The sequence below is a fragment of the Zingiber officinale genome, chromosome 8A (assembly GCF_018446385.1).
Source record: "Zingiber officinale cultivar Zhangliang chromosome 8A, Zo_v1.1, whole genome shotgun sequence".
Lineage (NCBI taxonomy): Eukaryota > Viridiplantae > Streptophyta > Magnoliopsida > Zingiberales > Zingiberaceae > Zingiber > Zingiber officinale.
This window is the reverse complement of record NC_056000.1, coordinates 37,627,910-37,699,998: the sequence shown is the minus strand read 5'-3', so window position 1 is coordinate 37,699,998 and position 72,089 is coordinate 37,627,910. Positions and strand designations below refer to the sequence as shown.

General features: G+C 39.0%; 2 protein-coding genes across 3 annotated transcripts; one reads left to right on the top strand and one right to left on the bottom strand.

The window, feature by feature from the left end:
• The first annotated feature begins 39,837 nt into the window (after positions 1 to 39,837).
• On the top strand, positions 39,838 to 44,568 carry LOC122008517 (uncharacterized aarF domain-containing protein kinase 2-like). Of its 2 annotated transcripts, XM_042564270.1 has the most exons (6): positions 39,838 to 40,165; positions 40,385 to 41,678; positions 41,937 to 42,081; positions 42,148 to 42,206; positions 43,171 to 43,326; positions 44,259 to 44,568. In XM_042564270.1, exons 1-6 carry the CDS (start codon positions 40,137 to 40,139, stop codon positions 44,370 to 44,372), a joined length of 1,797 nt encoding a protein of 598 aa, XP_042420204.1. In that variant the 5' UTR covers positions 39,838 to 40,136; the 3' UTR covers positions 44,373 to 44,568. The 2 variants fall into 2 exon arrangements, with proteins under 2 accessions (XP_042420204.1, XP_042420203.1); XM_042564269.1 differs by having other exon boundaries at positions 39,839 to 40,165; positions 41,937 to 42,206.
• Positions 44,569 to 59,012: 14,444 nt separating this feature from the next.
• On the bottom strand, positions 59,013 to 62,499 carry LOC122010694. The gene is made up of 4 exons (XM_042567197.1): positions 62,371 to 62,499; positions 59,457 to 59,564; positions 59,298 to 59,383; positions 59,013 to 59,210 (listed from the first exon to the last, which is right to left on the bottom strand). Exons 1-4 carry the CDS (start codon positions 62,497 to 62,499, stop codon positions 59,015 to 59,017), a joined length of 519 nt encoding a protein of 172 aa, XP_042423131.1. The 3' UTR covers positions 59,013 to 59,014.
• Between the last annotated feature and the right edge of the window lie 9,590 nt (positions 62,500 to 72,089).

Here is a 72,089-nt window from a genome sequence, read left to right as displayed (position 1 = left end):
CTAATAAGAGTGACATGATTTTATCATTAATTTTTTTTCTATCTATTTGAAATTTATGTTTATTTGTTTATAGGGAAATATTTTACAAAATAAAATTATAAAGAAAACAATTATTTTCTCTTATTTATTATATTATAATACAAACAATTTTGCAAATTTTAAAAATTTTCATCATTATTAACCAATTGACTATATTTATCGGACAAAATACTCTTTACTATTTTTTAATTTAAATATCATGATCTTAGGTCCAATTAGTTCTGAAGATGGATAATTCAATCCCGCAAATTGATCATCAGGTAAATCAAGGACCCACAAATGGATCTATGACATCTAGCGTAACTGGTGGTTTGAAATATATGGACGTTTGAAAATATCCTAACACGCTCTGTTTACTTAAGAGAGCAGAAAATAAAATCAAAGAAAAATTTCTATAGGAGAAAAGTTTTCACCGTTTACTTCATTGAAATTTTTAGATGAAAGAGAAACACAATTCATCCACGGATGATTTTGAAGCCAAAATTGATCACCTCAAAATCGGATGAAAAACAGCGGATAAAAAAAAAATGACGCATGTACCCATTTTCATTCACAAAATTACACCATATACCAAAAAATAATGACACATGTATCCTTTTTAACTTGCAAAATTACACCACGTACCAAAAAAATGACGCATGTACCTTTTTTTTGTTTATAAAATTACGTCGCATGTATCCATCTTCCTCAATGAAGATAAACAAGAATACAAAGGAAGGAATTTCTTTACCCTTTCTCTTCTCTTCCTTTGAGAATAATTTTCCACCATAAATTCCTTTTCTTTCTTTCCACGCTTAACAGAGCATAAGTTTAAATTCTCGTTGCATGGAAATCATCCTTGTCATTTTCCACCATCGAAATAAAAAATGCCCTTTCCCATGTCATGCTCACATTTCCTGACAACTAATAATAATTTTTTTTTATAATCTCCCTCATACAAAGTACCGCGTCCCATGATTTATCCATCTATATCTTATCACGAGATCAGGGATGAATCCAAAGATTAGAGATGGGCTGATCCTGAATTGGCGGAGTATGCCAAAGATGCCATAAAAGAAGCCCGAGTTCATTTTGTGCAATTACATTAATTATCATCTCATCTTTTACTATATTTCATCAAATTTTATTTTTTATTAAATATTTTTTATTATTTATGAAAATTTAAGTTAATTTATCGATAGTAATATCTAATTCGTAAACATTTAAAATTTTGGAGTCATAGTAGAAGGTCTAATTGTTGACGTCGATATTAGAGAATATGTCGCCGATGGTGAGGTAGAGGTAGTCTATCCAAGCGTGGTGCGAGGCCATGCTTGAGCGTCTCAAGCAAGACCTCAATTTATAGTTGCTTGCCTTCGGTGTCAATATGCAGGACACGTCGATCTGGTCATAGCTACCACGGTCAAGGGCGGTCATGTTGATGACTATGCCTCTGGGGGTGAGGCTCTGGCCACAAGCAATGACAAGGAAAGGTCATGGGGATGAGTAAGCAAGGCGTGTTGGATTTTATTATCCCTATTAGGTAGACTTATATATAAGTTGAACATGTAAATACAATCCAAACTATTTAAAGTGATCTAATTTATGTTTATTGAGTTTCATGCTATTGGATGCGTTCAATGTGTAGAACACTTTGGCCTAATCCATTATCATTTATGGGTTGATAACGGATTCCTATATAAAGGGGAGACCCTCAAGGGTTTAGGGTAATCTTAACAGAGCTCTTGGTTCCCCATTAACCTAGAGTTTTTCGGTGCCATCAACCCTAGCATCAAAAGAAGATCTTTCCTGTTTGCTTCCACTTCTTTTTCCTCAGGATCTTTCAGACGACACTAAATGACAAGGATAATGACTCTTCAATTAGGTTCTCTTTCATACTTATGCATTTACTTTTTTATGTCATATTCATGATGAAACTAGATCTTTCTTGTTATTATTTTCCTATGTACAAGTTTTTATCCGGTGTTTAGAATTCATGTAGCTTGAATTTTTATAAGAACTAACATGTGGTATCAGAGCTCCGTGTTTCATCATTTTCATGGCTATTAGGTTAAGTTTTTCATCGATTTATTGTTTGTGTGCTATATCAAGTCTTCCTAGTATACCATAATTTTTTTGATTGTCAAAAATCATATAAGAAAAACCTAATATATCATTGTTTTCCAAGTTTTTCATGTTTCTATGAAGAACATGAAGAATGGTGGGAGAATCGTTGTATTTAACTTAATTTTTTAGGTCAAATCGTGATGATTCAATTGATTGACTTGGTCAACCAATCGATTATCAAGCCTAAAATAATAAACAAAATTGATAGGAATTGATTGATCTTATCAATTCAGTTGACACAAATCAATAGGTGAATTTCACCAATCAATTAGGATGAGGGGATCGAATAAAGGATCAATTTATGATCAATCAAATCAATCGATTCAGGCTATCAATAAAGTGGTAAATTTTCAATTGATTAAAAGATTTAAGTCACAATAAATTTTCACTATCAATTGATTAAAATTTTTTCCTAATCGATTAACATGTTGAAATCACAATAGATTATTTGGAATCAATCAATTAATCAATTCATATTTTTAATCGATAAGGGTTAATATCTAATCAATTAACAATCTTAAACTCATGATAAAATCATTTATCAATCAATTAAAAAACTTAAGTAATCAATTAAAAGTTTTCTAATCGATTAGAGTTATTTCTAATCCATTAAAATTTTTCCTTTACGTAAACAATACATGAAAGAAAAAAATACATTAAATAATTTTTTAATGCATGAGCAAGAATGAAATTAAATAGAAGTAAATTATACAACTTAAAGCTTTAATTTTTTAAGGGTGAATTATATATATATATATATATATATAAGGTCATGTAGTTATATATAGTATAATTGATCCCATTGTTATTTTGGTATGATCAACTAAGTTAAATTAGGTCATATTTTGATTTGATCCCTGTGTCTAAGTGTGCAGGAGCTTAAGAGCATAAGAAGTCGAGCAGAAGACGGGGCTAGTGAGAAGGATGACATGGGAAGAGAGTCGAAAGACTCGGTGCATCCGAGGGATGAGGTGTTGCGAAAGAGTACATCGGTGGGCGAGAAGAATGTACATGACGTTCTAGGGACGAGAAGTCAGAGCGGAAACCTGCTCGAGGAGAAGGCCGTAAATTGAATTCAGGTGAGCCCTATTTCGGTTGGCTGCAATTACCCAAGCGATCAGAGCAGCAAAAGAATGTATGGAGACTATACTTGCTACTAGAGGCACCTTCAAAAGACATTGAAGGCGCCTCCGAGGCGCCCCCACGCCTCTGCAACATTCAGGTTGGAGGCGCCTTCCATGGGCATGGAAGGCGTCCTCCATGAGTATGGAAAGCACCCTCTATGAGCATGGAAGGCGTCTTCAACTAGAAAATTAGCCGTTGGCAGTAGATAAATCTTTATCCACTGCGCCTCGCTGGAGGCACCCTCTAATCCTTTTGTAGGCGCTTTCAAGCCACGGATAAGATTTTCTAGGGGCTATAAAAAGACACCTAGACCTAGGAAATTAACAACAACTACTGTAATAACTTTCCTAGTCTTTTCTGAGCTTTCATTGTATGTAAAAGGCTTCTCCGCCTTCAGAGAAGGAGATTCATAGTGAGCTTTGCAACTGCCTTGGATTAACAACCACTTAGGTTGTAACCAAGTAAACAGTAGCGTTTTACTTATTCTTTAAGTTGTTATTTCTGTTTATAATTGCCTTACTAATTTGAGTCCAAGGATAGAGGAAGGGTATATTTTTCTGTTTCAGGCGATTCAACACTCTCTTGTCGGCCCCGCTGACGTAACAAGTTGTATCAGAGCCCAACCGCCTCAGAAGAACTAACCGTCGACTGAAGCATCAAGATTAAGACGATGGTCGGACCAACGATCTATCCACTAAAATTCGAGGGAGAATTTACGTTATAGAAGAAATGAATGGAGGTATTATTCAAAACCAATTTTGAAATATTGCTAATAATTAAATACAATTTTGTAGCTCTAGAAACCCCCCAAGGAGAAGAAAAAGAAGAATTTCAGTGGACCAAGAAGGAGCAAGCAGACTTCATAGCAAACGGACGAGCCGAGTTCCACCTAATCAACGTACTTCCACCCCAAGAAGTAAATCGAATCGGAGATTATGACTCAGCAAAGGAACTTTGGGAGAACTTTAGAACTGCACGAAGAAACTTCCGAAACAAAGCTTGCGAGACAGGACGTGCTCCGGAATCAACTGACGAACCTCCGGATGGAAGAAGGAGAATCAGTAGCACAATTACACGGAAGACTCAAGGAGTTAATCACTGGATTGTCAAACCTCGGAGAAACGGTAACGAATCAGGGTGCACAAAGGTATGCATTAAATGCGTTCCCAAGAACACCAGAATAGACATCTATAGTAGACTCCTACTATATCTCAAAGGATCTCGAGGTAAGTACTCTAGACAATCTCTTTTCCGTTTTCGAATTACACAAATCTTGGTGTGTAGGACAAAAGAGACCGAGCCAGAACATTACCCTAAAGGCAAGAACGAACGATTTCGACTATGAAAAATCTATTGATGAAGACGAAGCTGCCCTAATGGTAAGAAAGTTCAATAAGTTTATTCGATCTAATAAATTTAAATCACAGACGAATAAGGATTATCGAAGCAAAAGGAAGATCCATTGTTACAACTACAATGAAGAAAGGCACATCAAGGATGAATGCCCTAAACTAAAGAAGAAGGAAAAGGAAAAGGAAAAGTACAAAAGACCAACATCCTCCAAACACAAGAACCTGGAGGCCACATGGGATGAATCACCATCCTCTGGGTCTGAGGTTAAGGCATTCTCAGGATTAGCCCTAATGGCCAACCATCAAGTAGAAGATGAAATCAGCTCATAGATAAACATCAATGAAGAGAGAGGGTCATCAGAAGAAAGCAGTGATGAAGAGGGAGCATCAGAAATTGAGGTAAGTAAGGTACGTGCTCTATCTCCTAACCAGTCCTTTAATTTTATTAAAATTCTTTCTAAATATTTAGTAAAATTAGAAAAAGAAAAATGCTGAGTTAAAATTGAACTTAGCAAAAACATATCTCTTAGAATTATTTAACAATTTAAAGTTAGAAAATGATAAATTGAAAATACAAAACAAAAGTTTGAAAAAAGGTGTATCCTTAAAACCAAATAACTTTCAAAAATTAAAACTTAGAATTTATGGAAGGTTAAATCGATATATTAGAAAACATTAGAGACAACTTAGAAGAATTCTCAAAATATATGTACCCCCTAGATTCTTAGTTAACCCAGTAGGAAGGAACCTATATTGGGTTTCAAAATAATACTTAGATTAACATTTGTTCTTTGAATCTAAGGCTTTCAGAAAAGTTAAATGTTTAAATTCTTTAAGAGGCTTTGTTTAAAAGTGGTTGATGATCTAATAACCAAGAAGGTCTAGTGCCTCACCACAGTCTAGAAGCCAATTACTGAATTGAATATTTAATTAACAAACTGATAAGCTTGTGAAATTAATGAAATATTTTCAATCTTTGTCGATTATTTAAAAACTTCATAACTTATTGTTTTAAATTTTAGTTATTTTCTTATTGTACCCTATTTTTTGATGTGATCAAAGGAGGAGGAATAGATACAAGTTTAGGAGGAGTTAGAATTTTTTGAATTTTGCTAACTCTATTATATTTTTATTGTTGGACCTCGTGATTTTTTTTTATGTGATCAAAGGGGAAGGAATAAGTACAAGTTTAGGGGGAGTTAGAATTTTTTGAATTCTACTAACTCTATTTTATCATATGTTGTTATTTCTTTTATTTGCAACTTTATGCTTAAAATATTTGTTTTGCAAATTCTTTTATTGCATCTTGTTCGTTATTACTCTAACTTGAACTTGGATTGATGCACATAAAAAGGGAGAGATTATTGAATCCCGTGGTTATTTTGGTGTGATCAACCAAGTTAAGTTAGATCCTATTTTGGTTTGATCCCTATGTCTAAGTGCACAGGAGCTTAGGAGCATAGGAAGTCGAGCAGAAGACGCAACTATCGAGAAAGATGGCACGGGAAGGGAGACGATAGGCTCGGTGCATCTGAGGGATGAGGTGTTGCAGAAGAGTACACCGATGGATGAGAAAAACATACGCGACGTTAGAGGGACGAGAAGTCGGAGCGGAAGCCTGCTTGAGGAGAAGGCCGGTAATTGGGTTTGGGTGAGCCCTATTTCGGTTGACCGCAATCACCCAGGCGATTGGAGTAGCAGAAGAGCGTATGGAGACTATACTTGCTGCTAGAGGCGCCTTCAAAAGACATTGAAGGCGCCTTCGAGGCGCCCCCGCGCCTCTGCAACCTTCAGGCTGGAGGCGCCTTCCATGGGCATGGAAGGCACCCTCCATGAGTATGGAAGGCACCCTCCATGAGCATGGAAGGCTCCTTCGACTAGAAAGTTAGCCGTTGGCAATGGATAAATCTTTATCCATCGCATCTCGCTGGAGGCGCCCTCCAACCCTTTTGTAGGCGCCTTCAAGCCACGGATAAGATTTTCTAGGGGTTATAAAAATACCCCTAGACTTAGGAAATTAACAACTGCTATAATCACATTTCTAGTCGTTTATGAGCTTTTATTGTGTGTAAAAGGCTTCTTCGCCTTCATAGAAGGAGATTCTTAGTGAGCTTTTTAACCATCTTGGATTAACAACTACCTAGGTTATAACCAAGTAAACAGTAGCCTTTTACTTATTCTTTAGGTTGTTATTTCTGTTTCTAATTACCTTACTAATCTGAGTCCAAGGATAGAGGAAGGGTATATTTTTCTATTTCAGGTGATTCAACCCTCTCTTGTCGGTCCCGCTGACCCAATGCAGTAGGCTTTTAAATTGATTATGATAATTAATTGGGTAAAACTAATTAATTGTCATATGATATCAAGTGATTGATAAGCCTAATTTTGTAGTTATTAAGGCTGATTAAGTAATTATTTGTTTGGTTAAAGTTCCTAATATTTTCTTGGGTTTATCTATACAACGTGATAATCAGTTAAAATATTGTGTCGACCTAAAGGAAGATATCTTAGGTAGGTTTAGTGTATTTTATATTGGTAGATGTATATCTATGCTACAAGTAATCAGTCTTGATCCTGTCCGAAAGCTGAATCAACGGACGCTGGGCACGTGGCGCTCTCCGAGTCGCTGATGTAGATCTCCGACGGGTCGTACGAACTTCCGACGAACCTGCACAGAAGTCGGGTCGGGAAGGGGTTCCCGGCGGCGACCCTCCGACGCTCAAGTCAGGCAAGCTAACAGTGAAGAAGTGGCTCCAAAAATTGTAGAACGCGTACCTCCGGCGAATTATAAGGCTCCTTATATAGAGCGGTGAAAGAGCTCACGCACACCTACCGAGGCAAATACGTGTCCTTAGCCCATACCTTGGTATGTGTTTGTCAGAAAGCTTACCTAACACCATATTGCTACAGTCCAGGCACGTCTTCGATGGGACAGCAGAACACCTTGCCGCCAGATTTGGAGTATGGCCTAGTTATAGGACTTGACAGCTGTCATAAGATGTTCCTTGTCCTTCTCTCCCTACTCCATGCCGGGGCGTCCGTCCGGCCGACACTCATCTCCCATCCGGCCGGCCGGCACTCATCTCCCGTCCGGCCGGCCGGCACTCATCTCACGTCCGGCCGGCCGGCACTCACATCACGTCCGACCCTCCATATGCATCGGTATGTTGGGGAGATCCTCGGTAAGGTGCTATGTGGGGACTGCTAGCAGTATGTTACCTTATGTCTACGGCCGAGCATGACTTCCGCTCGGCCCTTCGTTACTGTTCAATCGAGCGCCGGAACCCCGACCCCTGTCGGGCCGCCTTTTGCCATCGGTTATTCACTGGTCGACCTGCCGGGAGGTCGACCCATCCTTCTCCGGTCGGCCGACCGGTCCGCCCTTCTCCGGTCGGCCACCTGTCCCTTTGACTTCCACGTGGCGTTGACCCCTCAAAATGGGGGTCCCCTGTTCTAACCGCCGGATCACTTGCCTCCCCCTCAAGTCTAGTCGAAGGAGGCGAAGTCCGACTGACTGGACTGCCGATCAGACTGAGTAACGGCCACTGCATTAGTCCGCTTGGCCAGGCTTAGGGATGCACATCCGTTCGGCGGTGTCTTGCCCGTGTCTTGTATTCCCTTGGAATCCATGCCGAATCCTCTCCCCTACTGCGAATCACGTGCGCTGCGCGCGGTAAGGGGCGCTCATTAAATGCGACCCGTGTCCTGCTGACATGTGGCGATCTCGCTTCTGTCAACGTATGGTGGTGGTGTTACGTCCGATGGGACAGCCACCGTTTAAAATGAGCGGTTGGATGATCGCATCGTTCTTCACGACTTGAATCGGACGGCTGAGGCCGTTCGAGGTTAACGCTATAAATCTCGCGACCTCTTCTCTCCGCCGCATTCTTGCTTCGTCGACCTTCGACTTCTCGCTGTTCTTTCTACTCCGGCGACCTCGTGTCTCAGCTCCCCGACGACTCCGAGGCCCCTTTCGATCATCCCTTTTGCTCGTAAGCCTTCCTTTTCCTCGTTCCCTCCCTCTTCTTTTTTCTGTTAGCTGTCCCCTTCAGTTTGCCACCTTTTCTTTCTTGTTCGAACCCTTCTTTTTATCTCGAATTCTTTACTGTGTTTCGACCATGACTAGCACTTCCCAGCTGACCGCCGGCGCTCCTGGTCTTTGGTACACGACCTTGGAGAGCCGGTTTGACGAGGAGGACGCGCTGAGCCTCGCTCGGACTTATGAAATCCCTGCCGACCACTACATAGTATTAGCCACCCCCGTCGACCGGCCTCATGAACCGCCACCCGACACTGTCCTCTTTTTTTGAGATCAATTTTTAGCCGGGCTACGCTTTCCTCCACATAAGTTTTCTTACAAGTGTGCAATTATTTTCGCATCCCGCTCGGTCAACTAGTTCCGAACTCCATTAGGTTGCTGAGCGGGGTGGTAGTCCTCTTTAAACTAAACAACATCCCATTAGACCCCAAAGTGTTCCACTACTTCTACTACCCTAAGCAAGCCAAGTGGGGTACTTTTGTTTTCCAATCTAGGATAGGTTTCGTCCTTTTTGATAATATGCCGAGCTCCAACAAACACTGGAAGGAGCATTTTTTTCTATATGTGCTTTCCCGAGCCACCGGCCTTCCGAATCAAGTGGCAGATGGCGATGCCAGCGCAACCGGAGCTCGGCAAGTTTAGGGGCGATCCGGCCTACCTTCATGCAGCCGACCGGCTGGTCGGCCAGCGCTACCACATCGACAAGCTGCTCCTTCCGGGAGTGATGTATATATTCGGCTTGTCTTCTATTCCCGCCGATCTGCCTTGCAGCATGAGTAAGCTCTCCTATCATCCTCTTTCTTTTGTTCTAACTGATTTATTCTTTGTTTCTGCAGCCGAAGTTATGTGGCGCGCAAAGGCTACCGAGCGGCTGAAACTACAAGCCGCTGAGATCGAGGCGACCAAGAATAGGGAGATCGCCGAGCGGAGCTTGGACTCAGCTGGTCCGGCCAGCGGAGAGGGTGAGGGGACTCAGAGTGTCCCCGAAGCCTTAGACGCTTCTGCCTCTCTCGGCGAGGCTGCGGGCGATATAGAGCCTTCTACTCAAGTCGGGGTAGAGGGCCATTCGGCTGATGAAGCCCCCCTGGCAACTCGGAAGCGCAGACAACCAGAACCATCCTCTCAACCAACTCCATCTGATGAACCGCAGTCCGAGCGGGGCGATGAAGCTCCAGTGCTGTCCGGGACGGTCTCTATAGAGAGTACCCCCACGCCGCGCGGCTCTCCAAGGGCTACCTCTGAGGTGCCGACCGCCAGTCCTCCGCGAACCATGCGTCACCTTAGGCGATTGGGCGACCTTCCTTCCTCAAGTGGTGAGCCGTTCGGTAAAGCAGCTGCGCCCCAGGGTGATCCGAGCGGCCCGAGATTGATAAAAACTGTCCTGTGCCTTCCGTCGGGGGGATATATGGCGGCTGCTGATCGGCCAGTGGTCCCCGAGCAGTAGATCACCCTCACGGGTCCTCTTGCCAAAGCCTGGGAGGATGCTCGGCTCCGAATTGCAATGATGATTCCCGGTCAGCTAGGCGACAACAATCTACAACAGGCGACCGGGGTATGTTCTTTGCCATGTTAGTTATTTGGATTTAGTTTCTAACTTGCTCCTATCCGTTTGTAGAATTGGGTGGAGCAGATTGCAATCAGCAATCGCCTGGCCGAGCTGGAGGACGAGCTGAAAAAGCTCAAAGCCGCGGGAGATAGCAGACAGTCAACGACCGCTCTGGAGAAGGCAAAAAAGCTGCTGGAAGCCGAACGGGGTAAGTCTTCTGGCTTGTCGAGCGAAGTGGCTCGACTCAAGGCTTTGGTCAAGCAGCGGGACAAAGAGATAAAGACCGCGACCACCTGGAAGCGCCAAGCCATCGACGACATGGATATGATGAAGGTAGAGAACCGGGGGCTAGAGCAGCGAGTGAAGGAATTAGACGCCTTGCTCAAGACTGAACGGGAGGGCCGCTCGGCCGACCAGGTTAAAGCGGAAGGGGCTTTGCAAGATCTCCAGGCGGCCCTTGACGCTTCCGGAGCCACTCTTAAAGAATATCAAGATGGGGAGCCTGGTCGGTTGGCGGAAGCGCGCAAAGCATTCGTCCGCTCGGACGAATTTGGCAAAAAGTTCAGCGACAAGCTGTCCTTAACTTTTGAAGAGGCGATCAAAGTGACAGTTGAATATCTGAAGAGCAAGGGCCACATACCAACCGAGCTGGCGATTCCCCCCGAAGATCTGGCGGTCATGATGGGCTCCATCCCCGATTCTCTCTTCAATTTTGGTGATAGTGAATGAAGGGTTTGTAAAACTTCTTTCAAGTTTCTGCTGTTTTTTGTATGCCCGCCGTTCGGGGCGAAGACTGTTGTTATCACTTTTGTCTATTCACCGTTTGGTGTAAATGAATTCTCTCTCCTTGTTATTTGTTTGTTCGACCAGCATCCCATCTTTAACTTTTTGCGCCAGTCCTAATTTTCTCGCACTAAGTGCGTTTTATAAATGAGCCGCTCGGCCATATGTTGCCTTTATTCTCGCCTTATCGGCAGGCCCGATCATGGGTCGGCCTTTACAGCCGAGGATCCCGCAGAACGTTACCCGCCCGGTGGCGTTACGGACTCTGGTTGCCCGCCTCTTAACATAGATTTTTACCGTTTGAGTTTGATGATCTGCCGATCGGAAGGTTTATAGACTCCGACGCGTCTCTCGATTTTTATCGTCGGAGCTCAACGGTCTTCCGCTCGGCGGGTCTATAGACGACGGCTCGTCTCTCGATTTTTAATGTCGGAGCTCGACGGTCTTCCGCTCGGCGGGTTTATAGACGTCGGCTCGTCTCTCGATTTTTAACGTCGGAGTTCGACGGTCTTCCACTCGGCGGGTTTATAGACGGCGGCTCGTCTCTCGATTTTTAACGTCGGAGCTCGACGGTCTTCCGCTCGGCAGGTTTATAGACGCCGGCTCGTCTCTCAATTTTTAACGTCGGAGCTCGACGGTCTTCCGCTCGGCGGGTTTATAGACGCCGGCTCGTCTCTCGATTTTTAACGTCGGAGCTCGACGGCCTTCCGCTCGGAGGGTTTATAGACGCCGGCTCGTCTCTCGATTTTTAACGTCCGAGCTCGACGGTCTTCCGCTCGGCGGGTTTATAGACGCCGACTCATCTCTCGATTTTTAACGTCGGAGCTCGACGGCCTTTTAAGGCTAACTTTGAAACGGCCATTCGGCGAAGCTATTTGCCCTTTAATCATTTTTGCTTCCTGCATTACGAGTACATAGGCGGCCCAAAATATATACAAAAATGAGTTACATCAGTGCACCTTTCACCCAGCTCGATAAGGCTGGAGATGATTCGTGCTCCATGGCCTATCCAGTTGCCGCCCGTCTTCATCCTCCAAATAATAAGCGCCCGAGCGGAGCTTTTCGATGATTTTGAAGGGGCCCGCCCAAGGAGCTTCTAGCTTGCCGACGTCTCCGACCGGCTTTACTTTTTTCCAGACAAGATCGCCGACCTGGAATGATCTGGGGATTACGCGCCGGTTGTAGTTTTGCTTCATCCGTTGTCGGTACGCCATCAGCCGGACGGACGCCTTGGCTCGCTCTTCTTCGACCAAATCCAGCTCCATGTTCCTCCGCTTGGCGTTGTCATCATCATAATTCTGTATCCGGGCGGACTCGACGCCGACTTCAACATGAATCACCACTTCGCCGCCGTACACCAGATGGAAAGGCGTAACGCCCGTTCCTTCCTTTGGGGTCGTTCAGATGGCCCACAGGACACCTGGCACCTCATCCACCCAACTTCCTCCCAGATGGTCGAGCCGAGCGCGCAAAATGCGAAGAATTTCCCGATTGGCTACTTCGGCTTGACCATTGCTTTAGGGGTATGCCACATACGTGAAATGTTGCTCAATGCCATAGCTTCTGCACCAATCTTCGAGCAACTTTCCTGTGAATTGCCGCCCGTTGTCGGAAATAAGTCGACGAGGGACGCCGAACCGACAGATGATGTGCTGCCAGATAAACTTCTTGACCATCTGCTCGGTGATCTTGGCTAGCGGCTCGGCCTCCACCCACTTAGAAAAATAATCGACTGCCACCAGTAGAAATTTCCGCTGCGCGGTCGCTATAGGAAATGGACCAACGATATCCATTCCCCACTGATCGAACGGGCAGGATACTGTGGATGCCTTCATTTCCTCTGCCGATCGGTGGGAGAAAGTGTGATACTTCTGGCAAGAGAGGCACGTCGCCACGGTCCGAGCGGCGTCTGCTTGTAAGGTTGGCCAGAAGTATCCGGCCAGCAGGATCTTCTTAGCCAGCGATCGTCCGCCCGGATGCCCTCCGCATGATCCTTGGTGCACTTCTTGAAGGATGTACGATGCGTCTTCCCAACTTACGCATTTCAAAAGGGGGCGGGAGAAAGCCTTCTTGTAGAGTTGATCGCCGATGAGTGTGAACCGGCCGGCTCTCCTCCTTAGAAGCTGGGCTTCATCCCGATCGGACGGTGTAGCTCCCGATCGGAGAAACTCCATGATGGGTGTCCTCCAGTCGCTCGGAAACGTGAGGCCCTCTATCCGGTCGACGTGCGCCACCAAAGATACTCGTTCAATTGGCTGCTGGATGGCAACCGACGTTATTGAACTTGCGAGTTTGGCTAACTCATCGGCCGCTTGGTTTGCCGCTCGGGGTATCTTCTGGATAATGATGTAACGACCACCCTTCTTACTACTACTACTCTCTAAGGATGACCGTTACTTAACTACTAACTCTACTTAACCGGTATGGTTAAAAATCACATGGAAACCCTACCGAAAAATTTCGACAGAATCTTCCCTGTACCGGTGACCATATTCAACAATACATGCAATATATACTCAGCCACAAGCGGCTGGAACACATATCAATCAACCACGCAGTATAATAAATCTAAAATAAAGAAAACCATACCACAACTCATCACACCATATCACAATTCATCTACTATGTCCTAATCACATCACAATATCAAGTACTATCTCGAATACTTCTAACATAACAAAAGACAATAGAAACTAGAATAAAACTCTTTCCTAGTCCCATGGCTTCCATAGTCCTGGCATCACACATCCTTCGAACACCTCCTTGTCGCCTTCCTTTCTATATCTTTTCCTTTCCTGTATCTGCAGTAAGAGGAAGTGTAGTCTATAAGCAAAATTTGCTTAGTAAGCGCTATCTAACTCACAAAATCTCGATATGCATGTATATAAATAAAAACATGCTAAAACTGAATGCTAACATGTAAAGCTACTCATGCTCATACATAGCAAAGGAATCATACTAACTGAAATACTAAACATGTATAGCTAATCATGCTCATAAATAGCAAAGAACAGTAAACTAACTCATGCTCTTCTATTAGTAAAGAAACATACTGAAAGGCTAAACATGTAAGGCAAGTCTATACTATCATGCTTGCATAAAGAACTTAACTTACTGAATTCTAAACACCTTCTGTATCTTATTTCACTTGCTTAAAGCCTTATTCTTTAATACTTATGTGAAACTTATTTTTTACTTATTCAAAAGCTTATACTTTTAATACTTAAAAATAATAATCAACTTCTTCTTGGGCCCGGCAATTGTGCTTTTACTTTTGTAACGACCCGACCCATTTGGCGGCCCATTTGGCGGCCCATTTGGTGACCCTCAGGTCGTCGACCGTCGACCGTCGGCCGTGCCGCTACTACTAGGTTATCTGAACCTAGGGACGACTATGAGAGCCCAACCCAAGGACAACTGAGAGTCCAGTACAATGCCACTGATAAAAGTAAAATACTTGTTATCTTTTAATACTTCTAATATATAATGCCTTGGCATTTTAATAAGCACCTTGTGTGCCAAAATCCCTAAAGTCTTGACTTTGGGATCTACTTAAGCCTTGACCTTTTTCTTTCTTTTCTTTACTGTCTTATACTTTTCTTTATCTTTCTTATATTTTTCTTAAATCCAAAATACTATTAGGGTACTTTCGTATGCATCTATGAATGAAACTAACTATGTAACACATAACCATGCATAGAATACAAAAGAAATCTGCACATACAATACTTATCAAAAATCTGCACAAATGCTTAACAGAAATCTGCATACTTGCTTGATAAAAATCTGCATAATAGCTTAACAGAAATCTGCATACTAGCTTAACAAAATCTGCACTTGTTTAACAGAAATTCTGCAAAGAAACTTAACAAAAGAAACATATTCTGGCTAGTACAGATTTTCATCGTCTCTCAAACTTCCTTTCCATAATATGACTAATACACAGCTTATCTAAAATTCACTCAATAAAGATATTATAACTCGTAATCCATTTAAAATTCCAGAATCAGCCAAGCACAGATGTTATCCATATACTTGAATGGAAGTAGCATAACTAAACCTCAAACTCAGATTCAACATAAGCAATTTATCTAAACCTCATGCTCAGATTTAATGTAAGCAAATTATCTAAACCTCATGCTCAGATTTAATGTAAGCAAATTATCTAAACCTCATGCTCAGATTTAACATAAGCAAATTATCTAAACCTCATGTTCAGAACTTCAAATCTGTATACTCGAATGGAAGTAGCATATCTAAATTATTCTCATACTTCTCACCTGTTAAATTCATTACCTCAATTCAAATCATCTTTAGTTTAATACATGATACTCACTAAAATAACATATTACATATGCTCATCTTCACTCTTCATCCACGCTTCTGCACTAAAGAGATTACACCATCTACTTCATCATAAAATAAACTAAAATCACTGCCGGATCAACCTCCAATTAGCCTAATAAACCAATACTTAATCCAAGCCATTCTATGTTCATTGCCTAATAGCAAAATAAAGGGAAACTAAAAACTTAAAGAAAAATCTAACTATATACTTGGAATAAAAGAGTCTGAAATGTTTTCATGAAATCTGAAACTAACATGCTAAACTTAAAACTATAACTGTAGGTTAAAGGACCCCTAACAAAGAATCTAATAGCATGTTAAACAATTGATGACAAAAGGGTTTAACTGGTTAGAATTTGAAACTCTATAAAACTTATACTTCTTATACTTTAAAATATTTATCATTTTCTCCTTCAGACCTTGGTCTTTACTTTACTTATAACTTCTCATGAATCCCTAAAAGGATTAAGTAAAATACTATATGTACATATAGATTCTAGAGTTGCATAAAACAAGTTCAATTCATTAAGACTTGCTGTGAACATAAGGAATTGCAACTAACTATACATGTTGTCCAATAACAAGGAAATCTAAGATTTGCATACATTAAAATAGACCATTCAAGCTCACTGATTTGCAAAGGAAATAAAACTGCAAAGCTAAAAGAGAAGGCCGGTTGTCCATGCTTAATAACCTTTGCAAAAGAACTAAACTAAATGCTGACCTAAAGCTATTCATACTCATTAATTTACCAAAGAACCCCCATCTATCACGCTAACTATAAGGTTGTTCTGGCTTATGGAATTAACCTTCATGCTTCTACAAACACTTACAATGTACAAGCAATGCACAAATGCTACAACACTAGAACTGAATGCAAGGAATTAATCTTGCTGAATTGAACCTCAAGAAGTCAACTTGCTGAATTGAAACTTAAAGAATCAAACTTGAATAACTTTAAATCAGTAATTAAACCCAACTATATGCCAAATCCATTAAAACCCCTTCTTATCTTCCTTTAAAAACTCACTCCAATGAATCCAATACTACACAAGATTAACTCACGGTATAATAACAAAATAATTCCAGCAATTAGATACTACTTCACTTTAAAAGTCTACAACTATCAAATGGTATAGAATATCAAGCATGTTGTCCGTACTTTTCTCTATCTACATTCATATATGGCATAGGGTACTTAGTGAATATGAAATCTGTTCATGCATAATAGAGTGTAGACTATATTTCTAATTGTTCCATATTTTCACATCTCCTAAGCAGAATAGGCTTCACAAATCAATCTAACTGGTTACCAATCAAAAACCCAAAATCGGTTCAATCTAAGCATCATGCTCGAAAACCAAAGAGAAGCAATCAAGCACTCATGCACTAAAACTAAAAAAAAAGAAACTAGATTAAGCTACTAGAGATCTAATTGAATCTTTCACATAACAAGACAAACTCATTGAATTCCTTGGTCATCAAGTAAACTTACACTTCAAAACTGTACAATAACAAAAGAGATAAACCAAACAGATTTGATCCTAAACCTTTGGAAAACTTTAGCTATTTAGTGATACGGAGATATCAAGGATTCACTCTACCATAATCTGTCCGAATCCTTATTGCATCAAGAGAAAACAAATTCAATCAAAATTTATGCCACTCCAGAAAGATCAACTCAACTTCTGTACTTAACCCGTATCCCATAACAGTTCAGGAACACAAAACCAATCGGAACCCCAAGAAAGCAAATCAACCTTAAAATTCAAAGCTCCACTGAACTCAAAACACCATTCAATCCTCCGAATAACTTCCCGATCAGGCACTTGATCAAACAGGTATCATGCAGAAATCTCCCAGCCTCAACAACATGAAAGAAATCAAATTCAAACTCGTTCTTAGCCATGTGAAAGCCATGAAAAAACGCAAACAGAACCCCACTTGTAAATCCGAATCCCTCAACAAGACTTAAGCAGAATACAAAGCTTTAAATCTGAAAAACTAGGGTTCTATGGCTAACTCAATCTTTACAACTGCAATAAGGGAGAAAGTCACGGTAAAACTCAAGAAAACAAGAAAACATCAAATCAAAGATCGGAGCAACTCTTACCGTAGGTGAGTAGCAACTTACCATGCTTTCTTGGACCTACTGCCGAGAGGGAGAGGCTGCTAGGGTTCCGGGTGCTTGCAAGCTTCCGGCCTCTTCTTGTGCCCGCGCGGTCACCGTGCCGAGAGGGGCTCGGATCCGTGAAGGACTCGTGGAGGAGGGCGCTCGCCGACCGCCGGAGTGGAGCCCTAAGTCGTCTTCGTTTCCACCCGAGCGAGAGCCGTCGTGCGGCGTCATGAGCGTGAGAGAAGAAAGGGAATTTATGGAGAAATTTTAGGTTTAGGGAAAAGGATTTAAAACTTATAGTCAAGGTTATTTTCGTTTCCAACTATAGCTTAAATGGAAATTTTCTCCTTCCTTAATAACAAACGATCGCTAGCACACTTGGTCAGCCCGGCTTTAACCAAGTCTGAGATCTTGGCCTCGATTCCTCAGCCGCGCACTTTTATTTCCAATTTATTTTACTGTTCCTAAATACTACTTAAATATATATCGCTCCATATATGATTAACAAATCGAGTGCAGCTCGGTTGGTTGGGCCGGTTTTGCTTGGGTCCGGGGTGCTGGGTTCGAAACCCCAGCTTCTACAACCATTTTTTTATTTTAGTTTATTTTTAAAACTTATTCTCCTTGGTAAAAATACCAAACGAACTCCAAAAATTATATAAAAATACTCTAAAAATCTCTAGAATTTTTCTATAGCATTTCTAAATATTTTTGAATTATTTTTGGGGCTCAAAATGAGGAAATTTGGGCCGTTACAAATGACTTCTCTGAAATTGGCTTTGAGTTTTTTGAAGGCTTCAACGTAGAGTTTGAGCCGAGCGTTGTTGATTTCAAAGGAGCCTGAGAGTTGTTGAGCGACCAATTGGGAGTCTGAATGTAGCGTCACCCGTCCGACCCCTACATGTCGGGCAGCCTGTAAGCCGGCTATAAGGGCTTCATACTCTGCTTCATTATTCGTAGCTCTATAATCAAGCCGAACGGATAGATGCATCTTTTCTTCTTGGGGAGAAATCAACAATACACCTATACCGCTCCCGAGCCGAGTGGCCGATCCGTCCACAAATATCTTCCACATGGCTTCCGGTTCTGGCCTTTGTACTTCGGTGACAAAATCCGCCAAGGACTGCGCCTTTATCGCCGACCGGGGCTGGTATTGGATGTCGAATTCGCTCAACTCCGTCGTCCACTTAATAAGCCGTCCGGACGCTTCTGGATTCAATAATACTCGTCCGAGTGGGCTATTAGTTTTGACAATGATGGTATGCGCTAGGAAGTATGGACGAAGGCGCCGAGCGGCGAGGACCAGCGCGAAGGCCAACTTCTTGAGCTCAGTGTAGCGAGATTCAACATCTTTTAAAATATGGCTCAAAAAATATACAGGTTCTTCTCCGCTCGCCCTTACTAGTGCCGAGCCGACGGCTTGCTCGGTTGAAGACAAGTAGATACAAAGTGGTTCACCCGCAGTTGGCTTGGCTAGTACCGGAAGAGAATTTAGATATGTCTTCAGATCTTCGAACACCCGATCGCACTCTTCGTCCCAGTGAAACTTAGTGGCCTTGCGCAAGATTTTGAAAAAAGGTAGGCTCCGGTCGGCGGTTTTTGAGATGAATCTGGACAGAGCAGTTATCCGACCGGTCAAGCGCTGCACTTCCCTCAATTTTTTTGGAGGCGGCATATCTTGTAAGGCTTTCACTTTGCTGGGATTTGCTTCGATGCCCCGTTCGGTCACTATGTAACCCAAGAAACGCCCTCCTTTTGCTCCGAACAGGCACTTCTGTGGGTTTAACTTGACTCCATATTTCCGTAGCATTCGGAAAGTCTCTTCCATGTCTTCCATGAGATCGGCCGCTCGGACTGATTTGATGAGAATGTCGTCCACGTATACTTCCAGATTTCGCCCGATCTGCTCCTTGAACACTTTGTTCATCAATCGCTGATAAGTGGCTCCCGCGTTCTTCAACCCGAACGACATCACATTATAGCAATAGGTGCCGTCGGCTGTAACGAAGCTGACTTTTTCTTGATCTTCTCGAGCGAGCGGCACTTGATGATAGCCTTGGTAAGCGTCGAGCATACATATCAGCTCGCAGCCGGCCGTCGAGTCCACCAGTTGATCGATTCGGGGCAGGGGATAAAAATCCTTTGGGCACGCCTTGTTAAGGTCCCGGAAATCGATGCACACTCTTCACTTATTGTCGGGCTTGGAGACAAGCACCACGTTCGCCAACCAGCTCGGGAACTGGACCTCGCGTATGTGGCCGGCCTCCAGGAGTTTCTCCACCTCCGCTCGGATGATGACATTCTGTTCGGCGCTGAAATCCCTTTTTCTCTGCTTTACCGGCCGAGCGTCCGGTCGGACATGTAACTCGTGCTGTGCTATACTTGGCGAAATTCTGGGCAGCTAATGCGTCGCCCAGACGAAGACATCATGGCTTCTCTGGAGGCATTGGATCACTTCTTCCTTCTGGCTCGCCTCCAGATCAGACGCGATGAATGTCGTGACCTCCGATTGGGTCAGGTGAATTTGTACTTCCTCTTTTTCTTCATAAATCAAAGAGGGTGGCTTTTCAGTGATAGCGTTCACCTCGATCCGAGGCGTCTTCCGAGCGGCATTGGCTTCTGCTCGGACCATCTCGACGTAACATCGCCGAGCTGCCAGTTGATCCCCTCGTACTTCTCCCACTTTGTCCTCGACGGGGAACTTGATCTTTTGGTGGAAGGTGGAAACGGCCGCTCGGAATTCACTGAGAGCTGGTCGCCCCAATATGACGTTGTATGCCGACGGAGAGTCCACCACAACGAAGTTTGCAGTACGCATCCTTCTGAGTGACTCCTCTCCCAGCGATATGGCCAACCGGATCTGTCTGACCGGCTGAACTTCATTGCCCGTAAACCCGTAAAGGGGGGTTGTCATGGGCAGCAGCTCGGCTTGATCAATTTATAGTTGATCGAATGCCTTCTTGAATATGATATTGACCGAGCTTCCTGTGTCAATAAAAACACGGTGAATAGTGTAATTGGCTATTACCGCTTTAATGAGAAGGGCGTCATCGTGGGGAACTTCAACCCCTTCCAAGTCCCTGGGCCCGAAACTAATTTCTGGTCCGCTCGCCCATTCCTGGCTGCAGCCGACCGCATGGATCTGGAGCTGCCGGACGCTCGCCTTCCTTGCTCGGTTGGAATCTCCTCCGGTCGGACCACCAGCTATGATGTTGATCTCGCCTCGGGAAGTATTACTTCTATTTTCTTCTTCCCGAGCGGACGGTCGGGGCCGTTCTCTAGACATCCGGAGATTCTCCCGCCTCGGAGAGCGATGCCGCTTGGACGTCTGTTGTTGTCGCCTATCAGCTATCGTCCGATCGGCTTCACGAGGCCTCTGTCGCCTGTCGGCTGATGGCGACCGACGACCGCCGCCTCTGGGAACGGGTTGGGCGATTAGAGGAAGACTACGGCAATCCCTGGTGTTATGTGTGTCCGTCCGGTGGAAGGAGCAGAACATGGGGGTCCACTTCTTTTTTGGTTTGGGCCGCTCGGCTGCAACTTCTTGGACATGGGACCTAGCATGGGTGGAGCAGATTGCTTCGGACCTTGGTCCTCTTGGCCGCTGATGAGCAGTGTGCGGCTTCCGCTCGGCCGGAGGAGCCCGCTCGGTTGGAGTTTCCTTTCTTCGGGCAGATTGGGCTTCTTCCACATTGATGTATTCGTTGGCCTGATGCAGCATATGATCGTAGTCTCGGGGCGGCTTCCGAACGAGCGAGCAGAAGAAGTCCCCGTCCACGAGGCCTTGTGTAAATGCGTTCATCATTGTCTCTGAGGTGGCTGTTGGAATGTCCATGGCCACCTGGTTGAACCGCTGAATATAAGCTCTGAGCGACTCTCTTGGCTCTTGCTTGATGGCGAACAAGCTGACACTCGTCTTATGATAATGCCGACTACTGGCAAAATGGTGGAGGAAGACCGTACGGAAGTCTTTGAAGCTTGTGATGGATCCGTCCGGCAACCTCCGAAACCACCGTTGAGCCGATCCCGAGAGGGTGGTAAGAAAAACTCGACACTTAACCCCGTCTGTGTATTGGTGAAGGGTAGCGGTATTGTCGAACTTACCCAAATGATCATCCGGATCGGTGGTCCCATTGTATTCACCGATCGCCGGGGGCACATAGTGCTTTGGCAGAGGGTCCTTCAAGATGGCCTCTGAGAACTGACGATTGACCCGCTCGGGCGTGGCGTCCGCTCGGGGGGCTTTGCCTTGTCTATTATCCCGCATTGGTACTTCATCTGACGAAGAGCCTCTATCGCGATTAGCTGCTGCGGCTTCAGGAGGAGTACGGAAGAGAGCTCGATGGAATGGAACCGTGGTCTGTGGTGCTTCCGCTCGGCCACCTGATGCTGATGTGGCTTGCTGCTCAGGCTGCTCGGCTGGTGCCTTCTGTTTTTGTTCCACAAGCTTAGTGGCCCTCAGCTCGATCAGAGCGTCAAATTCCTCCGTGGAAAGCGTCACCGTGTGTTGTCGTCCAGCCTCGTCCATCGTTTCCGTTCGGATGCAGGAGTGTTCCCACAGACGGCGCCAAATTGATCCTGTCCAAAAGTTGAATCAACGGACGCTGGACATGTGGCGCTCTCCGAGTCGCTGATGTAGATCTCCGACGGGTCGTACGAACTTCTGACGAACCTGCACAGAAGTCGGGCCGGGAAGGGGTTCCCGGCGGTGACCCTCCGACGCTCAAGTCAGGCAAGCTAACAGTGAAGAAATGGCTCCAAAATTGTAGAACGCGTACCTCCGGCGAAGTATAAGGCTCCTTATATAGAGCGGTGAAAGAGCTCACGCACACCTACCGAGGCAAATATGTGTCCTTAGCCCATACCTCGGTATGTGTTTGTCAGAAAGCTTACCTGACACCATACTGCTACAGTCCAGGCACGTCTTCGATGGGACAACAGAACACCTTGCCGCCAGATTTGGAGTATGGCCTAGTCATAGGACTTGACAGCTGTCATAAGATGTTCCTTGTCCTTCTCTCCTTACTCCATGCCGGGGCGTCCGTCCGGCCGGCACTCATCTCCCATCCGGCCGGCCGGCACTCATCTCTCGTCCGGCCGGCCGGCACTCATCTCACGTCCGGCCGGCCGACACTCACATCACGTCCGGCCCTCCATATGCATCGGTATGTTGGGGAGATCCTCGGTAAGGTGCTATGTGGGGACTGCTAGCAGTATGTTACCTTATGTCTACGGCCGAGCATGACTTCCGCTCGGCCCTTCGTTACTGTTCAATCGAGCGCCGGAACCCCGACCCCTGTCGGGGCGCCTTTTGCCATCGGTTATTCACCGGTCGACCGACCGGGAGGTCGATCCATCCTTCTCCGGTCGGCCGACCGGTCCGCCCTTCTTCGGTCGGCCACCTGGCCCTTTGACTTCCACGTGGCGTTGCCCCCTCAAAATGGGGGTCCCCTGTTCTAACCGCCGGATCAAGTCTAAAGGAAGGTTACTTTTATTTCACTATGGAACAAATATTTTATTTTGTTCAGATCATGCACAAAATATGTTAATCTAAAGAACGACATATTATATGGCTAATTAAGGTTCTTGTAAGCTATGGACCAAAATATAACTTGTACAAAGTATCATATTATATGCACAATGGGTTGGTCTAAAGGAAGACAAATTGTGCAACTAATTAAAGTTTAAGTTATATCAGAGAGTACCACTAACAAATTATATTTTAGTGCGCAAAGAAAATATAATATTGTATTTGATATCTTATAAGGAGTATGCATTTAAATTATTTTATTTATATAATCTTGTGTTTAATTACTTGCACTTATACATGTTCTTGACTTTAGTCAAATCACGAGCTTAAATAAATTTCTCTCTTTAATTTTAGTGTAATCTGTAACTGCCAGTATTAATAACATTCCAACATTAGATGGTTTGAATTTTGTTGAATGAAAAGAATATGTTTGAATTTTGTTAAATGAAAAGAATATGTGATCGTCGTCTTAGGTTGCATGGACTTAGACTATGTACTAAGGAATGATCATCCCAAACCTCTGACCAGTGCTAGTACTATAGAACAAAGGGCTGAATTTTAGCTGTCGTAGAAATCTAATCACATGTGTCTAAGTATCATGAGCCTTTCCATATCGGCACCAATAAAGAGCTCAATAATATAGGGAGGAGATGCTAGGAGTTTTTGAACCAACTGGCAGACCGATTCACCTCAAATGAAAAGGTCGAGACTACCACACTTTTTATGAAGCTGGTAACCATGCAGTACGTAAAGAAAATATAAGAGAGTACATTATGAAGATGTTCAATATAGCGACAAGTTTGTGTTGGAATGTATACTGAAAGCCTAAGCTTTGTAAACATTTATTATGAATAAAGAATCACATTTGGTCTAATTGTCTACATTTGTTTGTAGTTGTTCATTTAATTTATATTGTATATAACATAGTATGTGGTGTCACATACAGAAGATGATGTTATCAGTACCTTATAAATTATAAACAGTAGCTCACGACCAAAATGGAAAAGGAACAAACCATTAGAAGGTCGTAGTGTAATTAGGTATTAGTTTATCTTGACTATATAATTACACTAGTACACTCAGAGTGTATTGAGTAGGACCATTTGAGGTCGTTTCTTTTATACTGACTTTATAAAGGAACAAAGACCTCAGTTATTATGGAAGTGTGTGCTCTTAATCCTAATATAATAACAAGCACATATATTTGATATTTATTTCTTTAATTTATCAATGGGTGAGATTTAGTTCGTTGAATCAATAAACCCGACAAGTTGGGAAATGGTATCACTTATAGTGTGTGTTGTTGATTATAGAAGGAAACTGTGTCCTAGAGATACTAGGTTGATAATGTCCTCAAGAGGAGCTCATAAAGATTGTCATGTTAAACCCTGCAGGTGGACTTAGTCCGACATGACAATAAGGTTGAGTGGTACTACTCTTGGACTTAGATATTAATTAAATGAGTTGTCAGTAACTCACTTAATTAGTGGACATTCGATATCTTAAACACAGGGAGATTAACACACTCATAATAAGAAGGAGCCCAAAAATGTAATTTGGGATTGGTGCGGTAGTTCAATGATAGTTCTCTAGTGGAATGAATTATCATTGATAAAATTAAGTTGTGTGTTCGGGGCGAACACGGGATGCTTAATTTTATCGGGAGACCAAAACCAATTCCTCCTCTCGGTCCCTATCGTAACCTCTTATTTATAGAGTTCTATACCCACCTATACCCACCTTCTATACCCACCAATAAGGGGCCGGCCAAGCTAGCTTGGGAACCAAGCTAGGGCCGGCCTAGGTATATTATTGGGTGGCCGGCCCTAGCTTGAACCCAAGCTAGTAGGGCCAGCCAAAATAAATTAAAAAAGAAATTTAATTTTAATTTTTATTATAATGTGGAAGATATAATTTAAAGAGAATTAGAATTAAAATATCTCTCTTGTAAAAGATTTACAAAAAATTAAAGAAAGAGATTAGATCTCTTTCCTTATTTGTAGATTGGAGAGATGTTTTATTTTCTCTTTAAAATTATTCACATGTTAATAAAATTAAAATTATAGATATTTCCTTTTATTAACCATGAAGAGATTTTAAAGAGAAATTTTATTTTTTAAAATTTCCGGAAACAAATTAGGAAGTTTTAATTGTTGATTAAAACTTGTCCTCTTTTGTTTTCCAATGATATGGCCGACCACTTGAAATTGATTTGGGAAATTTTATTTTATTTCTCTCAATTAAATCAAGTCAAGGAAATTAAGGAAAATTTATTGTAATTAAATTTCCTAATTTGCCTAGGCCAAGGAATATAAAAGAAGGGGTGAGGGTGCCTTCATGAGAAACAACCTCTATTATTTTCTCTCCCTCTTTTGTTCCTTGGTGTGGCCGGCCATCCTCTCCCTCTCTTCCTCTTGTGGTGGCCGAACCTCTCTCCCTTCCTTGGAGCTCTTGTGGTGGCCGGATACTACTCGGAGAAGAAGAAGAAGAAGGAGAGAAAGCTAGCATCTCTTGGAGCTTGGTTAGTATTTTGATTTTCTTCCTTGGTGAAGCTTCCTCTTTGTTGGCCGAACCTAGCTAGGAGGAGAAGAAGGTGATTGGTGGTTTCTCGTCTCGGAAGATCGTTGCCCACACAACGTCCGAGGTTAGAAGAGGAATACGGTAGAAGATCAAGAGGTTTTTCTACAAGGTATAACTAGTAATTTTTATTTCCGCATCATGCTAGTTATTTATGGAAATAATACCAAATACAAGAGGCTTACGTTCTAGTATTTCGAATATGTTTTTCGATGTTGTGTTCTTTTGTTTTCTTTCTTTTCCTTGTGATTTGATTGTTCTCTTTGGTTAACCTAAAGTTATTTTAGGAAATTAAATATTAGCTTTCTATTAAAGGTTTTGTCTAGTCGGTGGTGGTTGCTCCCATATCCAAGAAGGCCATGTGCCTCGCCACGTCAGTACTGGGAACCTTTTATGGAAATTAGTATTTAATGGAATTAATAACTTAAGGAGACTTGGGTCGAACATGTTAAGTTCCGCAGGAGATCCAAGTTAAAACCTAAAAGAACAAATAGATTAAGTTTTGGATCAAACGTGTTAAGTTCCGCAGGCGATCCAAAATTTAATTTAAAAGAACACATGGTAGCTAGGAAAAAGGTTCAGACCTTTGTACAAAATTTTTGTACAGTGGAACCTCTAGGTTTTCCGAGTAGCAACCAACAGTTTGAAAGTACTAAAACATGATATATGTAAGAGTATGCTAGTGCATTTTGTCTTGATGTCTCTACCTTCACGATTCACTTTGTTGGTGCAGTTTACACTAATAATCAAATTCAAGTTTTGATGTATGACAAAAGTTAAATTTAGACTTGTGACTTAACTTATTTACCAAGTGTGCAGGACTTAAAGACTTGATAGGACCGACACTAGGCCAAAGTTTAGTTGGGAACTAGTAGGAAGACCAAATAGGTTGATATCTGACAGGAAGTCGAGTTGGATCCGTTGGACCTGACAATTGGCTAAAGTCCAAATGGGGTATCTGGCAGGAAGACCTGGTCGATCAAGAGTTAAGTAAGTTTGCAATGGTAAGTGAGGTAAGCATTAGAGGAGAGTGATCCAGTGAGGACGAGCCCTAGTGGGGTTGTAGGCATTGGTCCAACTTAGATCCATTTCGGAAGTCTAAGTTGAGACCATGACTATATCTTATCCTTGGGAAGACATGCTCTAATTAATAATTTTAATTCATATTATGCTTGTTATGCTAACTTTGTGGTACAAGAAATCAAAGCTGCAAGTTGGCTGGAAAAAGAACTTCCAAGTGCCTTGGAAGGATCCAAGTGATGTGCATAAATTATATATATTTTTAGACATTATTTGACGCACATCTCCTTACATTTAATAAGTATAATCTATGTTTATTGCACTCTATTTCATTATAATATCTTACTTTTATTCTACTTCTAATATATGTTTATTGCACCCTATTAATTCATATTATTACACCCTATGTTTTTGATTGACAAGATGCAATTTAAAATGAGGAATGGATCAGAAAAAGACTTAACATGAGCTAGCCAAACATACAAAATATACATGAAGGAAAAGACTTAAAAAAAACTTTCAAATTGGAGTTTTAAGAAAGGAATATGTTCTAGTAATGTTCATTGACACATGCATATTCCTACAAAATAAATTTGACATAAAACAGAGCTAAACGGAGTCTAGAGCCTCTAAAATATTCAGGTCGTGCTTATGAGGTATGGTCGTGTGAAAATTTAGCACAATCGAGTGTGTTACATGGCCTAGCCGTGCCTTTTAGGCATGCCTATGTGTTTTTGGCACGACTATGTCTTTTTTAGACATGACTGTGTTGAATTCTGGATTTTTCTATATTGTGGACTAAAAGTAAAATAATCAAACTTTCTGTTCAGTTGGAGTTATAGACCGGTCTAGATAAAAAAATGTAGATAATTTCAAGATCTATAACTTTACTTCATACTTCAACAAGAAAAAACAACGTTTAGATGTGATAAAAGGCATTTCCATGAGGCATGGCCTTGAGACATGACCGTGTCGAATTCTGGATTTTTCTGCACTGCGGACCAAAAGTAAAATTACCATGACATTTTACTCGATTGGAGTTATGGGATGTTCCATATACCATAACATTTTCCATGTGGCACAACCGTGCCTCCTTTTCCCAGAAAGACACGCCACGGCTGTGCCTTGAGGCATGGTCGTGTGGTGGATGGGCAGGGGGTCGTGCCCCTACCTATAAAAGGGGATTTTCTCCCCTCTCTATGCATTCTTGGTTTGGGCCACCACCCACTTCCTTTGGGAGGGGAGAGGGGAAATCCTAGAGTCTCCATTTTCAAACCATCAACGATCCGTCCTTATCCGTAGCAAGGAAACACTCCGAAGACATTGACAACGCAACGTTAAGCATCTCTTCTCCTCATTTCTTATATTTGGGTTATAAGAATATTATTATTCATATCTTTGGTTTGTTATTCCTTCTCCATGGAGTAGATTATCTAATTCTTAGGATGTAGGGAGTAGTTATGATGCGATATTGATGTATGAATTATATATTTGATTGTTTTTTTGTTCAATGATATGTTTATGACTTATTCTATTTGTATTGTGCCTTATACATGTTTGACGGAATGTGTATAGAGTGTATGCACATGGATTGTGGTGGATTGGTTACCTTATAGAGGAAAAATGCTAGATTGTATGATCGTGGGGCCCTGTGATAGACGATATCCCTTTAAACGGGCTTTCTAGAATGATCATCTTGCAAGGAGATTGATTCTTTACAAAGGAATATTTAATTAGAGTTTAGAGGTATTTCCCAAATTAATGTTAGGAGTGACTTGTGTAATCTAGGGATTGTATGACCGAGAGACCCTGTGATAGAGGGTAACCCATCAACCAGACTTTCTAGGTTATCTCTTCTACTTAATTGCATTAATCTACCATTAAAATTAAATCAGATAACTCTAGAGATTGTATGACCGGGAGTCTTAGGATATACCTTTAACCGGACTTTCTAGAATTACTTCTTTACTTAATGGCGTTAGAACTATGGAAAACTCTTCGATGTGATTTTCGCGGGATTGTGTCTGACTTTAGTTAGAAGCCCTACAAGAGTGTCAAAATGGAGGTAAGGAGATGAACAATGCATAGAGACATTAACTATATCATAATAAAATCGAAATTCTATAATCATTCCCCCAATCCATCTTCTTCCTAAGATCACTTGCTTTCCTCTCTCCCTCTCTGCTCATTGCTCTCTCTCTCTCTCTCTCCTTCTCTTTCTTGCTCATAGGTATTCAACCAATCTTCTGATTGTTTAGATAACTCACCATGCGAAATCAACTAGTGCTTAGTCAACATTTACTGTGACTCGATATATTTTTATTACTAACGATGTGGCTGTGCGCTTGTGGCTTCATAACACCAGGCCTCCGGAGGTCCAGGCACCCCAAGTAGGTCTAGACACCTCGATTGGGCCGAACTCAGCCATATTTGCAGTTGAGTTAGCGCATTTCGATTGGTCAACACACATTAGAGTCCAAGGGCTCGGGACTAGTTCAGGTGCCCAGGAGTATATAGAGGCAAGATGGATAGAGCTTTATTGAGGTGCAGTCGCGTCAGCAGTCTAGGAGCCTGGGGGTGGTCCAAGCGCTTGAAGTCGGATAACCCAACATTGAAACAGGATCGAATAGGCTTCAGTGGAGGCACCTAGGGGGGGTGGGGGGGGGGGGGGGGGGGTTCAGGTGCCTAGAAAGGTATTTAAAAGAAGCTTTGACCAGCAATATCAAAATATCATTCGTTACAACTTTCATACTTGTGCGTTGCTCTGAAAACTGCTCTATGACGTTGAAACACTCTTTGACGACTTCACCCGAGCTTCAACACAAAGTCGTTGGTAACTTGTATTTAAATTACTTGCACTTAACTTTCTATTTCCTTGTAATTATTCAATTAAGATTGTGGATTACCTATCGGAACGATCCACATGCCCTGAGTCTTGGTGCAAGAATTGTCGAATGCTTCGAACCAAGTAAATTGTCATGCTCACTTTTCTTTCCTACTTATTTGTCTTTTCCGCTGTGCACTTACCTTTTTTAAAAGTAAAAAAAGAAACGTTTTTAAAATCATGTGAGTCACCCCCTCCCCCCATGTGCTAATGATCATATACACTCCTTTTAATATATCATATAATACTCAAAAGGAAATGTTGATATTGAATGAACTCATTACTCAATGTGTGCAAGAGGAGGGAGATTAAGGATTGAGATATCTGAGAGCACTCACTTAGCATCTGATTATCAAAGTGCGAGCAAAAAGTGAAAGAGGATCAATAACAAAAGAAAAGGAAAATAAATTGCAGATTCTAGAAGCAATGACCATAAGGAACACAAGAAACATTATAAGGAATCCGTTTATTTCTTTTGCAAAAAGAAAGGTCATTTAAAGAAAGACTTCCTCAAGTACGACAACTGGCATATAAAAAAGAATAAACTTCTCAACTTTATTTGTTTGGAAGTCAATATAGCAATTATACCCACTGATACTTGGTGGATATATACCGGTGTTACTACTCACATAAGTGTCACTATATTGGGCTATGTCAAGAGCCAACTTTCGCTTGATGGTGAAAGATATATCTATACAAGGAATCAAAATAAGGTTGCAGTTATGTCTATTGGTGTTTTTAGGCTTTATTTATGAACTGGTGTCTATTTGGATTTAGAAAATATTTTTATTGTACCGTCTTTGAGACATGACTTAATTTCAATTTTTTGTTTGGACAAATCAGGTTATTCTTATTCATTTAGAAATGGAATGTTTAGTATTTTTTTAATTCAGTTTTGATTGACAATAATTTCTTAGTTGATAAGCTTTATAAATTGAATACCTTTACTCCTACAGTTGACAATGTGATTATGTATGGTATAGGTACGAAACATAAATTGATCAACAAAAATTATTCCATATTGTGGCATAGACGTTTAAGACAAATATTCAAACAATGTCTAGAAATGTTAATATCACATGGAATTTTTTATTCCCTTGACATGTCAGACTTTGATGTCTACATAGAGTGTGTTAAAGAGAAAACCGCTAACAAAAGGAACAAGGGGGCTGATCATTATAGTGACATTTTGAAGCTAATACATACGAACACTTGTGAACAATTCTCTAAGGTATCTTGGAATGAATACACATATTTTATTAGCTTCATAGATGACTATTCTAGATTTGTCTGCCTGAACCTTATTCATGAGAAGTTGTAATTTTAGACATGTTCAAAATTTTCAAATCCGAAGTTGAATTTCAACTAGGTAAAAAAATTAAAGTTATCTGATCCGACCGTGAAGGAAAATATTACGGTCGATATGATGGATCAAGTGAATAATGCCCAAAACGTTTTACGAACTACCTTGTTGAGTGTGAAATTATGCCTTAGTATATCATGCCTGGTACACCCAGTTAGAATGATGTAGCTGAGCGTTGCAATCAAACCCTAAAATACATGATGAAAAGTATGATGGCTTTCACCTTTTTACTGGAGTCTTGATGGGATGAGACACTCAAGATTATAGTTTATCTACTCAATAGAGTACCTATTAAGGTAGTAACTAAAACCCCATTTGAGATGTGAATGGATAGACAGTTTAAATTAGGCATTTACATGTTTGAGGTTGTCCTGTTAAGGCTAGGTCTTATAGTTCTAACGAAAGGAAACTATACTCAAGAATAGTTAGTTGTAATTTATAGGTTACTCTGATAAATCAAGAGGGTATAAATTTTATAATCCCTCTAAGAGATCATTCTTTGAAACAAAAAATGAAAAATTCATTGAGGACAATGGAAGTGATAAAATTAGGGAAGTAGCTTTTGAAGAAAGCATTGACAATCCTCTTGTAGTCATTAGTAGCGCGATTAATAGCGTGGTTACCATACCACACATTATGAATATTACACATCCAATGAGCATAGTGAGCCAAGATATTCTCATAACGTCTCTAATGCAATTAGAGGAGTCTACCATTGAAATTGAGGTATTGCCTTATATTAATGAGCAAGTACCTTAATCACTTCAAATAGAAGTGCCTTTAAGGTGATCCACAAGGGAATGGAGAATCATGAATTCTTATGATTATGTTTATTTCAAAGAGCATGATTTTGACATAGGGTTGGAAAGTGATCCTCTATTTTTTTTAAGAAGTCGAACAATACTCTAAGTCTAACCCTGAAAGATGGATTAACACCATGTAAGAAAAGTTAAATTCTATGATAGATAACAATGTTTAAGAACTTGTTGAATTGCCTAAAGGTTCAAAATCTGTTGGTTGTAAATGAATATTTAAAACCAAGCAAAATTCAAGAGACAATATCAAAAAGTGTAAGGCTTGTCTTGTTGCCAAGGGATTTACTAAAAAAAAAGACATTGATTACTAGGAGACATTCTCACCTGTGTCGACGAAAAACTATCTTAGGGTAATCATGACACTTGTAGATTATTATGATTTGGAGCTATACCGAATGGATATAAAGACTGCATTCCTCAATAAAGACATAGAGGAATCTATATATATGATGCAACCAGAGAACTTTGAGTTCTCAGACTCAAAACACCTACTATGTAGATTAAAGAAGTCCATTTATGGTTTAAAATAGGCGTCCCATTAGTAGTACTAAAAATTTAATCAAGTGATTATTTTATTTAGATTTAAGAAGAACTTCGTTGATCAGTGCGTATATATCAAGTTTAGTAGGAGCAAGTTTATTATATTTACTCTATATGTGGACGATATATTGTTTGCGAGCAATAATAAGGAATTGCTGTATTAAACCAAGTCATTTTTATATGGTAATTTTAAAATGAAAAATCTTGATGAAGCATCTTTTATTTTAGGTATACAGATTTGTCGTGATCATTTAAGAGACATTCTTAGATTTTCACAATAGGCTTATATTGAACAGATGCCTATGAAGTATGACATGCAAAATTGTACACCTAGCGACACACCTATGTTAAGAGGTGACAAGTTTGGTTTACAGCAGTGACCACGACTTGAACTTGAAATAAAGGAGATGATACAATTCTCATATGTGTCAATAGTGGAAAGTCTCATGTATGCACATGTTTGTACTCGACCAAATATAACGTTTATAGTAGGGATGTAAGGTAGATATGTTAGTAATCTAGGACCATCGTATTGAAAGTGGTTAAGAGAGTGATGCGATATTTGTAAAGAACTAAAAGACATGCCCACGTATTGGAGATCAAATCACTTGGAGGTGATTGAATATTCAGACTCCAAGTTTGCTAGATGCTTGGATAACAGGAGGTCTACTTTAAGCTATATTTTCATGCTTGTTGGAAGAGCTATATCTTAGAAGAATGTCAAGCAGATGCTAATATCGACTTCTACTATAAAGCAGAGTTGGTAGCATGCTATGAAGCATCCAATCATAGGATTTGACTGTGAAACTTTATCACAAGATTACAGATCATTGATGATATTAATAGACCATTGAGGATCTACTTTGATAATAAAGCAGCAGAACTAGCATATCGACATCAAGTTTCTAGTCATTAAAAAAGAGTTCAAAGTCGTCAAGTCATGGTAGAATACATCAGCATAGATTTCATGTTGGCCTATCCACTTAACAAAGGCTTGGTGCCTAAAGTGTTTCATGCACATGGCACATCGACATCAAATTTCTAGCGGTTAAAGAATGAGTTTAGAGTCGTCAAGTCATGGTAGAACACATCAGCACAGATTCCATATTGGTTTATTCACTCACCAAAGGCTTGGTGCTTAAGGTGTTTTATGCGCATGTTGCGAATATGAGAGTCCTTATAATGGAAGAAGAACTCATCTAGTAGAAGTCTATATTTATAACTATTATTTAGCATTTGATATTTGCAAATGTGATATGGAATTCTTTTGAAATCATAAAGTTTATATTATAATTTACTCTTGCAATTTAATATAAGTATTTGCAAATATGATCTCACCTCTTTTGAGGTCATCTTAGGACTAGTTGAAAATTAATATATATTGATCACATTTCATATAATTTCCACATTATACAACTAAAATTTTACTTGTATTTCACATACAACTCACATGTAGCCCGTGTGAAAGATTGTTGGATTTTATTATCCCTATTAGGTAAGTTTCTTTGTAAGTTGAACATATGAATACAATCCACCCTTTAAAGTGATCTAACTTATGTTTATTCAATTTTGAGTTATTAGATGCAGCTTCAATGTGCGGAACCCTTTACCTTAATCCGTTATCATCTATGAACTAATAATGGATTGGATCCCTAAATAAAGGGGAGGTCCCCAAGGGTTTAGGGTAATCTTAGAATAACTCTTGGTTCCCTATTGACCTAGAGCTTTTCGGCACCATTAACCCTAACACCCAAGGAATATCTGTTGGTCTGCGTTGGCCGGCTAGAAGGGGGGTTGAATAGCCTGCACAAATAAAAAACAAAACTACCCTTCTCGGGCTTTCAAAAGAACACTTGCATTAATTAAAGAAAGAACTAAAAAGGTAGAGGCACAAGAATTTTGACTTGATTACAACCGGGGAGGTTGTTAATCCAAGGAATGAACCACACTAGTATCTCCTTCAGGCGGAGAAGCCTCTTACAGCAATGACGTACAAAAAATAGAAGCTAAACTAAAAATGGAAGCGCACAAGTGTTGGTTTGCTAATTGCTTGAATGAATGAATATCTTCTGGACCAAGGCTGTATTTATAGCCTTGGTCGGGGCGCCTGAAGCATTTCAAGCGCCTGGGAGGGGATAAAACTTTATCCCTTTCGCATAGATCGCGTTTGACCGCGATCTGGATAAAATCCAGGTCCGGGTGCCCGGACCAAGAAAGTCAATAATGTTGACTTTTTCGGTCCAGACCCTCTGCTCCGTTTCAGCTCGCTTCGGTCCAGGTCTTCCACTCCAGCTCCGCTCGCTTGGGTGATTTCAGCCAACCGAAATAAAGCTCACCCGAACCCAATTTCGACCTTCTCGAGCAACCTTCCGCTCCGGCTTTTCGTCCCTCAGAAACGTAGCACACCTCCTTCTCGTCCGCCCGCGTACTCTTCCGTAGTACTTCGTCCCTTGGACGCACCGAGCCTGTCGGCTCTCTCCCGTGTCATCCTTCTCGCTAGCTGCGTCTTTTGCTTGACTCCCTGTGCTCCTAAGCTCCTGCACACTTAGACACAAGGTTAAAACACCACAGGACCTAACTTAACTTGTCGATCACATCAAAACAACCTTGGGGTTCCAACAATCTCCCCCTTTTTGATGTGAGCAACCTAATTTAAGGTAGGGTAAATAGACATAAAAGTAAAACAGATAATATTACAATAAAGTACAAAGAAAATAAAAAAATTGATCTACCTCCCCCTAGACTTAACCTTTTCATTCTCCCCCTTTGATCATATAAAAAAAATGGAGTTCCAAGAAAAATCTAAGGGTTATAAAAACTTAAAAATATTAAAATATTTTTGAGTACTTTTCTAAGTAAAAAAAAATTTAAAGCAAGAAAATTTTTCAAGTTACAAATTCTACGGTTAAAAAGGATTTTAAGAAATTTTCAGAAAATAAATGTTTGAAAAACAACTTTTTAAAACATTATTTATTTTCAATTTAATGCTTTATCAGTAAGTTAATTAAATATTTTATTTCAATATTTTAGCTTCCAGGCAGTGGTGAGGCACTAAATTTTCTTGGTTATTGGAGCAACAATCACTTTCTTAGACAAAGCCTCATAAAGAAATTTAACGTTTAATTTTCTCGCTGAAATGTTAAGTCTAATTTAGAGTTTAGTTTAAACAAGACTTTGGAACCTAATATAGGTTCCAGCCAACTGGAATAACTAAGAATTTCTTAGGGACATACTTTTTTGAAATATTCCTAATTTGTCCCTTGTGATATCTAAAATACCAGTTTAGATTAGTGAATTTTCTAAAGCTTGTATTTGATGAACATGTTTGATTTTTTAAGTTATCTACTTGTCTTTTCAAATTTTCATTTTCTAATTTTAATTTGTCTAATTCTTCTAATAGACAAGATTTAGCTAGAATTACTTTTAAATTTTTAATTTTTTTTTCTAACTTACAACAATCCTTAGTTAACAATTTAACAAACTTAAATAATTTATCGGAAGAAAGAGATCGCACCTGACTTACCTTGTCGATCTCGTTATCCGTGTCTCCCCCTGAACTGTTACTTTTTTTCGACGTAGCTCCCCCTTCATCGATGCTCATTTCGGACGAGCTTGAATCATAGTCCTCGTCTTGATGACTTGCCATTAATGTAAGTCTAAAGAAGGGCTCGACTTCCGATTTGGATGATGTATTGTCCCATGTCGCTTTTAATGTCTTGAATTTGTTCGGTTGAACATGCTTCTTTCCTTTGTCCTTATTTCTTAGCTTGGGTCAGTTGTCTTTGACGTCCCCTTCTTCGTTGCAATGGTAGCATCGGATCGTTCTTTTCTTTTTACCTTGCGGATGATTAGTTTTTCTAGATTTACATAATTTCTTAAATCATCTTACCATCATTACCATTTCTTCATCGTCGAGAGAGGATTTTGACTCAAGTTCGTCTCTCGATGCTTTGAGGGCGACGTTGTGCTTCGTCTCCTTCGTACCTGCACATCTCGATTCATGCACTTCAAATGTGAAAAATAATTCTTCTAAGGAAATAGTTTCTAAGTACTTAGATATATAAAAAACATCTACTAGTGATACCCATTCAGTATTTCTAGGAAATGAATTGAGTGTGTACCTTAGGGAATCTCAGTTACTTACATTTTCTTCAAGATTCGAAAGTCCGATGATAAGCTCCTTAATTCTCGAGTGCAGATGCGCAACTGTTTCATCTTCTTCAAGTCTCAGGTTGGTGAGCTGGTTGTGAAGTAAATCCCGTCTTGCGAGCTTGGCTTCGGACGCCCCTTCGTGCAACTTAAGGAACTTTTCCCACAGTTCCTTTGCTGAGTCGTAGTTGCCGATTCGGTTGACTTCTTGTGGTGGAAGGACGCTCAGCAGATAGAATTCTGCTTTTTCGTTTGCCACGTAGTTGACATGCTCCTTTTTCGTCCACTGTATTTTTTTTTGCCCTCCAGTACTACAAAACTGAATTCCATAATTAAAAGTAAATCAAAGTCAGTTTTGAAAAATACCTGCATTCGCTTTTTTCTACTGACGAACTCCCCCTCGAACTTCGGTGGGTATATACTTGGTCCGACCATTTGTTCAGTGTTTTGATCGACGGTTAGTCCTCCTGATGTGTCCTGACTCTGATATCACTTGTTGGTCTGCGCTGGCCGGCTAGAAGGGGGTTGAATAACATGCACAAATAAAAAACAAAACTACCCTTCTCGGGCTTTCAAAAGAACACTTGCATTAATTAAAGAAAGAACTAAAAAGGTAGAGGCACACGAATTTTGACTTGGTTACAACCGGAGAGGTTGTTAATCCAAGGAATGAATTGCACTAGTATCTCCTTCAGGCGGAGAAGCCTCTTACAGCAATGATGTACAAAAAATAGAAGTTAAACTAAAAATGGAAACGCACAAGTGTTGGTTTGCTAATTGCTTGAATGAATGAATAGCTTTTGGACCAAGGCTGTATTTATAGTCTTGGTCGGGGCGCCTGAGAGTTAAAGATTTTTCAAGTAAACTTTTTTTTTTAATTTCTTTTTTAAAATTTTTACACTTATAGAACAATAAGTATTTTTATTAAAGATTTTTTTTTTCAAATTTTTTTGAGTTATTTTCTATGAAATTATCAAAGGAAATAATATTTTAAAATTTAAAATTATTATGTAGATTTATTTTTGGGAACTTTTATTTTTCTGCCATTAAACAAAGGATTTTTCATATCTAAGAAAATTAATAAAATTTTTAGAGTTGATTTTTTTTTTAAAAAAATTTATTTTTAAAAATGAGATGCTTTACTAAAATAAATCATTTCTATTAGACTAATTAATATTTTTCTACTAGTCTAACTTATTCTTTTTAAAATCAATAAAAAATTTTATGATGTTTTGAAACTAAAAAGTAATTTTTAAATTATTTTTTGTCAAATAGAAGATTAATTAGCAAAAATCGAATATTTTTGAAAAGTATTTTTAAAAAATATTAGCCTACTTGTAATATTTGTAATGTACCCCTAGAAATCTTTTCAAATTTGTTTAATTGTTTGTTGTATTTTTCCCTAATTTTTTTTGATGTGATTAAAGGAGGAGAAATATATATAAGTTAAGGGGGAGTTAGGATTAATTTTTTTGCAAACTTGGTTATTATTTTTTTTTTTTTGCAAACTTGGTTAATTCACAGAATTGCAACTTATTTACTTTAGTTAGGTTATTACATTTTTTTTCCTAACTTAAACGTGGGTTGATGAGTACCCCGGGATAGTTTTAATGTGGTCAACCAAGTTCATTTAGGTCCTGTGTGTATTTAATCATTGTTTCTAAGTGTGCAAGAACTTAGGAACACAAGAAGTCGAGCGGAAGACGTAACGAGTGAAAAGGATGACACGGGAAGGGTGTCGACGAGCTTGGTGCATCCGAAGGACGAGATGCTGTGGAAGAGTACCCCGACAGACGAGAAGGATGCATGTGGCGGTTCGAGGGATGAGAAGCCAGGGAGGAAGGCTGTCGGAGGAGAAGGCTAGAGTCGGATTTGAGTAAACTCAATTTTGACGACCGGAGCATCACCCAAGCGAATGGAGCGAAAAATGGTTAACAATGGAAGTTAACCATTTTCGGATGAATAGTACCGAAGGCGCTTTCAAAGGCTTGGAAGACGCCTTCGATAAACAGTGCGAAGACGCTTTCTAGCCCATAGAAGGCGCCTTCAAGTGACCGTTAGTGGAGATAATGTTTTATCTTCGACGGATAAGACTTATTTGTTGGAAGGCGCCTTGGACTATCTTGGAGGCTCCTTCTAGCCTCAGATAGAGTTTTCTAGTGGCTATAAAAAAACCCCTGGAGTTAGGAAATAATTAAGAACTTAAACTACAACTCTTGTAACACTTTCCTAGCATTTCTTTGAGCTTTTCAATGATTGTAAGAGGTTTCTCCGCTTGCAACGAAGGAGATCTTTTAGTGCATTTTACATATTGCCTTGGATTAACAACCACATAGATTATAACCAAGTAAAGTTTTGGCCTCTTAATCTTCCTTTTAAGTTGTTTAGTTCAGTGTTATTATTGTTAGATTTAATTGTGCTACTAATTAAGTCCAAAGATCGAGAAATCTTATTTTAATTTTACAAGCAATTGACCCCCTCTTGTCGGGCCACGCTGCACTAACACAGGCTTCCTTCCCGGCTTCTCGTCCCTCGAACATCGTGCACGCCTTTCTCATCTACCGGTGTACTCTTCCGCAACACTTTATCTCTCGGATGCATCGGGTTCGTTGACTGGTTTTTCGTGTCATCCTTCTTGCTAGCTGCGTCTTCCGCTCGACTTCTTGTGTTCCTAAGCTCTTGTATACTTAGACACAAGGATCAAATATAAATAAGACCTAACTTGACTCGGTTGATCAAATCAAAATCAACTTGGGGTACTTACAGAGAGAAGAGATATCATCAGGGGAGGGTGGGCAGAGGATGCTAACGGGAGGAGCGAGGTGAGTGAGGCTACTAAAGTCGGAGAAGAAATAGAAGCAAACATATTGCAAGTCTAATATGATTGGATAGCAATAAGAAGATAATTCGTATTTATAATTATAATAAAAAACTTATTAAATAAATATATAATTAAATTAAAAATAAAATTATATATGGCGTAAAAAAATTATCAAAATACGAAGGAATGATATAATAAATTTGCGTGACCATATCAAATTAAAAAATTTTAAATTAATAAAAAAATAAAGCAACATATATTTTTTTCCATTTGATATGGTATGTACGGTTGGGACTTTGAAACGATCTTTGTATTTTTTTTTTTCCTCGATACCATAGAGTTATTCCGGGGTTAAAGGTACATCTCTTAAAGAAAAAAAATATCACTTTCGTCCTCTAGTTAAGTTAACAGTTGATTATAAATTAATTTTATAATTTATCTTCCTACAGATAAATTAGAAAAGAATTATAAAAAACATATGAAATAAACATAGTCAAAACCGTCATGTGTAAGATACTGACCCGTCTTACATGGACCAAGCCGCTTGAGACGAGCGATGTCCAATAATATTTTTTTTCACATTACTGAAAAAAATATTTTCTCTTGTTTAATATAATAAATAATAATTTAAATTATATAATGAATAAATTAATTGATATTGTTTTGTAAACTGGTCCGCGTAATAGGGCAAACATGGGTGGAACCTTCCGATGACCACTCCACTGCCTGGCCCTGCGCGGCCACGTCGTTTTCAACGTTTGCCCCGCCGACTGCCATCGTTAGCCAATTCCTCTTCTCGCTTGACGCCTCGCCGCCACTGTTGAAGCTTTCGCACGAATTTTTCCCTCCAGTTCATCGATCGAGTCGAGGTCGCCAGTGGATCGGATCGCCTTCCGCTCTTTCGGTTTCTGCCGCACGCAATCTAGGAGCCTGTCTCGATTTTGCATCCCATCTTTTCTCGGGGGTTTTGATTATGATAACGTAATGTTCCGCCTCTTATCGATTCCTGCAAGGTAACTCTTCGTCTTCTTCCATTCGCTTTTCTTTCCCTGCCCAAAAATTAATTTTTTCTCCCGTTTTTTGGGAGGATTCTACGTGTGTTTAAAGATTTTTTTTTTTAATTGGGGGATCTTTCTTTAACGATACGTGGACACTGTTTGAGAAATTGGAGCAACGAAAGCTCAAATCTTTGCTAATTTACTCAGATAAATAAATATTGAATGATCTTGCAGGGTATTGGCATTCCATGAAAACAGGAAAGCTGGCTGCCGCTACTCAACTTCAGGAACGTATGGGTCAGTTGCTAAGAAAGGGTTGCCCTTTATCTTGTTTAGGATGTTTTCAATCCATAGGGTTTCTTATAGAGGAACTAACATGCTTGGACAATGCAAAGCTGTGGGTTATGTTCAACGAAGTAGTTTCTCGAATTATTCGGTAACTGATCATGCTCAATTGTCTTGGAAGAGGCTCAGTCTATTCTGTTCTTGTGACGGTCCAGCATTATCTGTTATCAGTAAGTTAGCTTGTGTCATAAGCTTGTCGTTCACCCGGTTCCAAGTAGTGCCAGGTATTCTTGCTCTTGGTGTTGGGGAACTGGTGTGGGCTCAGAGAACCTTGGCAGAGGGTAATTACTATACTTTGAAAAATGGTATTCTTTTGCAGGCAGAAGCTAGCAGCCTATACTTCTCTTCAGTAATTTCCTCTATCTTGGAAGGAATTATTTTGATATTCCGGGCAGCATATTTAACTATATTGTTCTTTCCAGCCGTAGTATTAGCACCTTTTGCTGATAGTTCTGGACCTGAATTCAGGAAAAGATGGGTACATCTTGTACATCACACTCTAGAGAGAGCTGGTCCTGCCTTCATAAAATGGGGTCAGTGGGCAGCAACACGACCTGACCTCTTTCCGAAAGACCTATGCCTTGAGCTCACAAAACTTCATACAAAAGCACCTGCCCATAGCTTTGCATACAGTAGAAGTACCATCGAGAAGGCATTTGGCAGGAAACTATCTGAAATCTTTGACTACTTTGAGGAAAAACCAGTAGCATCAGGGAGCATTGCGCAAGTTCATCGAGCTTCATTGAGGTTCCGCTATCCAAGCCAACGTCTGAAGAAACCAATTGATGTTGCAGTGAAGGTTAGGCATCCTGGCGTTGGTGATTCAATCAAGAGGGACTTTTTAATCATCAATCTTATTGCCAAAATTTCAACTTTGATCCCTGGTTTAAGCTGGTTGAGACTGGATGAAAGTGTAAGGCAATTTGCAGTTTTCATGATGTCTCAAGTTGATCTCTCTCGAGAAGCTGCCCACCTAAGCCGATTTATATACAATTTCAGAAGATGGAAGGATGTTTCATTCCCGCAGCCTTTGTATCCGCTGGTGCATCCTTCTGTTCTGGTTGAGACATTTGAAAAAGGAGAAAATGTTTCTCGCTATATTGATGATGAATATGATGGAAATAGTCGGATAAAACGAGATCTTGCGCACATTGGCACACATGCACTCTTGAAGATGCTTCTGGTGAACCTCTATCCTATTATTTTGTTTAGATTTATATTGGCTTTGCTTCTTTAACTGCCTATGCTTTATCCTTTGGTACAAACCTTGCGTGCTAATGAAAATACAATTTTTGACCCAATATGTTGAAATATGACAAACTCTTAACAGGCACATTGATATGATTTATTTCCGTCATTTAGTTAAATATTGAGGACTAAGATTGTGCTACTAACTTTACAAATATAAATACATGCTCTAAAGTTCTTTTCCCTATTTTAGGTGGACAACTTTATTCATGCTGATATGCATCCTGGAAACATCCTTGTTCGGGAACCTCAAAGCAACAGATCAAACAAAGCAATCTTTAGACCCAAACCTCATATAATTTTCTTGGATGTAGGCATGACAGCTGAACTCTCTAAAGGTGATCGTGCAAATTTGTTAGAGTTCTTTAAAGCTGTAGCTCTTAGAGATGGTCGCACTGCTGCAGAATGTACACTGAGACTGTCCCAGCGTCAAAGTTGCCCCAATCCGAAGGCTTTTATTGAGGTTTAGTTTTAAATTTATTTATTTTATTTCTTTGTACCTGTTTAACAATCCTATTCCACCATTTAGTCATGGCAACATATGGATAACAATAAGAATCATGTGCATTGACTATCTCATTCTCTATTGAATTCTATATCAGTCTATGATTAGTAACAGTAAGTGTATATATATATATATATATATATATATTGTTTTAGTAACATTTGAACCTCACATATTCATCTTTACATTTTTCATTACTCTACGCTAAATTTTGTATGTACAATTTCAGAGCTAGTTAATGTTCTGACTCAAAATATGATTGTTTGTACCATAGTTTTAGGAAAGCTTCTTTTTAGTCCTTGGGGCACACAATTATCATAAAGGACCTATAAAAGCTTTTTTCCCCCCCTTCAACTGTCTACATTTATTCTATTATTAAGATCTTAATTAATATTTTCTTTTTGTTGAATGACAAATACAAGATGTCTAAAACTTGCAGAGAATTTTTACCCCCATTCATCTTAACTATTCACTCAAGTATTTTTTTTTTTAAACTTTTTAGTTTGTAAAATTCCTCTGCATAATTCAAGATTTGAGTATCCTATTTACGTCTTCATCAATTTATCACGATATGGTATTCCAACAACAACCCTAGGAGATGTGTCTTTGGTAAGACTAGTCAGTTCATAGTAATCAAAACATATAGATATTTAGTACTCAGTATGTCATCATTACCGCAATATATTTTCTACAGTAATAATAAGATCACCAAATGAGCTATAAGTGCAACTGTGATTGTGCTCAAAATTTGCAAAACACAAGGAATTTAACAAGTACTTTCTGACGCAGATCAGAAATTTTTGTTAAATTAAACTTTCTACATTCTTAAATTAGGAATTTATAGCTTACATATTATTGAACTTCATATTTAATTTCGAACTTCTTGTTCATGCAATATTTGCATCTTTATTTCTGTAAGCAGGAGTTGGAGAAGACATTTACATTTTGGGGCACCTCTGAGGGTGATGTCTTTCATCCGGTGGAATGCATGCACCAATTGCTTGAGCAAGTTCGGCGCCATAGAGTCAGTGTTGATGGCAATGTTTGCACTGTGATGGTGACCATTCTGGTTCTCGAGGTACATACGCATATATGGTTAATGCACTTGCTCATTCATATTGCCTTTGGTTAATGCGATTTTTGGTTAGGTAAGATCACTGATTTAGTAGAGATACGAAATTTAAATGGACATGTGTCAAGTTTACTTTGGATTTCTTACATATGTCTTGCATACTACCATGCTATTGTGGTTGGATCACAAAACTACCAAAGATTAAATACTAGTCTGTTAAATTTATTAGTTGGCTCGGATCGTGTTGCCATGTAGTTGGATACAAGTTTGAATTTAGTCTAGGCTAATGAAGTCCTGTTTTGCCTGGCATAAATTTTTGTAGGCTGTCGGTCCATACTGGACTTGGGTTGTAGGGTTGTCCGAGTTAATATGGTTTGGTCTAGACAATGTAGGACTGCCCAAAGTGGATTCAGGGTCTAGTCCAGACGTTCATATGGAAGTCCTGAGTGGCGGTGTGGTTTGGCCTGTTGATTCAAGTCTCTAGTTTATCTGAGTTGGAAGCAATTCAGCCGGAAGTGGGCTGAGTCTTTGCTAAAATAAGTACAAGGTAGATGAAAACTTGGCCCAGCTAGGCGTGAAATGAGTGCAAGGGGTGCGAGATTCCTCCTTTGTCTCTTTCGGTTGGTCGGTTGTGTTTCGGTTGATATAAAAAAAGGCAGTGGAAAAGGCAACTAAAAAAAGCTGCAAACACTCTGATGTTGCATTAGTCGGCCTTTCAACGATGGTGCCATTAAGAGTTGGTTTCGCTAGGTTGCCTATGAATACTCCAGTTCGCACAACTATAGTTCCCCTAGTTATCCATGTGAGGTCCATCCATCAATTTTAGAACTTTCTAGAATCTTCGCCAACAACACATGAAAATTAGTTTTTTTTTATAATTTTATTATATTACCTTTTGAGAACTCGAAATCTTACAACTGCAGCTTGTCTACTTGCAGGGATGGCAACGGAAGTTGGATCCTGGCTTCGATATAATGAGCACACTAAAAACACTGCTACTCAAAGAAGACTGGGCGCGATCCATTGATTATTTTTTTCCCGACCAATTTTGAAATTGTATATATAAACAAAAAAACTTGTTATCAGGTATTGTTACAAAATCTAGTTTTTCTGGTTACATGCTTCATTTTTTGTTCTTACTCTATTGTTTCCATCAAACCTGGATAACACCTGTTTACTACATATTCATTCCATGTTTACTTCAACAGTTGCAGATAGTATTCAATGGAATTCTGTTTACTCTGCTTAGATTGTTCCCTTCAAGGGGGGTTTTCCCCACAGGAGTAGGAAACAATAGTTTAGGGTTACCAAGTTGCTAGGGTTTCTGAATTGGTTTATGCCTTGGTGTATGATTTGAGCTTGATTCGTCCATTGTTCCCTTTACTTTCAGCTTGGTTCCAATGGATATTTGGTTCGACAAGTATTTGATAGAAAAGAAAGATTGCTGATATAAAAAAATAATTTATAAAAACAGTAATGAATTTAATTTGTTTAATAAAAGTTCATGAATAATTGATGAATAGAGAGATAAGTAGAATGGAGCTTGTGGATAGAGAATGAAGGAGGCTCACAATTGTGGCCAAATAAAGGCGAGGGATGAAGGGGACCTTGCGAGCAAGGCAAAGAGTGCAATGACGATTGTGAAGGGAGGCTCATTGTCCGTCCAAACTCTGGTGAATGACCACCATGTAAACACGACGATGATTTAAAAAGACGCGATGAGCAAGTATGTTAGGGCACAATGCAGAGGACTATAAATAGGCAATACTATAATTTCAAAAAAAAAAAAAATCCACTTATACCTTTGCCTATAAGAAGCCATCTTTGCATTAGACACGTTTGATAGCCTTAATGCTTTGTTTAGCTGGGAGAGGGGAAAATAAAATTAATAAAAAGTTTTTATTGTTTATTTTATTAAAATTTTAAAAGAGAAAAGAAATACAATCCATCAGTTGATAGTTTGGAGTTAAAATTGATTATCTCAAAATCAGACAAAAAGCGATGGATAGAAACAAAACAACACATGTATCCCCTTTTCATTCATAAAATTACACCATATAAAAAAAATGGCGAATGTGTTTTTTTCGACTCTCAAAATTATGTCATATACTCAAAAAATGATGCATGTACCCTTTTTCAGTTATAAAAATTACATCGCATGTACTCACTTTCCTCAAGGTAAATAAGCATGCAGAGTGACCCTGTCCGAAAGCTGAGAAAATGGTTGGCTGGGAACATGGCTCTGTTGTTGACTAGATGAAGACTCCTCGTGGTCTTGCAACATAAAGAGCGTTAGTACCAAGCCAGAGAAGGAGTCATTGACGTTGGCCCTTGGACGCTTAAGTGATTGAGTGGTGAGGAAAAATAGTGGAAGTAAACTGTAGCAAGAGAGTGCCAAAACCTAGAGCATCACATATCCTCACCTATAAATGGAGACCCTCCTTTTATAGTGTCGTTGTTGTGTTTATGCACGTATCCTAAAGTATTTACACACTTTCCAAAGTATTCCTAAGAAAGGGTAGACTATAAAATGACTCCAACACCTTTCCTTAAATGAACGTGCAAATCTCTGTGATTGGACAGGCTGAAAACTTCTAAAGTACGATTTACTTGCAGGATAGTCTCTGTCTTTTACAACACAAACTTTCAAAAGGGTACGAAATTACAAGTCTATGAGTCTCGCGTTAGGTTGACCGACCATCACTCAGGAAGCTCACTAGCACAACCTTATAGAACGCAACCAGTGACTCGTTCTTCACCCACCCTCTTTATTTGCCTAGAAGGCACAACAAGTCCGATCAATCCTTATGTTCGATCGGATAGAGCAGTGGGCCGAGTAAATTAATACTTAGTTTCAAGCCTCGTTTGTACGTCATGAAGTACGATTGATCGAGAGGTCCGATCGGCCATCCATGCCCAATCGGCGGTTCAAGACCCACTTGGCCAGCCAAGCCCGGTCAGCAGTTCCAGGCCCGACCAACCATGTGACTTTAACTACGTGACTTTGACATCCATGTTAGCTGACCTTCCCTACTTTGACCCACTTTTTGGGGGGTCCATTTTGATCATCATTTCACAAACCTCCCCTCTAAGTCTAGTCGAAGGAGATTGCAAGTCCGACTAACTGGACCCTTAGTATTATTTGCAGTTTTCATTTCCGACGGGGGGCTTTGCTTACTTGGATGTTGCTCAGCTTAAACGAACATTGCCTTTATCGATAGTTGCTCCGTGAATTCTCTACTTCTTGAATGGGGGATTTGTAGTACGCGATCGTTCGACTCGCAAGTTGACGGTACTTAGCTGCTGTTGCCCTATGCTTGTTTTTCCCGCACGGACCTTAATTCTCCACAGTGCCTTAGGCTTACGGCCGATGTCATCGTAATTTCTTGAAAATCGATCAAATCCCCCGTCATTAATGCAAAGTTTGCCGTGCATGCTTTTTCATCATGAGTCTGCTGATTACTTCTATTCCTCATAAATGCATCTTTTGATTGATCGTCACGTGCCACACTCTTGTGCCGCCGAATGTTTGATGTGACATGCGACTGCTAGAATTTAATGTGATAGTTGCCTTTTGAATTCGATGGACCAGATTAAATATCTTTTCCCTAAACCCTTGATCGAACGACCATGAATAACCGATCTTGGGGGTTTTAAGGCTTTCGTTTTCCTTTGCACTATGTTGCCTTTGGTTTCGTTTTCATCTTCTTCCTTTTCGTTCTCTGTTTGCTGTTGCCGATGATCTGTTCCTAATAAGTTTCATCTTTCTTCCCTCAACTTTCAATCGCCCTCCTTTTCCATGGCCGTTTCCCCTTCTCCTCCTCCTGTTGTCCTTGGCTTGTGGTATACTTCCACTTCGTTCGACTTCAATGGCGATGAAGTGGATCAAATGAAACTTATGTACCACATTTCCTTCACTCATCAACTCGCCATCCCCTTTGCCTATGATCACCCCCACACCCCTCCAGATGGCTTTCTTACTTTTTTTAAGGACGAACTTTATGTTGGCCTCCATTTTCGGATACATCCTTGTTTTTTTTCTGAAGTCTGTAGATATTTTCATATTCCCCTTCAGCAGCTGGTTCCTAATTCATTTAGCCTTTTGTATGGGATTGTAGTACTATTCTTGTTGTACATGATTCTTCTACATCCATGCATTTTTCATTATTTTTATTACCCAAAACTATCCGAGTCAGACGTCTTTCATTTTCAAGCCCGAGTGGGCGTCATGTACTTCGATAAAATGCCTTCATCCAACAAAAGTTGGAAGTCTCATTACTTCTACCTCTGACTTCTTGATCGGGCATCTTTCTTGACCGGCTGGCAAATGGAATTATCCAATTCTCCTGAGTTGGGTAAATATAGGTGGGAACCGATCTACCTCCAAGCTGTCGCGTAGCTGACCGGGCTAAGGTATCACATTCATAAGTTGCTACTTGAGGGAGTGCTATACATGTTCGCGCTAAGTCCGATTCACGCTTGGCTGCTTGACTCTTTTGGTGAGAAATTCTTCTCTGTCATTTTTGGATCTAATTGATTTCTTTTTCTTTTTTGCAGCTAAAGTGATGTGGAATGCTCTGTTAAGCAACTCCACTAAGTTGACTGATGAGGGGCTCGAGGTTAGTGGAGTGGCTGAGCTGGAGAGACACGGGCTCCTTCTGATCGGACCCTCTGAGGAGTTGATCGGTGAAGGAGCAAGTCGAGTGGCGGGGAGTGATGCCACTACTAACACTGAGGAGTTGCCTCTAGAGTGCCCTTCTCTGGTGCCTATAGCAATTCCTTTGCAGTCCACAACTTCTGCCGAGCCACTGCTTCAGTGTTAACACGGTAAAAGACTTCAAACGGAAGCATCTGCCACTTCTGTTTGATTGACCACTTCTGCTCCCTAAACATTTGTAGTTGCGTCAATCGCCCCACCATGTTTCGAGCGGGGAGAAAGTTCTACCTCTGCTGCCCCCGAGAGAGCAGCCGGATGGCCAACTGTCACTTCATCTAATTGGACTCCTTCCTTGTTTGAGCTTCTGGCCGACACTATCCTTGCGCAACCCATCTCCTATCTGATGGCTCCACTAGTCGACTCGGTGTCCCTTCTCTCCACCATACGTTCCACCCCTTTATCCAAATCCAAACGCAAGTCTAGCTCGGAGCCTATTAGCTCGGGGACTCACAGGCGCATGCATTACGACCGTCCTCAAGCTGCCTACAAATGAATGACGTCACTCAGACCTTAACGAGCCACGCTCCCCAGAGCATAAGATCAGAATTCAAGGACCTTTAGAACAGACTTGGGTGGACGCAAGAGCCCGAGTGACGACAAGTTCCCCCAAAGAGTTGGTTGATCATTTTAGCCAAAATTCTACTGGGATAAGTGTAATTAGTTTTTAAACACTTGTGCTTTCCGGTCGGCTCTACTTGACCTTTCATTTGTTTTAACAGTTTTGAGTGGATGGTTGGGATATATGCCAGTGGCTAGCTCAGCTAAGCCACGAATATAAACAACTGCAGGACATAGCCGGGGGATCGAGTGCACCTTAAGCAACCGCTTAGCAGCTTTCTTCAGAGGTGGCCCAATTAAAGGAAGACCTGGTAAAGTAATCTGAATAGCTTTTAGGGTCCGAGCGGGCACTTATAGTGGAGAGGAACAAGAATAACGACCAAGCCGTCTAGCTCAAACGGTTAATGAAGTAGACCTAGAATTACGAATTACGCATCAACTCGACAATGTCAGGAAACTTAGAGCCATAGAGGACTTGAACATCAAGAATAAGGAAGCCTGTGCCTTGGCCAAAAAGCTTGAAGAGGTGGAAGCCGCTCTGCTCACCAAGCAAGTTAGTTGGATGGCTGAACAAGCAGCGAACGAGCTTTAGCTCGGGGAGCACCAACAAACAATAGCTGAGAATGATGCTGAGCTGGTGGCACTTAAAGCTGAGCTTGAAGCCTCCCGAGTGGAGATAATCAATTATAAAGTTGTGGAGTTCGGTCGTCTATAAGTTTACAAGGTTGATTATCTTCACTCTAGGAGTTTCAACCAAATGATAGCTAATTGGACCAACAAGGTGTTTGGATATAGCATCAAGGGTACCCTCAAGCATGAGGTGTTGCCACAATGAAGTCTGGAATTCGAATCTTGGCAAAGCCGAGGTAAATACCTCCCTTATGTGCTAGTCATTATTCTAAAGGCTAGTAGTCGCCCGTGATTAACCTTCTCCGTATTGATCCTGGGACGAGTTGGTGGGGGCAAGCACGTATTCGCCTTTTGTCACAAAAAAGGATACCCTCAAGTAATTGAAGAATGATGTCTATTTATCAACTGAGGTCCACAAGACCACCATCAAGCGCCAAAAAATTCTATAAGTGATCCCCGACGATGCCTTTGCTGATTTCGTGTAGTGTCCTTTTCAAGTTATTCCGTGAATTTTGTAAAACCTTGATAACTTTCCATGCTGCGTATATATTATCCCTTGTTTTTCCACTTTTAACTTTTGAATGCCTTAACATTTAAATGCCTTCCTCAGTTTCCTTGGCCTTGATTTTTTTTTTTGCTTTTTGGGTTTACTCGACCATTGTCATAAAGAACTTTTATAATAGTAATTTCCCAGAGTTTTGGGAGAGTTTTGACACTTAGGTGTGAGAAAATGTTCACTTATAACTCGATCGATCGACTCGAGAGTTTGAGATTGAGGCGTGAGAGGAAGCTCGCTTATAATTCAACCGAATAGCTCGAGGGTCTGGGACTTAGTTGTGAGAGCAAGCTCAGTTATAACTCGACCAAATGGTTTAAGACTCTGTAACTTAGTCATGAGAGCAAACTCACTTATAATTCGGCCGAGTGACTCGAGAGTCTGAGACTCAATCGTGAGAGCACACTTATTTATAACTCGATCAATCAACTCAAGAGTCTGAGACTTGGGCGTGAGAATAAGCTCACTTATAGTTAACAATGTTGACTGAACTGCTTATGCCAACAAACATACGATGAATAGTATGTTAACAATCAATGCTTTAATAATTAAGGCAGCATCATAAGGGATTTCCACCCCTTCTAAATCTTTAGAGCCAAAATTAATTTTCAGACCCTGTGCCTTTTCCTTACTGCACATGACTGCGTGGATTTTCCAATCAGCATGCATGTGATTTTTTGGCCCGGTTAGAATCACCTTCAGTCGGGCCATCGACTATTATGCCAATGTCTCCTCGGGCAACATTGCCATGATTTTATTCCTCCAGAGTCAAGTGGCATGGCGGTCGTTCGACAGACACTCGAACATGCCTTTGGTGGTCTCTTGGTTGGGGCGATTGCCGGTTCTAATCGGCGGGTGCGTTGTTCTAACATGGAGGTCCCTTTGATCAGTGATAACATTGGTTGTTGGGAGAAAGAGATTGCCGATGGAATTCTTGGTGAGTCGGTCGGTGCGGGTTAAAATGGTAGCAGCCCTTTGTGTTGTGTGTGGCGGAGCGATGGTAGGTACAAAATATTAGCATCCACTATCAGGGCTTAGGGAATATTGTCCGATTGACTTCTATATATGGACTGCGTGCGGTCGAGATTCCCAATGTTGTTGTGGAGGGCTTGATTGGGGCCCTTTTGGAGGCAAATTACTGTTGGCCGGTCGACGCTCAGGAGCAACAGTTGGGTCAGGAACCATTTCTTTCTTCCGAGTGGACTGGGCTTCTTCAACGTTAATAAATTTTGTGGCTCGTCCGAGTAGATGGTCGAAATCCCTCGGAGGCTTCCTGATGAGGGATTGGAAAAAATCATTATTTGTAAGTTCTTATGAAAATGCACTTACCAAAATTTCCTGAGTGGCTAACTGTACATCCATGACCACTTGGTTGAATTTCTTGATATAAGCTCGCAGCGTTTTTTTGGGCCCTTGCTTTAGCGAAAACAAATTTACCGTCATTTTCTGATAGCAATGACGGTTGGCAAAGTGTTGAAGGAAGACCGCTAATAGTTTCTTTGAAGCTATAGATGGACTTGGTTGGCAGTCCTTTGAACAATCTCTGCATCGAGCTTGCCACAGGGTAGTGAGAAACACTTGGCATTTGACTTCATCTGTATACTAGTGGAACAAGACTATATTCTTAAACTTAAGTAAATGATCTTCGGGGTCAGATGCTCCTCCATACTCCCCGATTGATAGGGCTTGGAAATGGGCTGACAACTTGTCATTTATTAGGATTTCCTAAGAGAACAGCGTGTCAATCCGCTTGGGAGAATCGTTAGATCGGGGTGCTTTGCTTTTACGAACATCCTAGGCGGGCGCATTTTCAGAGGATGATCCCTGCGTCTTCTTCACTTAGCCATGTTTTTCCGAGGGCGTTCGGAATAACGCCCTATGGTATGGGATTGGTGCATCTAACACTAGCGGTAGGCGGGACAGGGACGTCAAAGAAGGCACCTAGTGCAGTATGGTTTAGTTGTTATCTGGCTGGACCCTCCACTTGGGCCCCATGCTCAGTATGCTGGCCAGTAGCAGATATGGCCGGGTCGTTTAGCGTTCGACACTCGGTTGCTGCTTGTTGTTGTTGTTGCACCATTCTTACAGCTCAAGCGTTTACCAACATTTCCGGTTCCTCTTGCATTAAGGTCATGGTGGTGAGTAGTCCAGCATCTTCCATCTTCACGTTTTGGATGTAGGTGAAGTTTCCACAGACAACGTCAAATATGATCCTATCCGAAAGCTGAGAAGATGGTTTGTTGGGAATGCGACTCTACTGTTGAATGGATGAAGACTCCTCGCGGTGCTGCAACACAAAGAGCGTTAGGGCCAGGCTATTGGTGCGAGAAGTATCAGACGATCAAACCTGAGTTTTGATTATGTCAAAGAGTCCAAAGTTAAGTTGTCTTGTGATCTAACAAGATTGATTGAGTTTGCAGGAAAGTCCTAAGTTATCTTAGGTAAAAGTCCTAGTGGATTCTAGGCATGTGAAAAATCCTAGGTGGTGGTAACACTAGGTCTTAAGGGGTAGTAACCCTAGGTGATGGAAAGTCCTAGCTGAGGTTAGGTAGGTGGAAAACCATAGGGGGTGGTAACTCTAGGTTATGGAAAACCCTAGGGGAGGTAACCCTAGGTCCTAGGGGGTGGTAACCCTAGGTTATGGAAAACTCTAGGGGAGGTATAGGGGGTGATAACCCTAGGCAGAAAGTCCAGTCAGTCCAGAGGACCGGTCTGGCAACATGTAATCTCTCCTGAGAGGAGTAGGTGAGGATGCGTTCCCCGTTGAGGGAACAGCAGGCGTCGGTTTGACCTAGGGTTTTCGGATGAAATCCGAAATCAGAACCGGACAGTCCGAAAGCTATCAAGTTAATGATTTATATATTATTGGCTATTTTGTCTAACTCTATTTTGCAGGAAACTAACAGTTTTACAGAGTCAGACTTAACCCTAATCGGTCGACCGAACCGGGGATAGGTCGATCGAACCTCCAAGCAAACAGAGTTGATTTCCAGCCAGTTGATCGAATTCGACCGAAGGATTGGTCGACCGAACCTGGGGATCGATCGACCGAACAATGGATATGTGATGACCGAGATCAGGCCGGATTGATCGTATCAGACTAGATAAGTCAGCGAGGATAGCAGGATTGGTCGATCGAACGAGGACTCATCCGAAGTTGAATCTGGACGAGAAGACGAACCGATTCAAGCAGGATTGGTCGACTGAACTAGGGGATCGGTCGATCGATCAAAGATGAGTTAAATCTGATCCCGAGATCAGTGGATCTGGATCAAACCTAGCTTGGCTATTTAAGGAGGGCTCGACCGGTTGCTTCAACAACATAATTTCTGAGATCAAGAAACGAACAACTGTTGCTTTCTTCAACACTACTCCAACAATCGACGAACAAATTCCTAATTCCTTATTGTCAGTATACTTTGTTTTTTTTAGTACTTGTAATTGCTTACTTGTAAAAGATTTGCAAACTATTAGTGATTTCCCATCGAAAGTGATCAACAATCACGGGCCTTGGAGTAGGAGTCGACACAACCTTCGAACCAAGTAAAAAAAATTGTGTTAGCATTGCTTTTGTCTTGTTCTTTATTCTGCTGCGTTACTTTGAGTTTTCCGGAATGAGTGAAAAAGCCACGAGTGCTATTCACCTCCCCTCTCTAGCATGTCATCGATCCTACAATTGGTATCAGAGTTAGGCTGCTGTGATTTGGTGAAACCACCAATCGAGCAGGGGGGGTTCTTCTTTGAAAAACAAAATTATATATCATTTTTTCTTAAAAAAAGATTCTTACGCCTTTCATTTTTTCTCTCCAAAATTATTTTTGAAAAATTTATTTTCATCTTTTCATCATTGGTCCGTAATTGCAAAATATCGCAGTTACCAAAATTTGTAATAATATTTTTATTAATATTTTATTAATATTTTTAAATTGAGTGAATTGCTAGTTTTATTTTTTCTCCTGCACTACTAATCCAAGACCAAGTCTTGGGATATTTATTTCTTTTTCCTTTTTGTGTACGTGATTTCCCTCTATAATTAATGACCCACTAAGAAGGTTATAGCACTGCACATTTGTCTCTCTTCTCTGGAGAAGATTTTAGCTACTGGAAGAGCCGAATAGAGTACTATCTGAAGACCGAGGTAGAGATGTGGTTAATTATCCAAACCGACCTTGCGCTTCCACTCAACGGTGCTGGCAAACTAGTATCATGCGAAAACTGGGACACGAGTCTAATGAAGAAAATCGAGGCTGACGCCCAGGCGACTTGAGCCCTACAATGCGGCCTGACAAAAAAGAGCTGAACCGGGTCGGTCCCTTCAACTGTGCAAAGGAGTTGTGGAATAAACTAATCGAGCTACACGAGGGCACTTCCGACATGAAGGTAAGTAAACGAGATTTAATATTAAATAAATTATATAATGTAAAAATACAGGAATGTGAGTCAGCGAGCTAGCTACATGCTCGCATACAAGATCTTTTGAATGGACTCCATACGATCAGACAAAAAGTGGAGGACTGCGACATCATAAGGTACACACTGAACGCTTTTCCGAGGAACATCTTGTGGGCATCAATGGTAGATGCTTATAAGATATCTAAGGACCTTTCCTCAATTAGACTACATGAACTCTTTTAAGAATTCAAACTTCATGAACAGACTAATGCATGCCCAGCCGAGCAAGGCATTGTGCAGGTATAAGTAGAAAGAGGGAACCAAAAATCAAGCGCCGAACTGAACCCGAATCCAAAGACAAATCAGATCTCGAAGATGAAATCACCATCGAACTAGTCAAACTAGTTCGAAAAGCTCTCAAGAAGAAGAAGGTGACTCAATCGAATTCGAAGACCAAGTCTGGAATTATCTACTACGGCTGCAACCAGAAAGGACACTATAAGCCTGACTGTCCAAACCAGAAGCAAGGAAAAAGGAAAGTGTTGAAGGCAACATGGTCCGAGTCGTCGGAAGAGTCGAACGAAGAAGAACACAAGCAAACAAGCTTCCTCTCTCTATCGGTATAAGTGTACGTTGCCGAAACTGACTCCGAGTCTGAAACCGAGAGCGAATCGGAAACCGAGTCTGAGAGAAGCCATAAATCTGTATTCGTTTCTGAAGGGTCAAACAACATTGTAAGTTCCCTAATTTTTGGTACTAAGATAGATGATTTACAAAATTTTGTTGCATATTTATTAAGAAAGCTGTCCAAATTCAATGTCCAAGTCAAGTCACTCTAAAAGTAGGTAACATCTCTTAAGGAAGCGACTAACTCGAGCTCTTTGACTGAGCAAGTTCAGGAAGAGAATTTCAATTTAAAAACTCAGGCCAAAGAGCTCAAGGATTCATTGGAACGATTCACCTTGGATTCTAAGAATCTGGATCTGGTTCTTGGAAAACAAAGAGCCATATACAATCGATCTGGACTTGGATATAAGGCTAACCGTAAGTTCAGATCTTATCTATTCGCTCGTTAATCAAACACAGAAGAATAGTCCAAGCATGGGTCCCCAAGTCTAACTTGATTAATCAAGTTGAACTTGATCAATATTGGATCCCCAAGGATCAAACCCATTACCTTGATAGTGTTGGAGCAATCCCAATGGTCCGCGGGACCATGTGTTTTGGTGTTTGGGCAAAGGGTTTAAGTTAGGATTACCCTCGTTATTTGATATGTGTACTTGAGTTGTGTAGGACTGCAGGTGACACATGTGACTCAGGTTGACGGCTTCGGGTCCGGTGAAGGATGGAGCATCCGAGGGACCGTGGACAAGGCAGCAAGGACAAGGGCCGAGGGAAGCGACTTCGAGGCATACGCGAAGGATGGCATTGGGGACGAGCCGCGGGCTTGGATGCATCCGAGGGACGAGAGCCAAAGGAAGTAGGCTTAAAGGCAAGAGGTCAAGGTTGCAAAGAAGAGTCAAATGAGTCGTGAGGGTACGAGTGCATGAGAGATTGTACTCTGAGTAAAATCCTAGTTTTAGGGCTTTACTGTAGCGGTAATGTAGCAGTTACTGTAGCGCACTGTAGCAGTTACTGTAGCGTACTGTAGCAGTCGACTGGTGTATGGACCAGTCGACTGGTGCAAGGACCAGTCGACTGGTAACGGGCAAATCAGGTTCTGATTTGCTCCAAGCTCTATAAGAAGGAGCTTGGTATGGCCGGCCAAGGTGACGAAATTAGACTTGGTTAAAGCCTAATTAGTAGTCACCAAAGTGCTCAAGGTTCCCTTGTGTCCAAGTGTTGTTGGTGAGTGTTGTGGTGAAGTTTCTCCACCCACAAGGAGGTTGAGCTAGCCGGAGTTTCCGGGGACTAATCCACCGACGGATTGAGGGATCGTCCACCTTACGGACAGCCGTGGAGTAGGAGCATCATCTCCGAACCACATTACATCGAACGTGTTAGCGGTTTGGTTTGCATTTCCTTTCTTTATCTTGTATTTAGTTTAGCTTGTTTGTATTGGTTTGTATTCCGCTGCGCAAGCTAACAATAGTGTAGGAAGCTAACGATTTGGGGGTGCCGTCTATCCAACCCCCCTTCAAGTCGGCCACCGATCCTCCAACAGATAGGCCCTATCGAGGCTATGATCCAGGAGAAGCTAATAGAAAGACCATATTTATTAGATAAACTTGCTTGATGTATGTTTTTACTGCTTCCTATTGTTCATGCTTATATTAGGGTAGATAATTAAGGACTTAGGCTTGATTAACACCTGACTAGTTAGACCTAGGATTTTCAAAAAGGAAATTAAGTATTCAATATCTTTAAAAGGCTTTGTCTAGAAGTGGTTGATGATCACATACCCAAAAAGGCCTAGTGCCTCACCACAGTCTGGAAGCTAATTATTGAAATAGATATTTAATTAACTGACAGTTAAACCTTAGTCTAACTCAAATGCTGATCAATCGTAAGATTGGAATTTAAATTGAAGATTAAATTAATCATTTCACAAAACTATTAAGATTTCCTGATTGAAAATCTAGAAAAGGGTGAGATGGATCTAGATTTAAAATATAAAGTAGTTAACCAAACCCAAATTAGTTAAACTCAATTAAGTTAATTAAAAATTAATTCAATTAAATTAAGTCATTTTAATTAATAATTAAATTTAAAATCTAATTAATCATAATTATATTTAAATCATAATTAATTTTAAAATATTAATTATTTTTAAATCATAATTAAATTATAATTATTTTTAAATCATAATTAATTTTAAAAGTATAATTAATTTCAATTAATTCTAAAATTCTTAATTAAAGTAAATTATTTTCAAATAATTTAATTTTCAAAATCTTAATCATAATTATTTTTAAATATTTTTTAAAAAGTTTTAAAATTTAAAATTTAATTACTCAAACATATATGTTTTCAAATTCAAACTTAATTATTCTGAAACTCAAATTTAAAATACTTTTGTTTTCAATATTTTGAAATCTTCAAATTCAAACTTATATTTTAAAAATCTCAAATTCAGTATTTTAAAAATTTAAATTTAACTTAAATTATTTTTGAAATATACTTCTATATCATAAATATTTTTCAAAGTTAAAGTTAAAATCAACTTAACTTAACTTGTTTTTCGTTTTGGATCTTCCAAATCATTCCCGCAGTAGATCCGGGCCGATTTTTTTTTCTGATCCTTCGATAAAAAGATTCATTCTCTTCATAAAAAAGAGAAGGTAGAACCAATAAAGATTTCTTTTTCAATTCATCTCTGGAGTTGAATACCTGATTCAAGAATTTTTTTTGATCCAACCCGTAGGAATCAATAGAAAAGGCAAATCTCCTATGATACACCAGATCCGGGTCGGTTATTGATAGAGTGAATAAATCTGTTATTTCTTGAAATCTCGCATACACTCATAAGCTGAATATGTTTGACAACATAGAATGAGTGAGATGAAAAATTAGGAAAATAAATAATAATTTTTATATTTATTTTACATGCTTGGACTTTATAACCCTCAAATATTTTTGGCATTAATTAAGAAGGAAGGTTAAGACATTAATTTTTATTTATTTATTTATTTTTTTTTGTTAAACATTGGTTTTAAAAGTTAAACTTTTCAAAAGTTCAAAATACTTATGAAAAAGGAAGTTTATTTTTTTAAACTATTTTTAAAAAGAAAAATAAATCATTTTTGAGAAGATAGAAACTAAGTTTTTGATAAAGTATTTTTAAGTATTTTTCAAAGAAATCATTTACTTAGCTTAGTATTTTTTATCAAATATTCTTAAAGCTAAGTATTTATCAAAATATTTTTAAAGTTAAGTGTTTATCAAAATATTTTTAAAGCTAAATTATTTTTATCAAAATTTTTTTTAAGCTAAGTGCTTAATTAAGTTTTTATCAACTTCTTTTTTAAAGCTAAGTACTTAACTTAGTTTTTATTAAATTTTTAAACCAAATCAAAATCCTTTTTAAGCTATGTACTTTTAACTAAGCCGGTTTCAAAACCTCTATAAAGTTAAATATTAAAACTAAGTTTTTATCAATTTCTTTTGAAAGCTAAGTCCTTGACAACACAATTATTTTCAAAGCTAAAATTTAGCTAATTTTTTTTAAGAAAATGCTAAGACCATTTCAAAGCTTAAGAATAGCTAAGTTTTTTTTTTCCAGCTAAGTAAATTTTAAAGCTTAAGTTCAGCTAAGTCTTTATTGAAAAAGGTAAAACCTTTGTTTCAAACAACTTCTCTCCTTTTTGATATATGCCAAAGGGAGAGAGAAAAGTTAAAAGTTAAGAGTTAAATATAATTTTTATGAAAGGGGGAGCATAAGGGAGTTTTTTTTTACAAATTATTATATTTATGCTCATGCTTAAATTCCTTTATTCATTGTTATGTTTTACACACAATAGCACTAACAAGTGGCAACATAATTTAAAGAAAGTTTTCTCTAAAACGTTTATCTAATTATTAGATGGATCTGTTGGTGGTGGAGGTGTAGGATCATTTCCTTTTGCATTTGGTGGAGCATCTATATTTCATTGCATAATCTCTGCCATTATAGCCGCCATCTATTAAAAAAAAAGATATTAGTTAAAATGATGCATGTATTTATATTTTTTTGAATTGTTCAATTGTTACTAATAAATATTAAATATTTTTATTACCTGTGCCGGTAACAATTCTGGGCCACGAGATCCCCCAACAGATCCGGATATCATACTCTGCATAATATGTGCAAAATTTTGAAGTTGTTGGTCATGCATTTGCCTTATCATTTGCTCTGTTTTTATTCACCTCTGTACTTCCCGTGCCTCCATTTCTTTTATTTTTTCTTGCATTTCCTTGAATTCAGCTGTCATATTTGAATTAGAGTGATAACTTGGTGTATAGATTGTGCGCTTACACAGCTCAGGGAAAACTTGGCTAGGAAGTGTACCAGCACCTAAACATCGAACTCGGCCAGAATGTTCGGGTCCAAAAACATCACTACACAAAAAAAATATACTTAATATCGTATAATTGTAATAACTTTAACTACCATAAATAAATAAAAAAATGTTAAGAAATTATTACCGAAATGCGTCCTCATGCACTTCTGTAGGTTGAGTTCCCTCAGGCTTGTCTTGAAGTCGACGCCGCACAGCTTCATCTAGTAAAGCCTATTAAAAAAATATTTGATAAAATGCGAAGAATGCTGAGAAATAAACATGAAAAATTAAAAGAAATTACTACCTCAACTCGGATCACTTCATCATCAACAGGAGCATCTCCTCTCTTTTTACTTCGACGACTTATTTTTTTTATCTCAATGCGAGTAGATTTTCTCCTCTTTTCCTGAAACTACTTATGGAAAAATCATTTTTAGATCAAGTGTCAAGTAACATTAACAAATATTGTGGATTTTTATCAGTGAATGAATATTCAAAGAGATGAATTATGAAAGGAATTAGAAGGATTTTAATGAGAAAACCTTCTAACTAAATATGCATAAAGACCACACAAAGAAATATTACTTTATTTATGTTACTTTAAGGCACTTCACATCTCTATAATTGAAATAAATCTTGACTCTAACTAATTACATCACATTAATAATATTGTACATAAAAACAAAAAACATATATCAAATCATATTCTTTATCAATTAAATAAGTAACTAATCACAAAAAGGAAATTATAGTATTAGGTAGCAAAACAATCATAATCGATTACTATCATGACATATTAAGTAAAATCATAGAACTTCAGTAGTTTAGGATTATCATGATCTACACAATAAATGGATTATGTGAATTTAGTTGTAAAAACAAAACACAATTTGATACTTACAAACTTATGCTCCAAGGATGGAATATTTGTACGACCCAGCGCATGACTCCCTCTTTTTCATTTTTTTTCAGATAAGATAATACAATTTCACCTACAATCACTAATAACTGAAAAACATGAGATAAAACTAAAAATACAAAATTTGGTGCATGTATCTAGGTACAAAAGATCAATTCATGGTAACTAATAAAACAATAAATCTCATAATCTTTACTCTTCAAATCATCAAAATACATTAATTCAAGATTCAACTACGGTTGTTATTCTTGGCCAAGATGTACAATAAATAGATAAATAAAAAATTTACTTGCTAGTCCTAATTAAAAGAAGCCATAATAAAATGTTCATAGATTATTTTCATTTCGTATAAGTATAAATTGGTAAGTGTTATTTGAGTTCATAAGGATTAAATTTTTCTTACTTACATTAATTGACATTCTTATTTTAAATTTTAACTAGATAAGTACTCAATTTGATCTTTATCTAGTATCAATTAAGATCCATTAAGGTTGAATAGGTCATCTTATAATTTCACTATTGTTTCTATTACATTTATTTTGTCTAAGAAAAAAAAACTCACGTGAAATCAAATACAACAAAGTAATATACTAATATATAATATAAACGAAATGATCCCTGCGCTTACAATTTTCTTCGATGTAAAGAGAAAGAAGAAACTCTAGATTCTTGGGGTCTCTCGGCGTTGCTGCTTCTTGTAGCGATTTCAACTCACAGCTGTGAAGAGAGGAGTTGCATATTAAAAAAAAATACAGATAAGTACGCTAAGCCTTAGCTTCCAGAACCCTAAACCTTAGGATTCCAACCTTATTGTTTATTCAAATAAGTACACAGAAGGCACAAACGCAAAAGGATATTCATCAAATTAAAAGGAACATTCAAAAACCAAAGAATGGAGCGAGTGATAATTGCAAGGAATGACTATACCTTGTTCGAACGAAGGATTAACGGAGATTTAGAGCTTCTCGGTGTGAGTAGAGGAAGAAGAAGGTTTTTCGGTGGGAATAGAGGAGAGGAAAAGTCACGTGAGATGGGTTGTGCGTTGAGGAGGTTTGGGAAAAGAAACCTAAGGAGAATAAAATAAAATAAAATAAAATAAAATGATATAAAGAAAATTTTTAAAAAAATATTAAGTACGGCTGTTTTAAAATAAAACAAACACATTATAAACTCATTTTAATTATTGATTAACAATTAAATAAGTAAGATTGGTCATGCCTTGATTAAAAGTTTAATTATATTATAATAATTATTAACTAAATTTTTTTTTGACAAACAAAATTAAATATTACCATATAAATTTAACTATTACGGGTAAAAAATTACACATGGTCAAATATATTTGGCTAGTAAAAAATTAATTATTACTAGCCAAATCAAATTTTAGTTAGTAAACAAATTAAATATTACATACCATATCTAATTTTGATAGGTAAAAAAATTACACATTACCTACCATATTAAACTTACGTCAATAATAAATTAAAATTGCCTGCCAAATAAATTTTTGTCGATAATTAAAATTATTTATTAGCCAAAGTATAATTTAGCGGGTAAATCTTTTATTTACCAGCCAAATTAAATTTAGACGGAATATTTTCGCTAGTAAACAACAACTTTTCCCATAGTCAAGATTATATATATATAGACAGGGATGCAATCGACCCACAAAATAAATATTTAAGGGTTTTTCTGACATAATTTTTACCGCAGTTACATACCGCTACTAATTAAATGTTCTCATTATAGCTGTAGGAGCGGTTATAGAAACCGATTCTAAAATATGCCTTTTGCCGCGGTCACAAACCGCTTCTAATATTGATATCATGTAGCAACCACATTTGGCAGCTGCAAATTATATAATTAGAGTCGGTTATGTGAACCGCTGCAAATCTAGATATATAGCAACGGTTTCTATAAAACCGATTCAATCCATAAGAGTGGTCATTTGACCGGTTCTAAAAAACCGATGCTGAAACCTCCATTTTTTTGTAGTGCAACCATGTGACTTTGACCTCCGCGCTAGCTGACCTTCCCTACTTTGCCCCACTTTTTTTTTTTTTTTTTGGAGGGGGGCACCTTGATTACCGTATCACAGAGGAAGAGATTTTTTTTTTCCATTATCTTCTCATACCCCTAGGTTTGTTTCGTCCATCCATCATCTACTCCTTTAGGTAAATAGAGCATAAGAGTATATTTGGTTCAAATTATCATGTAGGTAATCACATAATAAAAGTTATGGGGAATAAAATATGATCAATCTTAAGTTTGAAGGTTTTAATATATAATCTAGTTTAACCTTTACTGTATTATTCTTGTTCAAGAAGTCAAAGATCCATCGTGTTTGGTTTGAGAAGTTAAGATCCTGGTTCAAGAAGTCAAGATCGGAGAACGACGAGTAGTTGGGGAAGCACAAAATGAATCCCATAACCGTTGCTCCCTCACAATGTGGAGACGCAAACTCCCCAACCTTAGCATCCTCCACCAACGCGTCCAGCTAGAGCTAACACACAATCGGGGAGAAACCTCTGTCGACATTGAAGGTGGGGAACGACATAGGGGAGAGCTCGAGGATGAGAACAGTGAAGGAACGAAAGAGAGGAGGTGTGGGAGAGGGGAAGACGGTGGCAGTGAGGAAGGCCTCAACAACTGAAAAGACATGGCGGAGGCAACGCCTATTAGTGTGTGCACTTATATGCCAAGACACTCTTTATATATTTTATGGATAATTATTTCATAAAGATAAGTATTTATCGTTAATTATTTATTTTTCTGTACGTATATGATTAATTATAAAGTCTCACAGATTAATGAGTATATTAATCTGAAAACAGTCCTTGATCAGATAAATATCTAGAGGGGACATAAATATATAGATCAACGCTGAGTATGACTAGGTCAAGATAGACCAAGAGATGGATATTCAAGTTGTACTTAGGGGTACCTTGAGTTTTGAGGTATACTGGACATGCCCCGCTTAAGAGGAGACCACATATTAAACATCATTAATCATTCTTCTTATGAACGAGTGTAACTGATCTTTTGACTTAAGACTTTCATTTATTCTATGCGTGAAGTCATGTGCTTTGACGCCGTTAAAAGTAGTCCTTAATCGGATTGTGATTAATATGGTAGTTGGGTGTATGATAAAACGTAAAGAGAATAGTGTTGAGTCAATAGATGATTCATCGCTCTCTTGGATTATGAGTTAATATCCTAGTCGCTTGATAGAGATATTAGTGACTCGAAATTCATGGCCATGGGAGGAATAATTTATCATTCAAGAGGAGTCTATTATATCTTGGAAATCAAGTAAGACAATTAATTTGGTAATGATGCATAATTTATCAAATTAATTGGGATGTGGACTTAGATGAAGAGATTGAATTACATAATAATCGATTTATAGTGATTTATAATTTATGACTAATATTAATTTTATCACATTGGATGGCTAAAAAATTATTATTAGATGGTTACCATAGTCTATGTATGAATTTACACTACCTTTATGTATAAAACCTAGAGAGTCGCATGTATAGCAAGTAAACATGAACATTATCTATTATTAATTATCTTAGTAGATATTAAAATTAATCAATCTTACTATTTCTAAATTAGAATTAATTGGATTATTAATTAATTCAAAAATATTGGAAGCTAGTCAAGATCAAGATCAAATATTGATTTATTTGTTCCAAAGAAGAGAGAATTCGAATAGCTATAATCATGATAATTAATGGAGAATTCGAAGAGTCATCATACTGATGATTAATGGAGAATTTGAAGAACTATCATATTGATGATTAATGAAGAATTCGAAGAGTTTTCATAATGATGATTAATGGAAAATATGATGAGTCATACCTCTTCATATTCCTTTAAGGCTATAAGTAGTCATCCTTGGAAAGATTCATTGAAGAACTTTTTCTCCATTTCTCCCTTGAAAATTTCTTCGCTTTCTTCCATCGGAAGAGATCGGTAGTGCTTGCAAGACTTTGTCAATCTAAGAAGCTAGCACCTAACGGATCATGATCTAGTGCGTGTGGATACCGCTAGAGGAGTCACACGTAGAACTTTTATCTGTCAGTGATATTATTCACGTCTATCGAGGACTCGAGGTATGTTTTTATGTTATTTTTGTGTAAAACTATATGTACCATGAAGAGATCCATGATTTAGTATATGTATTCTGCTGTGCTCCAATTCCAACAATGGTATTAGAACCTATTCGTGGTTGGATTATTTAGTACGAAACATTTTCTTCAAAATTTATTTGAAGAATCAGTGTTTCGAGAGATTAAAATCTTAATTTTTTTATTTCAAATTATATGCCTTAATATTTCATGATAGAAGTAAATTTTATTTAAAAACCTGTAAAGTAATACATATTGTAATTTATATATAAATTCATTTGGCATAAGTATATTAACATGTTAAAATCTCTAAGGTTTATTCATCTTAAAAGACTACGACGGTTAATGGAGATCGATAAATCTCGTAATGAGATTGTGTGAATGTACAAGAAGTTAATTAATGGTGAGATATTTTAATAATTTAATAATTATAAAATTCTTTAAATATATTAAAGTCAAGATTTGTTAATAGCTCTCCACTAATAACTATGATGATAGTTAAATTTTTTACATAAGTCGGTACAACTCAACTGTGGGCTTGTGTCAAAATATTTATAATTTATCATAATTATTAGTGGGCCGACTTAACTCGAATTTGTTGACTTGTTTAGCTCAGCTAAGGTCAATTGATTTGAGGGACAAGTGTTGAGAATATAAAACTGACAAGAATACACCGAAAGTCACATAGATTTGTGATTGACAAACGAAGGCCTATTTGATGAATGTAACATGTAGATACAACTTAGCTGTGTGCATACTATATGATTTAGAGTTTCGGTTATATTAGGAATTGTTACCAACTTATTCCCGATTCTAATAGTAAGGGCTGTGAAACTTGAATAAAATAATAGTGCTAGAACTCCAAGGTTATTTTGATGTGATCAACAAGTTAAGTTAGGTTATGTCGTGTTTTTAACCTTGTGTCTAAGTGTGCAGGAGCTTAGGAGCATAGGGAGTTGAGGAAAAGACACAGCTAGCGAGAAGGACGACACAGGAGGGAGCCGACGGGCTCGGTGCGTCTTAGGTACGAGGCGCTGCGGAAGAGTACGCGGGTGGACGAGAAGGATGCGCGTGACATTTCTGAGGGACGAGAAGCCGGAGCAGAAGGTTGCTCGAGAAGGCCGAAATTGGGTTCGAGTGAGCCTTATTTTGGTTGGCTGAAATCACCCAAGCAAGCGGAGCCGAAGTGGAAGATCCAGACCGAGGCGAGTAGCACCGGAGCAGAGGGCCTAGACCAAAAGTCAACTTGGTTGAGTTAGTGGTCCGGGCGCCAGGACCGTCCGGGCGCTCGGAACCATTCCGGGCTCCTGGGATTGGATTTTGACCAGGATCGCGTCAAACGCGATCCGTTGCGAAGGGGATAAAATTTTATCCCCTCCTAGGCACTTGGACCCCTTCCAGGTGCCCCGACCAAGGTTATAAATACAACCTTGGTCTAGAAGCTTCAAATCATCTCAAGAATTCTGTATTCCAACACTTGTGCACTTCCTTGTTAATTTAGCTTCTGTTTTTGCGCTTTTACTGCTGTAAGAGGCTTTTTCGCCTGAAGGAGATACTAGTGTTACACTTTCCTTAGATTAACAACCTCTCCGGTTGTAACCAAGTAAACATCTTGTGCATCTTCTTTTGCTTTCTATTTATTTAATTATTATACAAGTGTCAGTTTAAGAAGTCCGAGAAGGGTTGTTTGTTTTGGTTTTTATAGGGATATTCAACCCCCCTTTTATTCGGCCACCGCGATCCAACAAATACGAGTTATAAAATCCTTTATTAAATATATTTCACAAATTATAAAACTCTGCTTTAAATTTTAGATGGCAAACACAAGTACCTTATCACTATAAAGTATTCTCGAGAAATAGAATACCCTCATCAGTTCCAACTACCTGGATTGGTATAGGAAACTGAAAATTATTTTAAGATATGAGAGAAAAATTACGTGCTTGAAGATGAACTACTGAAAGAGCTTACACCTGATGCTTTAAACGAAGATCAGTCATATTATCCTTAGTATATGGAAGATGCACTGGATGTGCAATGCATCATGTTGTCTTCTATTTCTCCCGAGTTACAAATACACCATGAGAACATGAGTGCTAGGGAGATTAATCAACACTCGCATGAGCTTTTCCAAGAAAGTGCAAGAGTAGATAGGTATGAAACCTCTCGAGCACTATTTCATACCATGCTGATAGAAGGAAACCAAGTTTGATCTCATGTACTCAAGATGATTGTGTACATAAAGAGGCTCGAGAGCTTAGGTTCTAAGTTAGACCAGGACTTGGCTGTTGTCCTAGTATTATCCTCACTACCTCTATCATTTTTCCAGTTCATGTTGAGCTTCAATATGAACAGCATGGACAAGAGTTTGACTGATCTGATGACAATGTTGAAAACTACTGAGAAAGTGAGAAGGATATAAAGGTAAATCCTTCCCTGCATGCAATGATGGTCAGAAAGACCAACAAGCGCCCTAACACCGGAAAGTTTAATCCCAAGGCTAATGCAATGAAGAATACTAGATATCATGCTCAGAAGAAGCTTAAGAAAGGGATGTAGATGTCCTAATTTGATGAAAAGGAGGTCATGTGCTTCCATTATGGCAAGAAAGGCCACTAGAAGAAAAACTGTTACATTTACATGAGGAAGAATGCAGTGGAGCGGATGCTTCAGGTATCTTTATGATAGAGTGCAATCTTTCTGTTTTTTCATCATAGGTCATAGATTCTGAAAGTAGGTCTCACATTTGTGTAAACATGTAGGATCTAAGTGACTGCAGATGGTTGTTTAAAGGCGAAATAGACCTATGAGTAGCTAATGGAGCGAGAGTTGTTGCGTTAATTATAGGAACTTATTTAATAAATTTGCCTAGCGAACTTGTTTTGAATTTAAAAAACTATTATTTTATTCCTAGTTTCTCATAGAATATCATTTCGGTGTCTAGTTTGGACGATAAGAGATTTGTTTTTAAATTCAAGAATAAGCTATGTTCCTTTTATTTGAACAATATATTCTATGGGAATGATTCATTGAATAATGGGCTTTATGTTCTTAGCTTAGATGAACCGATTTATTGTATTGAAAGTAAGAAACAAAAATTGTATGACTCAAACTTGACTGTTGGAATGTATACTAAAAGCCTAGCTTTTTGTATAAACATTTACTTAGAAATAAGAATTATATTGGTCAAATATCTACATTTATAAGCTAAGTGTAGTTGTTCAATTAATTTATATTGTAGATAACATAGCGTGTGGTGTCACACACAGAAGATAATGTTATCAATTCCTTATAAAATATAAACAGTAGATCACGACTGAGATGAAAAGGAACAAATTATTGGAATAGTCGTAGTGTAATTAGGTATTAGTTTATCTTGATTGATAAATTACACTAGTACACTTTGAGTGTTTTGAGCAGAACCATTTAAGGTAAGTTCTTTTTATACTGACTTAATAAAAGAATAAGACCTTAGTTATTATGGAAGTGTGTGCTCTTAATCCTAATATAATAACAAGCACATATATTTAGTATTTATTTCTTTGACTTATCAAAGGGTGAGATTTAGCTCAATAAATCAATAGGCCCGATAAGTTGGGAAATGATATTACTTATAGTGTGTGTGGTTGATTATAGAAGGAAACTGTGTCCTAGTAATCTAGGTTGATAATGTCTCCAAGAGGAGCTTATAAGGATTGTCATGTTCCTGTAGGCGGACTTAGTCCGACACGACAATAAGGTTGAGTGGTACTACTTTTGGACTAAGATATTAATTAAAGTGAGTTGTCAGTAACTCAATTAATTAGTGAACATTCGACATCTTAAACACAGGGAGATTAACACACTCATGATAAGAAGGAGCCCAAAATGTAATTTGGGATTGGTGCGGTAGTTCAATAATAATTTTTTAGTGGAATGAATTATTATTGATGAAATTAAGTTGTGTGTTCGGGGCGAACACGGGAAGCTTAATTTCATGGGGAGACCAAAACTAATTCCTCCTCTCGGTCCTTATCGTAGCCTCTTGTATATAGTGAATTATACTCACCTATACCCACCTTCGTACCCATCCTTAGGTGGTCGGCCAAGTTAGCTTGGAGCCCAAGCTAGGGCCGGCCAAGACCAAAAGGTTGAGCCAAGTAGGTGGCCGGCCAATGCTTGGAGCCCAAGCATGGTGTGGCCGACCCTAACCAAATTAAAAAGATTTTTATTTTAAAATCTTTTCTTACGTGGAAGCATGATTTTAAAAGAGAGTTTAAAATTTAAATTTTTTCCTTTTATAGCTTTCTACAAAAGATTAAGTGAAAGGTTTGATATCTTCATTATTTGTAGTTAAAAAGAATATTTTAATTTTTTTGATAAAACTTTCCTTTTTTGTAACCATGTTCATGATTTAAAAAAGAGTTTAAAAATTATAAATCTTTCTTTTTCTACAAAAGATTTAGAAAAGATTTGATATCTTTCCTTATTTGTAGATTGAAAGGAGATTTTAATTTTAGAGAAAATTTTCCTTTTATGAAATTATCTTCATGATTTTAAAAGAGAGTTTTAAAATTAAAATTTTCCTTTTATAGTTTCTACAAAAGATTAAGAAAAGATTTGATATCTTTCTTTATTTGTAGATTGAAAGGAGATTTTAATTTTAGAGAAAACTTTCCTTTTTGTAAATCATCCACATGCTTTAATAGAGAGATTTTAATTTATAAAAGTTTCTTTTTATGATCAACCATGAAGGGAATTTTTAAGAGAAATTTTTATTTTAAAATTTCCGGAAACAAATTAGGAAGTTTTAATTTTGTGTTAAAACTTTCCTCGCTTGAAGGATGAGAGCTGTGGCCGACCACATTGATTGAGGAAAGGAAATTGTTTAAATTTTCTTTCAATGGCAAAGATAATAAGGAGGTTTTAATAAAATTTTCCTTATTTACTAAGACCAAGGAATATAAAAGAGAGGGTAGAGGTGCCTCACCTCACAACTTATGTTCTATTTTTTCCTCTCTCTTTTCTTCCTTGGTGGTGGCCGACCATATCATCTTCCCATCTCCTCCTTTTCTTCCTCCTTAGTGGCCGAACCACATCAACCTCTAGGAGCTTGTTTTGGTGGCCGGATCTAGCTTGGAGAAGAAGAAGAGAAAGGAGGATTTTTGTTTCCTAATTTTCCTTGGAGCTTGGTTGGTGGCCTAGACTTATAATTTCTTGAAGAAGCTTGCTTGGTCGAAACTTGGAAGAAGGAAGTGTTGGAGTGTATACTAAAAGCCTAGCTTTTGTATAAACATTTATAAGAATCACATTGGTCAAGTGTCTACATTTATATATACCAAATGTAGATGTTTAATTAATTTATAGTATAGATAACATAGTGTGTGGTGTCACACACAGAAGATCGTGTTATCGGTTCATTATAAATTATAAACAGTAGCTCACGACCAAGATGGAAAGGAACAAACCATTGGAAGGTCGTAGTGTAATTAGATATTAGTTTATCTTAACTATATAATTACACTAGTACACTTAGAGTGTATTGAGTAGGACCATTAGAGGTCGTTTCTTTTTATACTGACTTTATAAAGGAACAAAGACCTCAGTTATTATGGAAGTGTGTGCTCTTAATCCTAATATAATAACAAGCATATATATTTGATATTTATTTCTTTAATTTATCAATGGGTAAGATTTATTTCGATAAATCAATAAGCCCGATAAGTTGGGAAATGATATCACTTATAGTGTGTGTTGTTGATTATAGAAGGAAACTGTGTCCTAGTGATCTAGGTTGATAATGTCCCCAAGAGGAGCTTATAAGGATTGTCATGTTAAACCCTGTAGGTGGACTTAGTCCGACATGACGATAAGGTTGAGTGATACTACTCTTGGACTAAGATATTAATTAAGTGAGTTGTCAGCAACTCATTTAATTAGTGGCCATTTGACATCTTAAACATAGGGAGACTAACACACTCATAATAAGAAGGAGCCCAAAATGTAATTTGGGATTGGTGCGGTAGTTCAATAATAATTCTTTAGTGGTATGAATTATTATTGATGAAATTAAGTTGTGTGTTCGGGGTGAACACGAGAAGCTTAATTTCATCGGGAGACCAAAACCAATTCCTCCTCTAGGTTCCTATCGTAGCATCTTGTATATAGAGATTTATACCCACCACATACCCACTTCTTACCCAACCTATAGGGGCCGACCAAGCCAAGCTTGAAGCTCAAGCTTAGGGCCGGCCAAGCCTAAAGGTTAAGCCTTAAGGTGGCCGGCCAATTGCTTGGAGCCCAAGCTTAGGTGGTCGACCACATCATATTAAAAAGGGTTTTTTATTAAAATTATTTCTTATGTGGATATCATGGTTTTAAAAGAGAGTTTGAAATTTAAATCTTTCCTTTTATAGCTTTCTACAAAAGATTAAGAAAAATATTTGAAATCTTTCCTTATTTGTAGATTGAAAGGTAGATTTTAATTTTGAGAAAACTTTCCTTTTTTTAACCATGTTCATGATTTAAAAGAGAGTTTAAAAATTAAATATCTCTTTTATAAGTTTCTACAAGAGATTAAGAAAAGATTTGATATCTTTCCTTATTTGTAAATTAAAAGGAGATTTTAATTTTTTAAAGATAACTTTCCTTTTTGGAAATTATCTACATGTTTAAAAGAATGATTTTAATTTATAAAATTTCCTTTTTATAATCCACCATGAAGGGAAAAATTATTGGAGAAATTTTTCATAAAATTTCTAGAAGCAAATAAGGAAGTTTTAATTTGTGTTTAAAATTTTATTTGCTTGGAGATTTGGTTGTGGCCAGCCATATGATTTAAGAAAAGGTTTTAATTTTAATTAATTAAATTTTCCTTTTCATGGAAAAGGAATTAAGGAAGTTTTTATTAAAATTTCCTTATTTGTCAAGACCAAGGAATATAAAAGAGTTGGTAGAGGTGCCTTCATGGCTAACGACTCTATTCTATTTCCTCCCCTCTCTTCCTTGGTGTGGCCGGCCATCATCCTCTTCTCTTTTCTCTTCTCTCCATCATGTGGCCGAACCTCATCTCATCTTTGGAGTCCTTGTGGTGGCCGGATCTTGCTTGGAGAAGAAGAAGAGAAAAGGAGGCGATATTTCTAGCATCCCTTGGAGCTTGGTGGTGGCCGAATATCTTCATCCTTGGAGGAGCTTTTGGTGGCCGAAACTAGGAAGGAAGAAGGAGGGCTTGGGTGATTCTCATCTCGGTAGATCGTTGCCCACACAACGTCCGAGGTTAGAAGAGGAATACGGTAGAAGATCAAGAGGTCATTAAAGTTTACAAAGGAAGATATAATTAGTAATTAATTTCCGCATCATACTAGTTGTATTTCTTTTGTAAGAATTCCAAACACAAGAGGCAATTGGATCTAGTATTTCGAATTAGTTTTTCAAATTTGTGTTTTCTTTGTTTTCGAATTTGTGGTTCGATTGTTCTTTTTGGTTAACCTAGAGTTATTTAAGGAAATTAAATATTAGCTTTCCTTAAAAGGCTTTGTCTAGGCGGTGGTAGTTGCTCCCATATCCAAGAAGGCCATGTGCCTCGCCATGCAGTCCTGGAAGCCAATTTTGGAAATTAATATTTAATGGAATTAATAACATAGGTGGTTTTGAATCAATAGTATTAAGTTCCGCTTGCGATTCAAATCTAAACCATTAAGAACAGATAAGTTAAATTTGGAATCAATGATGTTAAGTTCCGTCTGTGATTCCTAATTTAACTTCTAAAGAACACAATAGGTTATTTAAGTAAAGGTTCGACACTTGTACAAAAATTTTTATGTAGTGGAACCGGTACGTTTTCCTAGGACTAACCAACAGGAAGAAGAAGGGCTTGAGTGGTTCTCATCTCGGTAGATCGTTG

Excerpts from the sequence above, each read along its gene's own strand:
- LOC122008517 (XM_042564269.1), top strand. The coding sequence starts at position 40,137 with ATGTTCCGCCTCTTATCGATTCCTGCAAG. Across the intron at positions 41,679-41,936 it reads CACTCTTGAAGATGCTTCTG|GTGGACAACTTTATTCATGC; the intron begins GTGAACCTCTAT and ends TCCCTATTTTAG. Across the intron at positions 43,327-44,258 it reads TGACCATTCTGGTTCTCGAG|GGATGGCAACGGAAGTTGGA; the intron begins GTACATACGCAT and ends GTCTACTTGCAG.
- LOC122010694 (XM_042567197.1), bottom strand. The coding sequence starts at position 62,499 with ATGGGATTCATTTTGTGCTTCCCCAACTACTCGTCGTTCTCCGATCTT. Across the intron at positions 59,384-59,456 it reads ATGAAGTGATCCGAGTTGAG|GCTTTACTAGATGAAGCTGT; the intron begins GTAGTAATTTCT and ends TTTTTTTAATAG. Across the intron at positions 59,211-59,297 it reads GTGCATGAGGACGCATTTCG|TGATGTTTTTGGACCCGAAC; the intron begins GTAATAATTTCT and ends TTTTTTGTGTAG.